General features: G+C 44.4%; 1 protein-coding gene across 1 annotated transcript; it reads right to left on the reverse strand.

Annotated features, from left to right (window-relative positions):
* Window positions 1-24,510: 24,510 nt before the first annotated feature.
* Window positions 24,511-52,247, reverse strand: LOC119385618 (diuretic hormone receptor). Its single transcript, XM_037653027.2, has 12 exons — window positions 51,982-52,247; window positions 44,779-44,910; window positions 43,808-43,899; window positions 40,885-40,970; window positions 40,045-40,165; window positions 38,632-38,782; window positions 38,009-38,096; window positions 33,863-33,929; window positions 29,226-29,311; window positions 27,506-27,638; window positions 25,502-25,543; window positions 24,511-24,825 (listed from the first exon to the last, which is right to left on the reverse strand). The coding sequence occupies exons 1-12, from the start codon at window positions 52,202-52,204 to the stop codon at window positions 24,511-24,513; spliced, it is 1,536 nt and encodes a 511-aa protein (XP_037508955.2). The 5' UTR covers window positions 52,205-52,247.
* Between the last annotated feature and the right edge of the window lie 19,842 nt (window positions 52,248-72,089).

A 72,089-nucleotide genomic window follows, 5' to 3' on the forward strand; every position in this document is an offset into this window, starting at 1 on the left:
GAAATGTAGTTTATTGATTATGACCTAAATTGAAATTAATTAAAGTGGACGAAAAATCACCCTTTCCGTCGGTGGGTTTCAAGCCCTCAACCTTCGAGTTGGCTGAACTGTCTGTTGGTTTCATTTGTTGTGTCTAACAAAGAAACTAGCCCCGCGAACAATTCCTTTTCTTTTGTACTAGTATTATCGCAAGACGAATGAACGATGAATCAATGAATGAACGAATTGAATAATTAATTAGTTCAGTAATGTTTTTATTGCAATATAAACTTGCACAAATTATGCAAGAACTGTAAGGTTCAATAGCCAAACGCTAGTGCGGGGCCAATCTAAAAATATACACAACCGAAACTGTGATTCATATACTAAAAGAAAACAGAAGTAGAAAACAAAAAATAATATCACCACACAAGAAATAACGTTTGACTGTTAGCAAGAGTCAACTGATTTCCAATAAACAACGGGAAAAAGAAAGGAGCTGATGTTGTAGTAAACAGAAAAAAAAATGAGTTAAAGTGATGCACAGAACTGCAATATAAAACATGGCCCAAGTATCAATAATAGTCCCTTTATTGGGTTAATGAAGGGAACAAGGACATTACATGCAAAAGAAGAAAACACAAGAAAACCTGAAGAACAATATCTGTACATGGTTAAAGAAATCTGAACCCAAAATTCCGATCAACTGAAGATGCAGAGACAACTGCTTCAAAGTAATCAGTAATTTTTCTGTGATCTCAACAAGTTCTGCGTGTCCATTATATAATGCTGCATAGCATTTCAAACCATCATTCCTGCATATTGTAGTAGACGTTTCCTATAGGCAAACATAGCCTAACATGAAAGAACAAGTAAACATTATGTGCTGATGATTGAAGTTTTCTTTTTCTTAATAGTGGAAATAGCTAAGAAGGTTCATAATTAATTCGTATGCTGATAAGCATGATTGATCGCTTCTACCCTAGAAAAGAGATCTACAAGAACGGCGATGTTAATTATGCAGATGAGTGGAGACTTTACAGATTTTTTTACATACATAGAGTAAGGGGCATGCAAGAGCTTAGTTCACCAAGTGTTTTGAATGAAATTTATTGTACTTGAAAGCATTGCTTAAACGTCTATTATGCAAATGCTGATAGGGTCGCCGTCTTCCTATGCAGTTGAATCTAGCCTAAGCGAAGCTAGCTTCCAGATCCTTTCACGAACATGGGCATATTCTTGGAATATGAGATCCACCAACTGATGTGGCGTCAATTGAATTCTTTTTCCCACCACAGAGACTTCCAAATAGGAGGTCTTCAATTCTCTTTATGGCTTTTATATGCTTTATGCTCGCTTCCCAACGAATTCACACCGGCATTTCGAGATTACTCACACTCTTTATTATGCTAATTTACTCGAGCAAAAGATTGCATGGCGCTCTGCTGAAAGGGTAGTCATAGCGCAACCATGCATAAATTATAATTTATTCATTGCACTGCAAGTTCCGTACGTCCCAGAAATTAAGACATTTCGAACATTCGATACTCATTGTTCATAATGTGACTATTCTTTATATTGTACCGTCAATAGACCCGCAGTTTCAGATAGCGAAGTGGCATCGGATAAACTATACTGAATACCTGTGTCCTACAAGGATCTGCAAATAACTGGCAGGAATAGAGCTGAGAAGTGTTCTATTTTCCTCTAGGCATTGGCCGTGCATTTCATACTACACTACACTACTACATGGTTACTACATTACTGCATGGTTTTGGGAAAAACTGCACGTGCGTTGCCTCTGGGAACATGTAACCTATGTATACGGCGGATGTTCGAAAGTATGTGACGGGAATATTGAAACATAAGGATCCATACTGATTGCGGATTAACTAAATGTTCGCAGTCAAATGACACTAGTAATAACATTTCTCATAGTGTACAACAGTTCGTATGCGTGCAATTTCGCCAAACGAGGGCATACACTGTGATATACATAGGAGGAGTTTTCAAAATAGTTTAGCAAGTGAAGTAGGTATGCTTTGGGATATGTTTGCCTTGTCTCAGCGACCAACTGCTCAGACCAACGTTAAGTAGAAAGTAGAGCAATACTATAAACCAAATTTTTCGCAAAGTAATGGGTCAGTAAGCTTTCCTTCAAAAACGAATGGTCTTTGTTAGCGAACTCATGACTCGGAAATAGTGTTTATGCAGTTTCCTGTGTTCTATTTGTCGGGCGCCTCCACGTTCCCGAGATTTTTCAGCCACCTATATTGTTCCTCGTTGGCATGCCGTGGATATGTGTGTATGAGTGAGGTGCACTCAGTACGCTGGTGTGCGGACTACCAGTGACGTCGCATGGTGCGCGGTGTGCTATCCGTGCTCAAAATGGTACGGCGGCCACAGCTGTTGTTGCTTCGCTGGAACAAGATTACACCTCCGCAGATTTTACTATTTTTTTTTGTTTCTAGAAAGGCTGCGATGGAGTCCAGAAACACACAGCCTTAAATACATCGAGCTGTTGCTTTAATTTCAACCAAAAGTTAATACTCAGAATAATTTAGCATAGGGCTGCTTAGCCCTCGCTGGCCACAATCGCCATAGTGGCTACATCTAGTCAGACGATATCTGCTTTGTGAGGACAGCTGGTCGTTCTTCTGAACGCATACATTTTGCTTCGAGTCATATACAACATATGTATTAAAATAGGCGTTGCAGCTGTCCCAACAAACGCAGTCTCTGGTTGTATATTCATAACGAGTGAAGGCCTTGTTATATAACTTCCGTGACAGAGAATCGAATTCGCGCCCTCGTGCTGGCAGCGCACGTTATACTCGCCATACCACCACAGTGGGTGGGAATAAGGCCATTTTAATCTTGAAAAAAAAGGAAACAAAACGGGGTGGTAGGACGTTAATTTGAGAAATGCGCTTGAACATTTTCGAGAATGTTGACGAAAACTGCTCTTTAAACAGCTGTGTGGGTGTCCGAAGCAAGTGACTATTTCTTTGGTAAGTTTCAACTACGAATAAATGTTCTGTAAGAAACATCTCTATTAAAGGGTTCCTGAAACACTTTTTTTAGTAAACATCAATTGATCTAAGTATCGTAGATTATTTTCTCACACTTCAATCGCCGCAAAAAAAATTTCGAATCCTCAACAACGAGTGGAGTTACAGGCATTTCTCCCGCACTTTAGGCGCTTTCTCTCTCCGTTCGTCCCGACAAGAGCGCTGGCAGCTACACAAGGGAGGATAACAACGTGGAAACAACCTAAGTCATGCACGCTCCATCAAACGCGATAGCTGTTAATCAGTGTCAATCAGGTGAGCCCTAGTGGGGCTACTCTGTAACTTCAGCACACTACACCACGGTGCAAGAAATACTTTAGGTGAGCGAACGCCAAGACTACCCGGTTGCGCGACAATGTTATGCTTCGCAAGAAGCCCGAGGGATGGCGCTACCAACTTCGACCCGGTAGGTTGCCTTGACTACCGCGCGCATCGAGGCACTCTACGACCCGTTCAAGCGGACGCAACGTCACCGTGCGCACAGCGGCCGAAGCCTGCGCCTACTGTTGCAGCTCTTTCATTTAACCAGTGTACATATAGCGAATATGACGAATGGAACGGTACATGAAGTATTTAGCAGAAGTAATAGCAGCCAGTTCTCACGTTCACTCTTATCACGTTCAGCGAAATGTCTTTCGCGCACACGATCTGTCCTTTGCAGCACGAGGTCTTTTCATGGTGTGGTACGCCTCCATGCCTGAACCTTTCTCTGTTAGCTGGCGGCGTGAAAAGCGCGTACTTCTGTTTGCAAGATTTGTAGCCACTTTTTCAAAAAGGGCACACAGCACTTGCCCATTCTTCCGCAGCGCAAAAACACTTGACCACTATGAAATTTTCAAAAAGGAGCTCAAAAAGCAACGGCAGCAACAAGAAAAAATGCGTGCACTGCACGGCTAACGTAGCACGTGGACAGAGAAGGCCAAACCCCATATGCGCGAAAATGCACTGCACAGCGACGAGCCACGCTATGAGCGACGAAACGGGCCGTTCGCGCGACGTGTCGGGTGGTCGATATCGCGCGATAACTCGGTTTTTCAGCTTTGTAAACCGTCGACCACGTGCCTGGGGTGCTTTGCGGAATTTGCCAGCAGCCCGCCATGGTCCTCAGTCTGGCGCACCATCTTTGGGCACGCGGAAAACCGGAAAACGAGAACAAAAACCGTCTCTCCCCAACAAGCGCTCCCTTCACGTCGTTCGCTCACCTAAGTATTTTTTGCACCGTGCACTACACTAAAGAGCATGGCGCCTGATACGTGGCTGTATGCCCCGTGGCAAGAAGTGCATTTGATCCAAACGCCACTCTTGCTTGACGTCAGCTTTCAGCGAATCGCAGCTATCTGAGGTATGACGACAAACTTTCGAATGACGGCCCTTCGAAGAGAGTGCACAGGCACTGTCTTAGGTATGAGGAAAAGGCGTTTGAGAAAATGGCAACTTCGCGCTCCGCTTGGGATCTCCCTTTGCCGCGCTCGACTGCAAGATCTGGCTGAGCTGTTCCCCGCTCAGCGATCAGCTTTCCGCTTTATGTGTTTGTTCACCAAGCACGAACGGTGGTTTAGGACCACCTTAGCGTCGGCCAGCATTATCTTGGCTAAATAACAGAGAGCAGTTATGTAAGCCCTGAATTAGCATTGTCCACTCCAGAGGCTGTTGCATACCAGAACCTAAAGTGTGACACTCCTGAAATTCTTTCAAAATTGAAGACAGCTACAAAACAGTCGACAAGAACATGGGTGCTTGAAGTGACCTAGAGTGGTGCGACAACGATTGTCTTCGGAGCCAACAATTCTAGTAGAGGACTCATCATCAGGGCACTAACTGATTTCGATTAAGGAAAGTCACAAGGTATTAGACGAGCAAAAGCAGTTGTTAGCCTGATACAACTAGCGAACCTATGAAAACTATGGCATCAGAGACGTAAGAGACATGCTGTGCCACACTCATTCACTTAAAGATAAAACATGTGGTGAATATGTTTCTGTGCACTTCAATACATTAATCCTGTAAGAAGTCCTTGTCGACTTTGGTCATCTGAACATCGTTCCTAAAGTTGCTTACGAAAGATCCACATCTAACGGAAACTAAAAATGGCAGCTCAATAAAACTCGGTTTGAGAGCGTACACGTTCACTCTTACAGACCTTATCGCCCCCACCTGCAATGTGTACCTAACAGATTTGATGTCGTGCCGTCTAACGAGTTTTGTATGCATTCTCTTAAATTTTATTTCTGTTCAAAGGCTGACCACCACAATTTATTTACACTGACTAGTTTAGCCACCTGTTTGAAAATGTCACGCTGTGTCAAGACATTATAGTCGGCGTCATAATATATACCTATATTTAATGTAACTACAATATTATGTGGTCTAATAACCAAAGTATCATATTAAGGCTTGTCCGTATAGAAGGCAGTCATAGTAGCTCTCCTTCTTTGGCTAGTTGGGAAAACACAACATCCTCCGAGTATGTGATCACGTTGACTGATGAAGGAACATGATGAATGTTTATAAACGTTGCGCTGAATAGAACTGTTGGCATAGTTGCCTTCATTTGTATTTCATTATTACGTGCAGTGTAATGCCCTTACTTCGACTAAATCACCACGTTAAACAGACAGCGCGGAGAAATGTTGAGCGTGCTCGAAATGCGCCCGTCTCAGCAGTGCAGTGAGAGGTAGGAATATGTCTAAAAATGGGGAACGTGATGTTATCTGAACATTCCGCATATTTGCCCATATGATTAAACAGATGCAGAACCCCAGAAAAGCTTACTGGGCGATGCTATGAAAAAAAATAAGGTAACATATTGAGGCTTACAGTGATTTTTTGTGGTAATGTTTGTAAGCTGCCTAATAGGACCGGCCCATAAGGACTTGTAAATATTAACATCGTTTCACTCACATCACGTAGACGAGAAAACGGTCCACGGGAATTCACTCTCACTGTCGCTATTTACTGGTCTTTAAAAAATACTGCAGAACTTGCTTCACATAAACGAATGAGCACTTGCGCGGCCCTGTTTGTTATTTTGGTTGCCTTTTGTACGAACGGTAATGCGCGAGAAAGCATAATCTTCTGTATTTTGCCGAGTAAGTTTAACAGCAAATTTCTAACGTCAAAAATGGTACGTTTTGCGCCAATAACCTGTGCTTTTGCAGAAATGGGTCAATTAGATCTTTTCATTGTCCGTTTTTGTTTTCGACTTGGTAAGACCCCTTCGTTTTCATCCTGTCTGCAAATCTAATTATGCTCCTTCACGAGGTCAATACGTCATCCGCTCTTTAGCAAATGTTTCTTTCTTTTCTTTATAATACACCTTTACATCCTAACGCTATAGTATATACGCACAAAACTAAACACAGGGCCTGCTACTTGCATTTTGTTTTAGACGATATATTTCCTAGTACCTTTTTCAGCATTGCTGCTCTTCTATTGCGTCCATTGTTACGCAACTCGTCTTGACTTCTGCGCAGTTACCCATCTTGTAAATGTAGACTACATTGATCTGACATTCCCGGGCCCGTGATCTGCCATATAGCGAATATTAGGCAGCCGTGCCTCCATACTTAACGTCGCTTCCAGTTTGCTGACGTTGAATATTTCAGGCATCATGGAATGGTTTAGAATATTGTGCAGTGTTGCTGCTCCTATGGCACACAAAATAAGTGGCAAAATTGTCGCCTTCTTTTCTGTTTTTTTTTACTTGTTTCTGCGTGTTCTCGCGTGAGCTTGCAAACTAAAGTCAGTCGTTTCTGTAGTGAAGGATCGTGTCCCGGCCAGCACTCGTGGCTTCAGTTCTTCCTGTAGGACATAGGAGACCCCGCATCCAGTGACGCCATCAAATTGATCTACGCTGCGCAGCTCCGCAGGATTTGCAACAGCGCCTTGGGGAAGCCTAATTAGGGAGCACCATTAAAGGGGTCTTACACCCCCAAGCGTATCGCGTTGCTAAGGGCCAAGTGTTGTCTTATACGTACTACATGGATATGCACTACAGGCGACGTGTTGCTATGACTACATTACACTTTTTTTTCTCCTTTGCTTTTTTAGCACTATTCGCATTGAGGCTAGAATCTCTCCCATGAGACAAAATAAAATGTGTCTCATTTCCTGTGAACTAAGATAAAAGGAGCTCCTACTTCAACATCTACTCTTAACATTCATGCTAATGTTCGTAAAAAAAAAAAGAAGGCCTCAGTGCGACAACCCGACTGCAGCGAAGTACGATAATCCATAGTTGTTGTTTTTTTCAAGTGGAGAAAAAAGTCCTGAAATGTGGCCCTGGAATACGTTTTATGTTCCAACAAGTTGTTTTAAGTTGTTTTATTATGCCATTTAGTCTAACGAGGAAATGTTGTACTGCAATGCGCCCTCAGAAAAACGAAAGATGATGTTTTGCTCGAATGTTATGAAACCCCAATAAAGAATAATATCTCGTATAAAAAGGAGGTAATGGTTCAAGTTAAGCCTTGTATATAGGATACGTACGATATTGGAGTATAAATTTGGTTCAGACAAGGGCCAATGAACTGTCAATGTAATCAATTAACTATCAAGTGGCACCTTAGGGCCTAGGCGTGCATCATTGTCGGCTGTCGGGACGGTGCATTTCCTTGAGCGCAAGACAGGGCGCCACCACCTCCGCGCTCGCCGTGTGGCGAGAGAGAGCGAACGGTGCCCTTCACTACGGAAACGCTCTAAGATGAACGCTGAACTACCAGTTCGCAAGGAACGAGAACGCGCCCTCGCCCGCGAGCGACAACGCCGACGCAGACAGCATCTGCTAGCAAGTTTCTTGATTAAAAAAAAAAAAAAACTGCCCGCGCTACACAACAGTTCACCGGCCACCCCGTATATATAGGCACTCGGTCTTGACCTGCAATGTAATGCCGGTGGGAGATTTCTCTTGTGCGTAGTTGAACAATGAAGATTAGGAGCGTTTACGTTAACTAAAAGTGGGCTGCGGATCTCTGTATCTAATCTTTTTTCGGTCTCTCATTCCCATTAGCAATGCTTTTGCTGTGCGAAACACCGGCGCATCCTGCATGCTTCGCCCCTCCCCAATATTTTTTCTAAATGTCATTTTTTTTGTTTTTGATCATGGTAAATGCGCAATTTAGCGACCATCATTTTGGTGCATAAAGTTCCTGTCTACAGAGTTTGTTTAAAAAGATACAAGCAAAAAGGTTAAACAACCCATCATCTGCGAAACCGAAACTTGAAGTGCCAATTTTGTGTGCATCGTAAGATAAGCTTGATATTTGGTATTTTGTTGGTCATTTAAAAAAAAAAAAACATGTCAAGTGCGAACATGTAATAATGCTTTAATAGCATTGTCAACACATTACTTGTAATAATAGCAGTAATAAGCTTCTCACCAGGTGGACGAGCAACGTCGTACGTGAGTTTACGCTCAAGGACACGTATGTGAGCCTGTCAATCATCAAATTCGCTTTTGATGACGCTGTATGTCATTTCAATAATAGCAAGAGAAGCACATTTGATATTTTGAAGCAAGTTGGCATCGAGCCTGGCATCTACACTGCATAATCTTGCCCCACAAATAATCGGCCCCGCATCGCAAAAGCATCCTGTCCCGGCACTGATGCCGCAAAACAAGCTAGAAAAAAATGGCGAGCTGCCGCTCGAGCAAAGGCACACAAGAGTAAGGTCCAGGATGGAACTAGCTACAAATATCGTGGATTTTAGCGCTCCTGATCACATTGTGTAAGCGCTGCACCTGTTTCAAAACATTTAGTTGATTTTCTCACAACTTACATTTTTTGCTATTTTTATTTATTTATTTATTTATTTATTTATTTAAATAAATAAATAAATAAATAAATAAATAAAATAATAGCAATTTGTTCGTACGCAAACATTCGTAACTTGTTTGCTAATAACGATTTTCCATTAAAACTTGGCGAACTTCCTTAATACATTAGTAGATGTGCAATGACCCTAATCAACCAAAATATTGCGCCAAGGTTTAATATGGCTGCCTGTTATACGAAGGTGCCCCTAGTGCTAGTGCATAATTTTTTGCTTATTTAATCACTATGTATTTAATATTCATCTGATCTCATTTGTTTTAGTTCATAGTAATGACCAAAGCTTCTTCCATGTCCCTACAAAAAAAGTATGCTTTTATTGAGTATAATTTGAGCTAGGAGTGTTCGCGTAAGGTCCACTTTTAATTAAACTTTTAATTTGAAAAGTTAACAAAAATAGGACTTGCTTTATAATGATCAGATATGCCTAAAATGTTGTGCTTTATAATCTAGGCTAATAATCTCCAATGCTTATCTCTTTCTGAAAAATTTTTCCGACATTTGGTCTCATACTTTAAGTTAACTGAATGAGTTCATTGAAAGAGCAGGCTGTTTTCTTGAGGGTATGCGCTATGCAGATGACACACACTACAGAGCAGCCTTCTTTTACTCTGAAGTCTACCCGAGTGAACCAAAGTTTACCAAATGCTACAGGCCAGCGTCATTAAAGACATTGAAATGGAATAATAATGTCACCTACAGTTTTCTTTTATCGAGATTCTCACCAGTGACAACCTACGTAGTCACAAATCTGCAGATAGGGAAGCAGAACACCAATCGACCTCAATATACTTATATGACAATATACATTTGTATCGTGCATTTAGTGGCTGTGACAGAAATGTCGCGCACCACGCAAAAGTGACCGACTATGGCTGACTCTGTCTGTGCTGCGTCATGTGCTATCTTTTTCTCTCTCTTTCCTCTTCATCTTTAAATCCCTCCCACCCTGTTCCCATGTGTAGGGTAGCAAACCGGTTGTCCTAAATTGCATGGTTAACCTCCTTGCCTTTCCTTCTCTGCTATTTCTTCTCTCTCTCGTTCAATTTGATTTATATGAACTAAAACATGTGACGACAAGATCCATGCTAGAAGAGGAAAACAAAACAAAAAAAGAAATAGGGGCAGCTACTCGTGAAAGAAATTTAAACAGCGCGGGAATAAACACGAATGCATGAAAAGAGAGCAGACACTGAAAAGCGCTGCCCGTGTCAGCTCTATTTTCGTGCATTCGTGTTTATTCCCGCGCTGTGGAAATTTCTTTCACGGTGAACTACCAACTTGCGCAAACTCTGCCGTTAATCGGCAGCTACTCACTAGCGGTGCGAAGACTGAGGAAACAGCGGAGCCGGTGTCCATCCCTTCCTCTATTCCCTATCCTCCGCTGTTAAAAGTATTAAGGGGCGTAAACACTGCTAGGCAGTCATTTTGCCGAAAGCAATGTTTTAGCTCCTAGCATTGTCGCAGATAAAAAGGAGGTTCTACTCAATATATACTGCATTACCAGCGGGAGGTGTATTTTTGGACTCTGAGCCTTCTCAGCCCCTTTCTATTTGAGAAAAGAACATTCAATTTTTATGTTGACATTAGCAGAAACCAAAAGACCACACGTTTCGAGCTTTTGTATATGTCAAGACATATCATCACCTGTTTTTGATAACGGAAGGATATACAGAGGTCAGTGGCGCAAAATGACCGGCTCAAGCCGAAGCCATACATTACCGAAGAGCTGTGAATCCCCAGTTGAGGGCACACGAAGCCCTGTGCGACGGACAAGCTTGAACGTGACTTTCTGAACACAAACTTTGGGGCCAGCTACAGCGTGCCTGTGACCAGCTGTAGTTTCATCGCGGCGTGTTACGCGCCAATGCGACTCATTCCGAAGAAAAATGACGCAACGCGTTTCAAGTTTGAAAGGAGAATTACCCCGCGAGTGACCACTCCGAATTCCAAATCTGTGCACGCACGACAAGCTTCGCTAACGCCCATTTCCTCGGCAGGCAAAGGGCTAGTAATTATGTACATTTTTTTCCTTGTAGCCTGCGCACTTTATGGCGTTAGCTTCTAGAGACATAAGGATATAGCGGAGTGGCCGACCTCTCGTGACCCAGACACGGCCCCATAAAAGCAGTTACGAAAGTCTGATATATAAAAAGACCCTTATTAAAGGTTGTAATAGCTTTAGTTAAAGGTTATATAAATATATATGCAAATGAGGATTAAGTTGAACAAGAAAAAGATTGAATTTGTCATGTAGATAGGAAATAAAACCCAATCGAAACGGATACCTGCACACTGAAAGCACAAAAAACTGCCTATAAGCTCACCGGAAGTGAACATAGGAAAGAGGCATTTCTTCGGTACACACGCCATGGTGGTCTAGTGGTTATGGCGCTCGACTGCAGACCCACAGGTCGCGGAATCGATTCTCGGCTGCGGCGGCCACATTTTCGATGGAGGCGAAAATGCCTGACGCTATGTAATGTACTTAGATATAGATGCACGTTAAAAAACCGCAGGTGGTCGAAATGTCCGTAGTATTCCACTACGGCGTCTCTCATCATGATATCGTAGTTGGGACGTTAAACCCAACAATTATTAATTATCAATTACTTCGTGGGTACGCAGTGCTCAAGTGTTACGCTGTGAACGAGTATACTTACCATGTGTTATACTGAATTCGGAATAATTAAGGTTTCCTTAGACCGCAGAATGCCTAGAGCTTTGTTGCAAGATACACTTCAGGGACTAAATGCGATACGTTATGGCGTGCTAGTTGGTTCATTGCTGTTAGACGTTCTTAAACTGCGCGAAATGACCAGGACACAAACAAGAAAACACAGAAACACCACTGCGCTCGCGGTGTTAAATGCGAAGCATTTCTTAGCGAACCTTTGGTACATTGAGCGTTTCTATCTATCTATCTATCTATCTATCTATCTATCTATCTATCTATCTATCTATCTATCTATCTATCTATCTATCTATCTATCTATCTATCTATCTATCTATCTATCTATCTATCTATCTATCTATCTATCTATCTATCTGTCTATCTATCTATCTATCTATCTATCTATCTATCTATCTATCTATCTATCTATCTATCTATCTATCTATCTATCTATCTATCTGTCTATCTATCTATCTATCTATCTAGCCGCCTACGTCTGGGTGCTCTCATGATCTCCTCCTTAAGTTGGTGTAGACCAAAATTGGCATGAGAGGGTAAGAGTGTTTGACAAATATGACTGTCGGGTCATAACATGAATTACGTGAAAATCCTGTCGCGTACGTCGTCAAACCCTTTCCTCCAGACACGTGTGGCTGATACCCGTTTAACACGGGCCCCGGTGTACGGGTATGCATTACAGGTGATTGACAGTTTATATCTACCGGGGAACGGCGAGAAGAGATATTGGAAAATTTACTGCGAGAACGTTAGGAAAAACCAACATCGGCAGCGTTGACCCGACGAATAGAAAGAATAAAGATTAGGAGTCAGCAGGAATCGAATCCAAGCATTCTGCGTGGCAGTCAGGTAACTGGCTTGGAAAAACAGCCTATGCAGGCGTAATGTCGATGCAACGTCAAGTGTGGTTGTGGTGCTGGCCATTTAATTTTACAAGAAATCAATAAACACTACATATGTTCTCCTGCGATACAGGTGTCATATCAGTTTACCATCAGTCGTTCCAGTGTTGGCTCCGCTTTTATGGCAGTCTAATAAGCATGACATTTTTATTCCCATGATTCAGCAAGCTATATTGAAGGATTGCTCGACCCCGGAGGAATACATTAACAAAAGTTACGTATGATATTCACATGATTGCACCATAAATTGCACTTAGTTTCGATAATACTCCCGTACGTACTCTAACGTGAGAGCTGACGTTACGTCGCACCACAAGTTACCTTTTAAACGCCAGTGTTGTAGTTGTCGACGTGCCTGGTAAGCCCCCGATGTGCACACAGCTACTACACTTACAAAAACACGTCGATTCACCTGGTAACGCTTGGATCAAGGCCATAAAATACAGAATAGAAGTACTCGCTGACTGCTTCGCATGAAACCGATTCCCACAACGCGTGGGATCTGCCGAATTTTTCTCTGTGTTTTCTTGCTTGTGTCCTGGTCATTTCGGGCAGTTTAGGAACGTCTAACAGCATTGAAATGCGGCAATGTAGGCCTAAGTTTTGCAAGTAAATTTGTTACCACCGTCTTCAGTTCATGTCATATTGGCATAATTTCGCCTCTCACGCTTACACCTGAACCAATCTTAGCTTTAGCGGCCAGTTTCGTGATTATATATGAGGGCGATCTCGAGGAATTGCACATACCAGCCGGTATAATAAAAGTTTTGATATCGCGTTTCAGTCCGTGAGCACAGTACGTTGCAGTGTGTATGTAAGTTATCCAACCACTTTCGCTTTTTCAAGTTGAAATGAACTCATGCCATGCCAACTATACCGTTCAATTGCATCCTTTATTTACATTCTGGGAGATCCAACTCTCCCAGTACACACTTCAGTCACCAAAACACATATGTTTCATGCCCACTTCCAACAGCCTGTCATTGTCCACTTGATTCAGTGCACAAGTACACAAGCCATCCCCAGCAACTCTAAGCGGGCCTTCGGAATCCAGACTCATCAGCATTACCTTTCCAGCTGTGAAGTAGCATGAAGCATACTATATCACTTTTACACATTGCCGCTTGTGAAATGCCAAATTGATACTCGTGAGTATATTAGTGCTAGCCTTACATCATAACGTTCAGCACATCAGCGGAAAACGCCCCAATGACGATGGGAACGAAGTAGGCGCGTAGCTGGCACGTTCAAGCGATGCTGGCAGGTTTTTGTTTTTTAGAACATTCATTTTGGACTTCACATGACCTTGACATGTAGACATTTAGGGCTTTTGCCTTGAAAGCCCTAAATGTCTTGTTTTTTCTTGTTTTTTGGTGCGTGACTTCATGTAACATTATCACTCGGTCATGTGCTCAAATTGGGCAAAGTCAGTTTGAAAGTGCGCGAGGTCGGTAATGAACGTGGATGAACCCACTCTTCTAATTGCGTGTCAATACCTATGCGACGTCAATAGGATAGTTTTCTCTATATGGAATTGTAACGCCCGTTTCTGGGCCGATTTTCGGCGTCATTGCTTTCTCATTCCTTTCTAATTAAAAGCTGACACTTTCTACCCTTGTTTCTTTGGCTCGGCTCCATAAAAACACCATAATATAATAATATCTGGGGTTTAGCGTCCCAAAACCACGATATGGTTATGAGAGACGCCGTAGTGAAGGGCTCCGGAAATTTCGACCATCTGGTGTTTTTTAACGTGCACCTAAATCTAATTACACGGGCCTCTACCATTTCGCCTTCTACCGCCGAGGCCGGGATCGAACCCGCGACCTTCGGGTCAGCAGCCGAGCACCGTAACCGCTATACCACCGCGGCGGGCATAAAAACGCCATAGAAATGGTGTAACTTCGCATTTACTTTTCAGATTGTGTTATACATATACTGAGATACGGCAAGCCAATCTTTTATCACATTCTGTAATTGTATTGTTGTGGTAAAATCAGTGACAATTACTTGGTTTGTATTATGTACCCTTCCGTCGATATCCGTGCATCAATTCGTTGACGACGAATGCAATCGTCCTCAACGAGTTGTTAACCGTCAGGCCAAATTCTCTTCAGCAGCGTCACTACGACTAGACTCAAGGGGAAAATAGTGACACATTCGATGCGCGTATATAGAATTACTGTTGAATGCGTGCTCCTCAAAGTACTTTTCTGCACCCACATTCGATTGCATTCACATTGGGTGACACCCGTCAGCGTTGTGAAACGCGCCAAGCGCTTCAACGCGCCGGCTTGTACGGAGAGAATTAGTTCTCAAGGGAGCCATCGGCGTTTTGGAAAGCGCTTCAAACGTCTGAACGCACGGGTTTGGAGGTTGGAAATTCTTAAGTGGCCCTCTTCCGCCTATGCGGCATAGGTCTGTGGCGTAGTTGTTAGACGACCACAGCACCGGCAGCAGTTCAGACAGCTTGACAGCATGACACAACACAGCGAAAGCCCGTGTTTTTGTCTGAATTTCGTTATCAGCACCAGCTTCTCATAGCTAATGGTAACACTTAATGCTTCAGATTTCTTTTATTAAGGTTTTTTCTCGATCATGTTTACAATAGTCTTATGCCGCTCATCAACGCTACCTGTTCTGAACCTGTGAGCTATCATTCCTACACCTTGATCTCTATCTGAGCGACTGCTGTAGCTCTTCTGTCGGTATAAACATGTTTGCACAGCGCAAATGCAACGAGGACTGAGGAGAGAAGTGTTGGTTCTCTCATCTGTCTAAGTTCCATTTGCGCTGTGCAAACAGGTCGTTACTGAAACACCTAGTAGCGCAAGGCACCATTCTGTCTGGTGCTGTTATCGGCTCTGCATATGAGTTGCCAGCTATTGTGGCCAGTGAGATGCCAAGTAACCCCTCACTATTCCTCCAGATATTTGCTAAACTTAGTTATCTTGAGGTACATGGTTCGTGTGGTAAACACATAAGGAATGCGCTGCTTACTTTCCGGTGGACACCTTTCAACATACAGACATTCGTAGCACTTCTCGCTGTGTTGCAGGTCTGACCTCCTTGTTGGCCAATTGCTCCGGAGGTTCTGGCGACAGTGGATCAGGTGATAATTACGCGATTACGAGGGAAGTAGTGGACAAGCATTTGTTCACGAAATTGTGTTCCCGTTCTGTTGTGTAGAGCGTCTTTCTGAAGCTTAGTGAACCTTCCTAATTTTATTCCATTTGGATTACCGTCACTTCCCTAATTCTGCACGATTTTCAGCTGGCCTCGGGAGCTAATCCGGTCCACAAAAGCAAAAGGCCTTGGCAAGTATTTGAACATGGTAGTTTGTAAAAACTCAATTTCCTACGTATTCTGTATCACCAACGAATATAATCTCATATAAGGCGCCAGCTGCCTTAATCCTCAAAATGTATATACAGGTTTAATCTGTTCAACGTCGACGCTTCCTCGCCATTCACCGCTCATGGTCAGCTGACCATGCTATGACTGCCTTTAATTAGCAGCACAGAGTGTCACTTTGACAGCTAGCAAAGCGTCAAAAGCGGCAAGAGTCATCAAATTGGCTTGTCGGTATATCATTAGAAGGAACTGGTTGCAGCGCGAACTCGACACAAGACAAGGCGTGTGTGTCTTCTCCATCTCCTTTTTTGTCCTCATGTCGAGTTCGCGCTACAACCACCTGCGCCTGGCGATGTGGACGCCACACAGCCCCAACCACGACTTTACCATTAGAAAATACCGATGCATTGCCTGTACATGCTGTTGAGATATACTGCTTAGTGGAATTTACAAAACTCGCAATACACAACATATTTCCTTGAACAGTAAGGCAACATGCTGCGCCCGAAGCGCGTGCACTTGTCGTGAGTTTACTTGATTTGGCAAGTATATTAACTCAAGTGTTTATTCATGTATTACACTTGCCAATTAATATTTTATATCTTTATTATTGTATTGTCACATCAAGAGCAGCTCTCTATTACATAAAGTAAAGCACACGAATCCCAGCCGTGGAGTCCTTGCCTCAAGAGAAAGGAAGGCGACATTTAGTTTATTGTCGCTCTTGTGTTGATATATTACAGCGTGATGCTTTGCTGCCACAACCGGTGATTGTTTCAGGTGGGAACGCGACGTAAGGCATTACTATGGCCTATCTTTCTAATTGTAAAGATGTGCGAACAAATAAAGTATTTAATTAGCTTCTAATCAGAACAGGATATCTTCTTTTCTCGAACTTTCCTTACTTACCTGGTAGAAATTTACCTCCGCTGCGACAGTAATGTTTTCTAATGAGCGGCGCTATTAGTGCTTTAGTTCACCGTGGTGCTGCAGTGGTTACGGTGCTCGGCCGCTGAGCGGAAAGTCGCTGGTTCGATCACGGCGGCGGCGGTCGCGTTTCGACGGAGGTGAAATGCTGATATTGCGTGACATTTCGGGTGCCTCCTCTATGGCGTGCCTCAAGATCATGTCCTGGATTTGGTCAAGATCACATCCCAAATTTTATTAATACTTTAACACGAATGTGTTTTACGCGAGGTCCACCAAGACTTTCCGCCACCACCAAAAAAATCCACCAAGCCAAATGAACGCCATCAGATGGCAAGGAAAAAACTATAATAAAAAGCTCCGTTGTCAGGAGTCCAACTTACGCCCTCTCAGTCCGCGACGATGGCTGGCGGGCGTTTCGCGCACTGAGCTACCGCCAAACACATAACGGTTTGCGCAAGAAGTATCCTGAGTTATGAACCAGTACCAACTAGCTCAAACAAGAATTCTACATAACGGAGGCAACATGAACGCGCCTTTTATCTTCCACTTTCCTCTCACAGTGCTCTCGGATGGATTGATGGATGGATGCTATGAGCGTCCCCTTTATAACGGGTGGTGACATGTGTGCATCCAGGGTCGAAAAAGTAAATAAATTGCACCATCTCCCGCTAAGGGAACCATGTGTGGATGCGAAGCAGCGGGGAGATGGTTCGCTTGAGCGGGAGATGGTGTAATATATTGATAGGACGAATGAGAATGTATTGAGAATGTATAAGAGAAGATAGAGAGACGGTTTGTACGTGGTGGTTGCGTCTTTATTTAGAGACCGCATGCGATTCCTAGCGTCAGTGCACGCGGCGCTTTGAAGACGACGGCCTTGTGTTCGGTGAAGTGTAGCGTCAAGGGCGCGCGAGAGGAGTGGAGCGTAGGAGAGGAGAGAGAGGGGGAGGGAACGTGCATGATGCGCAGTGGGGGTGTGGACGCCTCCCGTGGCGTGCTTGTGCTGACACTAACGCTGACACTGGCGGCGGTGTTCACGCTGGCGCTCATCGTTGCGTTGCGCAGGAGGGAATGAGGTGCGCGAGAGGGGGAGGGTAGGAGAGGAAAGTGAGGGGAAGCGGATGCGCATGTGCAGTGGGGGTGTGGACACCGCGAGAGGGATGGACAAAGCCCCGCCTTAAGCTGCTTCGCATCTAAAAAAATCACGCCATCTCCCGCTAAAGGGGACCATGAGGCGACGCGAAGCAGCATTTCGGCATGTCCAGCCTGCGTTTCAGAGGGGGAAGGGAGAGGGGGAGTGGAGATGAGGTGTGTGGAGGGGGTTTGCGCATGCGCAGTAAGGGTGGTCACGCCGCACACCACCAGTTTGAACTCCGCCATAAGATGCTTCGCATCTGAAACTTCGTTGCCTCCGCCATTAGCTCCTGCAACGCGCCATTGCTACGACCGTCCTATTCTGCGCATTTCCAATAGGAGAAGTGTAACGTCGTCAACGCTTTCACACCGCGAGGTGGCGGCTTTAACCAAGCCTCACTCATAGCATCCATCTATATAGAAAAATAGTCCTCCGACGCTCGACTGGCGTTCGCACCGCGTTCCCTGCTCGCCCTGTGAGAATTAACGGCCGGGCTAGAGGGAAGACATGACGCTCGTCGCGTTTCACGACGCTTTGATGGAGTACATTTCGAGTATCACTGTTTAGTATGTGCTTGTTCATGCCATCTTTGCGCGGGATTCATCATATATTGACAACTTCAGCTACCGCAAGGGTTCAGTCATGATCATGGGCGTTAGTTGTCGGTATGAAGATGTGCCACTAGGCCTCAACGTGGCTGCATCCACATCACGTGGCAACAACAATACGCGTTGTACAAGCTCTCATATACCAATCGACTATAAACAATATACTACTTCTGTGCCGACACGTTCACTTTCGTGTTATACAGACTCCTACGACGGAGGGTTCAGCCATCTATTAAAGACGATAGTCTTTCTTGGGATACCTAAACGGAGAAATTTTTGTCTGTCTTTCTGTCTTTCTGTTTGTCGGCACGTCCCTCGTTTCAACCACTCGGCCAAAGTTGAACCACTTGCCCAAGGGCCAGCCGTCTTGAACTGGTACGCCTGTTCATACTTGTGAACGTTGTCGATCAAAAAGTAAATATCATGCATATCTCAGGTGCAACATCACTAGGTAAGTATTAGGTGGCATGTTCCTTTAATAGAAAATGCATACATACGTAATTTTAAGGACCCTAGTTTCTTAAGCTGCGCTGAAAATGCGACAAGGGTACCAATGTGGGCTTGTTGGTTCATCGTAAGCTGGCTATTAGCATAGCGCGGGAAGACACACGGACAAAGAAGAAGTACGAGACGAACACAAGCGCGAACACAAGCGAGACGAAACAAGCGCTAACTGAAAATGCGACTGCGCTGAAACTTGCCTTCCTCCGTGCCCTCCGCACGAGCTCATTGTTGTGTTTTGGTTTCGGTTCTGTATTGCACTGTACGAATGCTAATGGGTTGGTGTTGAAAAACTTTAGTGTTGAGAAGGCCAAGAAGGTGAAAAAAAATATTTAAAAAATGAAAAAGCAGCGTTGTGGGCGGCCTTCAGGCTGCCGGTTGTGGGCGCCGCTCTGGCATTCCTGTTTTACCCAGGCGACGTGTAAATAAAAGAGTGTGTGGAGAGTACTCGTTGAGTGCGGACGTTTCTGCTGCTTCAGCGCTTCGCGCCAAACCGCGTGTTCGGGCTGGCTGGCGTCCCCGCCGGTCGCGTTGGTCACCGCCGGTCTTCGCCTGCTGCTGCGCCGGGACTACCAGCACGCAACACAGCACTCATGTTTCCCGACGTATTGCCAGATGGCGTCCATATCTCACACAGCGCCTCTTCTATCGTCTTTACACGACATTTGCAGCGAAGCACGCAGATACGCGGCCAACTTTTTTTTATTGCTTTCTCTGCCTGCATTTATTTTTCATCTTGCCACTGGTCATGCTTTGGCCGTAGCATCGAACGAAATGAAACTTCGCCCATTATTCAAGCCAAAGAAAACACAAGCACACAGGGTTTTGTTGAGCACTTGAAAGAATTTATTTACATATTGTTTTATTCGTCTTGTACATGAACATTTCACATAGTTTGAAAATATATTTATATGATAACAGGCCTAACCTCTGAGAATGCACATTTCTCACACGCTCCTCATGATAACTGGGACACCTCAGTTTCACGATTATCGTAAATGTGGAAGTAGTATAATATAATACACATGCTGGATTGTTATAATGTAACCGCTCTCCATCTAGCTACTTGGCCTCGTGAGTCTCCCATTGGTTCTTACCGCTCTCAGACATCTTCCACTGCAACATCTGTAAAAACCGCATTGACACTTCCATTAAACAAGAAGCTCAACAAAAAGAATGTTTCCAGTGTCCAAAAGTGACGCGCATGGTCACCTGACTCGATATGCACGCATTCGCATCGATGACGCCGCGCGGTTAAAGAATGCTGCCTCCTCAAGTAGTCACTTAAATTATAATATTTATGTGGACGGCATATGGGAGCGGCCCGCGACACAGTGATCTGTGTTTTGGAGGACTAAGTAAAAGTTTATCCAATCCAAGACAGGCACGGAAGAAGAAGAAAAATGGCTACGAAGAAGAAAAAGAAGATTGTTGCTTGTGCGGTCTCACGGAGCTCTTTAGATAACACATAACTCGAACCGGTCTAACCTAAAGCTCTGAAAGCGAATATGTTTACAAATATATTTTTCAGTGTTTCTTTGGAACGTACTATTGCCATAATGGCGTCTAGATTAGAGAATGGCGGTGAGCAAATGTGATACGCATATTTTTTCTATATTTTTATTGCGGCGAAATATTTCGTGTATTAGTAACTTTCAAGATTTACCCAATAAATTGAGCTAGCAATCAATAGTTAAAAGCTGGTAATATCGGCACAATTATCAGCAAGCATAATATGCTCTTATGTACTGAATAGTATAATGCCTGATAAAGATTTCATGTGCCGCAAAATGAAAAAATAAAATCATTTTTGCCAATTTTGCATGTCAACCGCTCAGCCTCGACCGATCTGAGTAGGCAAGGCGCCGCTGTGGATTGATGCAATGTTAAAAAGAATTGATTTGAGTTAGAGGTACAGTGCTGCTAAATGACTCACATTGCGTTTAAAAATATTTGCATTCCATTCAGTAAAATACTGAAGTGCATTGGAAGCTTAACTGCCTTCATTGTAACCTCAGAAACATGGCATCAAACCTGACCATCACAATTTCTTTCCGGAACTTACTTAAAGGAAATAGCTTGAAAATTAAATTAGGTGTCGGAACTGATTCCCAACCAACGCTATGTGGACAGCGAACCATGTAGAAAGGTATAGTATTGTCTTGCGGCACACTAACTGCTTCCACCAGCAACTGGTTCTCGAAGATTGCGTGCGCCATTTGCACATTTTTTGGAAGAGAAAGATGTTTCGCCATATCGGGCGGAATTCACACACCCCAACTGTGAAGCCATCCGCACAAACCACATGCCCGTGTCATTAGCAGTAACCTTAGCAGAACGTTAATGCAGTCATTTAAATAGTCCTCTGTTTTGAATAATTTTTTTTTCTGCTACGAGTTATGTCCACATAGACCAGAAAAAACGCTGCAAACAACTGAGCGAACATTTACCGACAGTGTTTCGTTTGACTTCAAGCATACGTCAAGAAGCCAGTCAATACGCAGGAAAAGTAAAGCGTAAACCTAGCGGGTGATGTCTTTCATGCTCCCAAGTATCGTGCACTAAACTATTTATGGACAGAACACTATTACCGAGTGATCAACTAACCCGGCATTGATCCAAGGGTGCCGAATCGTCAACTACTACCAAAGCAGGTCATCAGGTGATAAGAGCCGAATGCAACAAATACAGGGTGTTCATGAGCATGTGAAGTCACAAGATCACACCTCGAGAGCTAACTTATTTCGAAACTTGAAGGGACACTAAGGAGCAAATTAATTTTGGTCGTATCACTAAACTACTATTTCACGAAACCAAAAACACCACGATGGCTGCGAAGAGATGCTTAGTAAGACAAAAGACGCGCAGAAAGAACATGTGGGTGGCGACGCCACCTTGAAGTTTCCGCATCATTCGCCGTGACGTCATATATTTTGACGGCGCCTTCTAGATACTGCGTAGTTCGTAATCGGTAAAAATGAAGTACATTATCCTGAGAGGGGGTCATACACTTGACATATCAAGTATGAGGAAATTTTGTTGAGCGAATGGCCCCAAAATACGATGAATACACTTTGGAATCCGTGACGTCATGCGCGGAGATTTCGGCGCGAAATTTAAAAATGAAGCTTTCAACTTGATTTTCTCGTCTATTAATAAACCTATGATGGAGAAATTAACGACATTAGAGTTCTTCGAGTATAGTTTATCAATTTAAACAAATTCATGGTTTCTCTTTAGTGTCCCTTTAAAGTAAATACAATATCACGTAGAATGCGAAACACACAGAGTCCGAAACATCATAGCAACATCATAGTAACAGATGGCACACTAGTTTACTGTCGCCAGGAAATGTGCCAAATGCTATGTCAATGTGCTAATAAGTTGAGGAGACTGGATTCAACAGCATGCGTGCCCGAGGCAACTTTCAAGCTTCCAAATAGTGACAACAAGTTGATAACTTTTAAAGTAATAATAGTTTGCAAGAGATTCGACGCGCCCTTTTTTGTATCTACATGCAACTAATCTCCTTGGCATCAGCGGCTTTCACCCAAACCTCTAACGCTTACGACGCGACGTGTCTTCTCGGGCCTCTTTCACTTATTTTATGCTTCGAGACAAGATCTCCGTGGCATCGACGACAATGTCTGATGAACTTTTCATCCGAAACATTCTTTACCTTTAGCGAAGACCATAAGTTAAATGTATAGACAAGAAGAAATTACACACAAGTGGACATCACAAGTGAACGCAGCAACTGAAGTGCGTACAAAGAAGTCACTTGGCTGCTGGAAGTGCTATAACGGAAATAAGCTATGATCCACCACCGCTGTCCCTATTCAGGCTATAGGCCAGCGTCAGTGTAAAGTATTAGGCCAGGAGGCGTCAGCAGCAGACAGACGCGGCAGCCGAGGTTGCGAGGTTTACAAACAAAGCTTTATTATGAGCAACGGCGCACACGAGCACTCAACTACTACCATTTCTCTCACTTTTTCACTTTCACTTTAAGCGCGAACGCAAGTTCGCGCTTAAACGCACGCGTCATATGGCAGGAGATCAATACATCGCGAACATTGATCACAGCCGGTAGGTCCGTAAGAATGTCGCCCTCATTGAGCAGATTACGATGTCGTTAGAAGTGCCTGACAATCGTAGGACCGAGCTTTATGCACGAAAAACCTGTCGTCTCTTCTTTTTTGAATCGCTATGTTTGTTGACAACATTATGAAAAAAAGCGCCGCGTTCTTAGATGTAGGTACAGTAAAGAAGCCCAAGTGGTGAAAATTTTCGGAGCGCTCTACTATCGCGTCTCTCGTAATCTACCATGGTTTTGGGACATAAAACCCCAGGAATTATTGATACCATGTTTAACAGGTGCGGTAATTACACTCGGAAGATGCGTGTTGTATCGTGGCAGAATACTGCGCAGATTTCTTTCTCGTGTGCACACGTATATACACTGTCTGAGTACGAGTGAAGCAAAACGTAGGCGCAAGAATGTTGAGAAGCGTGTCAAAGAACAGTTAAAACATTAAATCAACACTTTTAGTGAACATTTAGTGATAAGGTGGCGTGACGTAATACAAGGCATGTTCAACATAATTCAACGCGTCGAATTGGTACTCGGACAATACAGTGTAGCTGCACTTGATATACATTTGCATGATGTAATATACCTATAAATAAATAAAATGTACCCCAACACACTTGTTCCTACGTTTCAGTTCGCCAAGGAAGCGCTTCTTTTGATAAAAGGAAAATACTCGTTGCAATACATCAAGCGCTGTCTGTAAACTATTATGATTTAGATGGCCACTTTTAAGGCGATACTTTAGTTAATACCGAGTTACTTTTCTTACTCAGGGCAAGTTACTCAAGCATTAAGCGAACAAAAACAACTGATAAGCTACATGTGATAATGTTGGCTGTTTGAATGTTGACTGGAATCTGGTACGCGAGTGGTTTTGAGGTGGAGCGGAACTACAGAGCCACCAAATTTTGACGCACCGCGATTAATTTGCAATATACCTTCCTGGATTATTTGCAATATAGAAGGCCGGGTTTTTCCATATTTCTTTTTTATTTCTTGATTCCTTCATTATCTGCATTTGCTCTTCGATTTTGAGTAACTAGACTTCTTTCTTTTTGCTTTCTTTTTTATATGTCTATTCATTGAAGAAAAACAACTTACTCTGATAATAGCTACTGTTTTCTTAAGATCTGTGTATCGCGTGAGGATTGAAATTGCTGATTTGCTGTTCCGCGATCACACATGTACCTCTTCGTTAATTCCTAGCAATTGCGTTATTTAAAACCAGTCGGAAAATTCGCTTTCTTAAATCCCACAGATGGCAGCTTGTAAATGAGGTACATACTCTTTTCACATCTCCCTTTAAAAATTTCCCTAATTCTTTCCGATAACGTTAGAAACTAAACCTCGTGAGCCCTGAGTGAACGTTTAAAGAAAACTGACTTGCTACAGCTCTGCGATATCCACACTGGCCACTCTACACGACATCGTCCTTTGCGGTTGGCCCGAAGGCACCATTACTGAAACGGTGCGCGGGACCCAGGTAACCGGCGTGAGGCGCGACCGTGGACGTTGTCGAGGCGAAGCTGATGCAGCTCGATCGGGGCGCCCGTCCCTTGTACAGCCTCGCCGTGTCCCCATGCACCGGCGTTACAACTCCGACACTGGACACCGCGCAAGATGACGGCCGACGGCAACCAACGCGGTAGTTGAGGCCCTGTCGCTTCTGCTCGGCGCACAGGGCGCGAGACGTCCTCCAACGCTGGAAGTGATGTCGGATGGTGCTGCGTACCTACAGAGAAGAGGCGCAGCACCGTTGTGGCGTGTTTGGCCTGGTAGGGTATGCAAGAAACCTTTAGAACAGGTTTCTTCATCATATGAGACCCGTCGTCATCGCTTGGCGGCTAAGTTGCGGCACAGATAAGCTCGTGTTTTCATTACCAGCCGTGGAGACCAGTGTAATGACTTACAATTTTATTGAGAGTACTATCTCAGGTAGGATTCTTCCAACTTTCGTTTCAAAAATAGTTGAAATTATGACCATTTTGGGGTTAACAGAATAGAGGTATAACCTTATTAAAACGTCCATAAGGTCCCTAAATGAAAGACAGTGAGGTTATAAAATTTTCGCATCATCTTTCATGCCTCGAAGAAGAAGCTACAATCAATTAGTGGCTGTAGAGTAACGCTACAATCTTCGGAAATGAATCATCCTTACTCACTCTCGTGGAAGCGCGCTGTGACGTTGTTGTCGCAGTGTAAATGTTCTTTGAAGATTACTTCTAGGTTATACCGGAGAGGATGCCTACCTTAGCCCTCTCATAATTAGTTTTTTTCGCAATCACTTTACGAGAGAATACCGGTAGCGAGAGGCTGACTCTTTCACTGCATAAATAGCTCAATTGGCAAGCGCTTCATTTTTGCTTATTCAGAATTATTGACGAAAGTAAAGTTGGTTTATTACTTACCTCGCCATTGAAAAAGCAATAAAGAACTGCCACAGTGAAGCCCTGCAAAATGATAAGAGAGAGAAAACTCCGTGAAGTCAAAGTAGCACCAATCATGTTTAAAAAGGAATTTTTTTTTGCGTGAAAACAGATATTTGGCTCCTTTAGTTATATCAATTCTGGTGGGAAATATGTTCACTTCCAGTTATTACGACATCACGTGTGAACAAGTGTTGAAGATTGGTCGAGTCGGTTTGTCGTACTTGAAGTGGTACAGCGCATCACGGGAAAAGAAGAAATGATCGAGCCGACCAGACGAAAGAACAGAGCGCTCTCTCCTTTCGTCTGGCCGGCTCGATCGTTTCTTCGTTTCCCGTGATGCTCTGTACCATATCAAGTATAACGTGTCACTTCTAAATTATCAGGGTATGACTTAGCAGAACTAAATAGGAAGTAGCATTAGACACATTACCTCTGACGAACAAGCAAAAATTAGGCATTTTTGAGAACGGATGTTTCTTTACACGTACCTGCCTTTTCATTAGTGGTCGAAGTTCCATGCATGCGTTTTACAGCGCAAAGCTGGTGCCCTCAAAAGTCAGTGTTTTCAATGGAGTACACAGCTGAGAGAGTGATTAGTTACTAAAGGGCCCGCGCCTCCTTTTGCAAGTACACCCTTCTAATTATATTGGGAGCAGTGCAGCTGAAGCAGAATTTAGGAGCCGGTCGTCTCCGACGCACGGTGGACACATCGATAAGATTGCTGCGCGAGCGAGACCTGGCGCCTGGCGTCAATGGCTAGTCAAGCAGAAAGGAAACTCCAAGCGAGGGAGCATGACTAGGCGCCGCTGGAGAGGAGTGGGGGGGGGGGGGGGCTCCGTCGCGCGAGCAGCAACTGCAAATTTCGCTCATAAAGGCGCGGTCGCGAGCGCTGGCGCGCGCACTATCTCGACAGACATGACGAGGCGGCTCGTAAATTTGCTGTGCTCTCAACATTTACTTCGCGTTTAGAGGACTGACAGCACGAAAACAGCTTCGGTCACTGGAGCGACCGTATTCTCTTAAACCAGCGTTTGGTCGAGTTACACAAGATAGGATTGTATACAATTCACTGCTCGTTCCTATGGCGGGAAAGGCCGGAGACGACCGCGTTCTCTCTCCAACTGAGGGCCTTTGGCCGCATTATCCGCTTTTGCACGGTCCTGCTTTCCGTTGCCTTCACTCGGGTTGCTGCTGTCGACGCCTCTACACTTGTTTCTCTGGCCTGAGCGTTCTGCGCCGTCACATGATGTCGATTTTAAAAGGGTATCAACTTGAGTTTGTTGGCATGGCTTCATCATAGGAAACAGCGCGGGCACATGGGACTAGAAACGCAGGGAGGACTTTGCGCTGATCTAGCGCAAGGTCCTGTGTGTCCAGCGCAATGTCCTGTCTGTCATTCTAGTCCCGCGTGCCCCCGCTGTTTCCTATGATGAAGCCATGCGAACAAGCCCAAACTGATACCCTTTTAGAGTACATTACTTCTACTTCGAACTCTGTTCCATCCTGTGTCCTCACAGCAGAAAGTCCTGTCTGTCTTTCTAGTCCCATGTGCCCGCGCTGTTTCCTATGAGGATCTCCGGTTTGCCGCAGCGCTTTACGTCATGCTGCAGCAGCGCCGCCAGCCTTCGCCGAGGCAAACGCTGCTGCCACACACTCTCACCTTCAGCCGACCTCAGCACTCAGACGCAAGAGCCACCGTCACACTCATTCCCTTTCAGCGCTACCGTGCTCCATTCGGTTCGCCGATGCGGACGCGAGATGTCCAGAGTACCCCATTGGGAACACATTGCAGTGATAGCTAAGCGAGAGACGTAATAGCTCGGGAAAAGATTACACCGACAAATCGACAAAACCTACAAAAAAATGGTGTTTTTATGTAACACGATCACTATGATACTATGACAGGAGCGTTGCCGTAACCATTTCCTTAAGCGGACATTAGCGATGAGTAGGACAGTACCGATAAGTACGAGTAATGCTTACCTGAGTTGAGAGCAGTGTGATCTGCAGATAAGTGAAGACAATCTTGGCAGTCTTGTGAGACGGTGTCCAAATCACTAAGAGATATGTGACTCCAAGTAGCGGAGTCAAGACTAGCAGAGCTTTCGCTGCCTTTCTGTAAGTGATATTAGGAAGTCATTACGTAATGAACACATGCCTACAAAAAAATCTGTAGTCATTTCCCAGCAGCACGAACGTTTTTAAATATGGCGACACGTAAGAAACGTTTTGGGGATAATTCCCGTCTGCGAGTGGCCTGCCTTGAATGCTGGTTACGCTAAGCTTTATATTCTTTGATGTTCGAGAGAGGGAGATGCTTTAACGAAACGCCGGAGATATTAGCCTTGCTATTCGCCTCAAATTCTACTCCACATGCTGGTTGAACATGGTGATTTATAGACATGTAACAGCACATACAGCCACAGTCATACGCACTTAGATTACGCTATGTACAAAATGTCGTTAAGACTGGTATCGTTAAGACTCGTCAACAGCGCTTTCGTGTCGCGTAACGCACAGGTGGTGTTTCGGCATGGGCCAAGAATATGACGCAATTCTGAGATCGCGTCCCATTGAAGGTGTAATGCCGCCTTCAGCGACTCTCTCTCTGATCTTCCGTGTCTTACTGGTATCCTATGCACTTTCTTAAGGCACAAGCACGTGCAGGCTCTACATAAGCATTTTAAAAGAAAACACGTGGTTATTATGCGGTACATATTCTTTTGTGCATATCTTTGCTCGAACCTACACACTTTTTACTGGAGTCTCTTTCGGTCGACACGTTTATATGAAGCAAGAAATTCTTGTCTGGGAAGAATCAACACTTGAAGACAGGAAATCCTTTATTATTGTATGTCAAGATGCAACCGTGAGCTAAGGCATACGGTTTTCAATAAAAAAATCACACCACCTCCCGCTAAAGGGGACCATGAGGCGATGCGAAGCAGCGTTTCGGCATGTAGAGCCCGCGTTTCAGAAGGGGAGTGGAGAGGGGTAGAGGAGAGGGAAAGGGGGAGAGGGAAAGGGGGAGATGAAAATGAGAGGAGAAATGGGAAGTGGTGAGGGGGGGAGTGGAGAGGGAGAGGAGGTGTGTGGAGAGGGCTTGCGCATGCGCAGTAAGGGTGGTTACGCCGCACACCACCACTGGATTGAACTCTACTATAAGATGCTTCCCATCTAAAATCGGTGCTGACGCAAAGGAGTAAGAATAAAGGAACTCACAACAAGAGTGCCCGTATGGTCAATTTCGTTGTTTCGTTCTAATTTTTTTCTATAAGCGTTGACATTTATTTGCAGCTATAGGAACGTTATCGAACTGTAGTCGAATTAGCCTTTCCATTTTGAGGCATTGTTGACTCTTCATTGCATGAAAGTCACATGGCATTTTGATGTGCTCTAGGACTAGTTCATGCACATCCTGTAAAATTTAGGTTGATTATTACGCCATAAATATGTGCTGCGCGTCTTAAAACAAACAGGAAGCTTCCCTCGTCACAAACAGTAGGAAAAGTATTTGCTGCAAAGGTAATTAGTGCATACGACGCAGTACACAGATAATGCACACAGCTAACTTCATTTCTCCATATGCCATCGCTATTCGTTGTTAATGCGCAAACGGTAGCAGGTTGCTTAGATACAGAAGTGTAATACGTATAAAATTAGTTTGCTATGATGACAGCAAACGAACGCCGAGTTCTGTTACCTGTATTGTTGCGTTTCAACTGTCGTTGTGGCTCGTAGCTTCGTAATTAGCACCCACATTATTTCTCCCATAAAGAACATGTTCACCTGGAAACACAAAATCAAAATGTATATAATTCATGCCTAGCCGCAAAAGAAACACTTACGCAAAAGAAACAATTCCGAGTTTCCAGAGCTATGATTATCAGCACTAATGAGCGTTCGCGAATCATAACCACATTCCCGATGAGAACAGCCGTATACGAATCACTTCGTGTGACCGTTGAATGTTGTGCTATAATATCCAGGGGCATTAAAAACCGTTGTCACTTATAGAGCTCAGAGAATGCTTTCGTGTAAATAACGATTGATATTAGCAAAGTGAGGTATTGGGCTAGTTGGTGTTGCTTGATTAAATTACTGCGCTACAGTTACTGGGAGAAAAGAAGTTACGGAGGACACGCGTTACAAAGTGGACACGACAAGCGCAAGCTATCAACTGAATTTATTCAAAAAAGCATGATGGAAAGATGACTCTAGGAAAGGTTATGAACAGTTCACGTTGGGGGAGGGGACGGCAACTCGCGGAACTGTCTTCTGATGCTACACGTAGGTTGATTGATGAATATGGGGATGACTCATGCATTTCTTTCCCGAGTCGGCTGGCTTAATTGCTACATGTTGCTTCAGATGAATTCGATTTCTGTGGGGGTTAGGAGAATAGAGCTTGAACTGACGCATGCGCTTTGCTGGTTCGATATGCGGAAGACTTCCCATATATCGCCTGTGGCTTTATTCTCTGACTTTGCCAAAAAAGACGTTTTGTCGAACATGGGCTACGCCCACACTCCCTGCAGTCCGTGGAAAGGTTGCCTGAAATTGCCGTTTGCTGGCATGCATAGCGATGCTCTTTCAGCCGTTCGTTGAGGCATCTTACCGATTGCCCCACATAAGCCTTGCCACATGTTAGTGGGATGGTGTATATAGCGCGTATTTCACATTCAACATATTTATTCGCATGACGTGTTTGGCATTCTTCTTTCTTCGCATCCTGGTCGCTTACTTTTTGCACATTCCTTTCAACTTGACTCGAGCTGAGAATACAACATCCAGCTCATGCCTCACTCCTATCTTTATGGGTTGTTTTGTGAACGTTTGGGATACTTTATCGGATGGTACGAATTATGGGACGATTTATGAGATGCTTTGTGAACGTATGGGACCACTACCGGCTTTTTGTTACGCTTCGTGGGTTCTATACTTTTCCTTCGTTTCATCTCTTTCAGCATATTTTCTCTAACTGATACCAGCACGCTGTCTGGGTAGCCGCTTTCTTGTAGGCGCTGTATCCGCACGTTAAAGCTTTCGTTGCATCTGTGTGCACAAGGCCTTCTGGTCACTTGTGTCATGCATGCCTTAGCGACAGCCCTCTTCACTAGTTTTGTGTGCGGAGACTCAAAGCTAAATATGCCCTTTTTCCCTCTCGGTCGGTACATGTAGCACATGTGGCTCCTTTCTTGTTTTATGTGAGGTCTAAGTATTGCAGAGCGTTTGCGGTGGGGACTTCGTGGGCGGATTGCAAACACTCGTACGCTTCCTCAAATATCTTGACTATATTGTTTCCACGCTTGATTCTGTCTTGTGACTAGACCAAGCAAACGAGGTAGTCGTCGACGTATCTGAAGCACTTCACCACGTTGGTCCCTTGAAACGGCTTGTGAAGTGTCCTGTCTCCTACCGTGAAGATGTCTGAGAGTGTGGGGGCAAAGCATGATCCGATGCATATACCATCGACTTCCTTGTATACCTTGCTATTGTATTCTATGTGCAAGGAGCCTGGGTACATTTCAACAAGTTTCATGAAGCTCGCTATGCTTATCCCCCATTGGTTTTGAAATCTCACGCTTACAAACTCACCCCTAGAATCTTCGACTGCTCTGAGAGCCACCTATTGTGGGATGGTATAGTACAAATCCTTCACGTCTATCGAAAACGTTGAGGAAGACGAGGTTGTTTCGAGGAATTCAACAACACTGTCCGAGTTCCTAGTGAGTAAAGGGTCGTCGACGACACGGGTTTTCAGGTAGTCCTGTAAGACGTGTAGCACGTATAGCATAAGAAGACTGTTCCGCAAGATTGGCGTCCCTTCCCCCACCGTAAATTGTTCATTCCCTTTCGTAGAGTTCTCTTTACGCTCATGTTTTTTTTTCAATAAATTCAGTTGATAGTTTGCGCTTGTTGTGTCCACTTCGTGACGCGTGTGCTCCCTAACTTCTTTTGTCCCAGTAACTATAGCGCAGTATTTTAATGAAGATTGATATTATAAGAAGCTATTTCAAAAACCGAAATATCCATTGCGTATGTACACCTTTGTATATTTTTCATAATGTCGCCCGTGTGTTGACCTGGACATGGTGGCGCCCAATATAGGCAAGAAGTAACCAATTTCCAACATGGCCCGCAAGTGCAAAAAACCCACTAATGATCGAGTGCCATCTGCTACGCTGCTTACTGCAGGAATCATGCGCATCATCAGTTTCCTGTGTGCGATCATGTGTTCAGAAAGTCGGTGTGACGCTGGTCGTATTATCGCTGATCTCGTTGCTCCTCGCTGATATTAAAAACTGCTGCATCCTAGGATCAACGCTTGCGCAATATTATTAGAGAATTTCGAAGGTGTACAAGCCTTGCACACCTTCATATAGAAGCAAAAAATTGGGTTTCTAATTGAAAGACATTGATATTTTCAAAAGTTATATTCACGATCGCTAATCGCATTGATTATTCGGTTAATGAGTAACCGTAAACTCTTGCTTTTTACGATTTATAGTTTGCGAAAGCTCCAGCTTCCGCGTTAATTTTTACTGAAAACAAACGCAGTACAGATGCCCTCAATCTCAGTCACTAATGGAACATGAAATAGATAGCTATAGCTCCCGCAGAAAAATATAAGGTTAAATAGCCGACGAACCGGGGTTACTCGCTTAATATGTGAATTTACTGGATGACCGATGTACATCAAACTTTGCACTCTCTCTTAGAACCTTCCTTATTAACCGCATTTAGGTATCTGCAGATATTTTGTATGTGTACAAAGTATTGTACAAATGTATTGTATTGCAATATAAATTTAAATTTCATATTTCTGTACTTGGCTGTTTTTTTTTCCTTGTAAAACAACGAAAATTCTTATAAGAGAGTAAGCAAGAGCCGGAGACACAGAGATAACGCGGAGATTATTATTCAGTCAGTCGATCATGATAAGATATAACTGAGCCGGCAAGACGAAAATTTCGCTTACGCAAGATTGTTTCCTCATGATAGCCATCTGCGTGGCTGTGATATGATCACATCCACAAATTCTAGTTGTGTAAGAGTACTATTGTAAACAACCCCGCTGGAGGCTTAACAAATATTTAAGTACTGGTATGCTTAAGCGAATGCACTTTCGCAACCATGAGATTTAATTCAGCTTTATATAATACGTTCTAGTTGGAGACTATTGATTGTGCAAAATGAGAAGCTGCTCAGACTTCAACATTTGCCGCAAGAAAAATACTGGCCGAGCAAGTGTAGGATGGCTACGATATTCAAGGCACATACAGGAACGCATTCGCCGATCCGGTTGCCCGCTTTCAAGTAATGTTCACTACTGCATAACACATTTTCCTAGGCCATTTTTGAAGATGAAAAGCTCAGGACACAACATCGATATGAAGCAAACCGGCATTAGCAGAGTCCTAATAAAGGAAACATTTTATTATGTTTCACATAAAGTTGCAAATGGCAATGTGTCGACAACTTCAAATTAAATTTATCGGCTGCTTTGTAAAATACCATGGTTATAGCACGGATGTCTCAAATTAGATACATTTATTCACAAGATAAAAATTTAACAAATAACATATCTAATAATGACCAGACAATGTCTCTAGTTTAACCAGTATCCAATTCAAGTACCTAGCCTGTATTTTCTCAAAAGCCAGCTTCAAGATGAATACTGGAACCTTACAACCAGGCTTCCCCTCTTTCACTGAACCTTGAGAGGAACAGGCTCTCACAGCCAAGAAAAAGTGCTCTAGGATGCTTAAGGCAGTGCGGCCTAATAAACATTTTAATCAATCACAAGCAGCCGGATGCACTCGGCTTGATAGATTTTATTTATTTATTTATTTATTTATTTATTTATTTATTTATTTATTTATTTATTTATTTATTTATTTATTCATTTATTTATTTACAAATACTGCATGCCGTATTTGGTCCCAAACGGTGATGGGTGTACCCTAGAAATTAAACAAGATGGGCAAGAAATGGTTGAAGAATTGAAGAATGCCCATCTGCAATCTAGAATTACGGAAGAGCAGCGCTAGAAGAATACAGGAATAAATGTGATTTGAACCCAAAATCAACCCGAAAGTAAAACAGTGCACCAACATAAAAACAAAATATTTGTTTATGCGATATTTTGATGAGAACGGATCACGGTTCGGGACCGTTTGCCCTATTTTATATTTACGACTGAAGAAATTGACGTACGAGTGCACACGTCCTAACTGTTCACCAAAATGCCAGAATGTTTACAGATATATAGCACAAAAAGACGAGGACGGCGTCAGAAATACGCGCCGTAATCTCATGTACGCTATCACGACTTACCAAAAGAACGATGGCTACAGGACAGATAAAGACGCAATCGTAAATGTCTTTCAGCTGCCACACGCACCTGCGAAAAGAACAATTGCGAAGTGGTGGTTGTAACAAAAGAGGCTCGACGACGGCAAAACCGTAAGCAACACAGAAAATAGAGGAAAAAGGGGCGATCATTTTTTGTAAACATAATGCCGTGGTCGCATTTCTCTTTACAATACGAGATAAAACTAAACTAGAGTCATTTTGTCAGGACTTTCAAAAAAGCTAAACGCCCTGTAAGGTTTATTACCTGCATTCTGCGTCCGATAACAAGCCTTAAAGTGGGGTATTAGAGGACTCTGCAAAAGCAAGGAGATTTTTCTTTTCTAAAAGCTAAACAATCTCGCTGTGTCTCAAGCACAAATGCCGTTTTGAAATGAGCACCGAGTTCGTGTAGCAAGAGAACGTTATTGTTGTGAAGCAGGAAACAAGAGATCTGCACTCGACGTCTTTGAAAAGCCGTTTAAAGGACAGCGCAAAATAAAGACGTCGCAAGCTCGCTTATCGAACTGAAGCAATGCGGGTCTTGTTTTAATTGGTATTGTTCTGTGTAATAATTCTTTCTTTCGACAAATAACTGATATAATAGGCTTTCGGGGTTGCTCAATCGGTGGCTGGGTACACATTTCTGGCTTCTTTTTATTATATAGAAATATTTGCCCCTTCTTGTAACGCTACGCAGAAACCAGAAAAAAACTGCCATGGTCTTGAAAAGATAAGGTCACCTCGGAGAAGTCACGTTCTTGGTAGAGACCTTTGCTTCACAGGCCCTTTCCGTTAAAAAAAAACAAAAGAAAGAAAACTGCGGAGGTCCATTGAATGCTTTAAAGACGCATAAAAGACTTATCGACTTCAAGAACGTCAATATCACTTGCCTTATTGTGTAACGTCACATTTTGTTCTTAGAGCTTCCATGCGTCATCAAGATCTTGCATAGAAGAGATGCCTGTCCAGGATGATTTATACAGCGTTCGAAATAAAATTTTCAATGATGCTTTAAAACTCGCTATGAGATCTGCAGAAATGTGACTTTCAGGAACGCTTGCTCCTTGGAAAATTCTCGGACAAGTTTTCTTGTCAATGGAGGAAACGCTTCCAGGGCGCAGATTCAACCCATGTACAGTCGCGAGAGAGAAAGATTAGCACGAGTGTTGGAGGCATTAGGCGCATTGTTCCCAGTATGACAAGAAGACAGCAGCAGGCGCGATGTACAGTACCGTTCACTGTTAAAGGGAACACTCGAAAGAACAACTTTCATGTTGTTGGCCCCCTAACGGCTAGTTCATGAGAAAAGATTGTTCGTGCATGTTAATAGTCTCTCATAAGGGTTCAGAACTGTCAAGCACCAGTAGTGTTATGCACATCTAAGTCACAATGCTGTTGCAGCGAAGCGAATTCTGCACACACCCGGAACGCAAGTGTTCCCTTTAACAGTCGACCCTTCTGTACATACCTGTTAAAGCGGGAGTGGCCGACAAAACCTAGCCTATTATAAAGCCCAATTTTCTAACATTATTTGCGATCTTGTTGCTCCGGTCATGGGTCACTCGTGCTAAACTTTTTCCCGCTGCGACTGTACTTCTGCAAGAAGGTAGTGCGGTTTGGCGCACGCATCGTACGGCTTTGGAAAGGATGGCTCCGCGAGATAAGCGCTGCGTAAAATTCGATTCGTCTGCTTAGGCTGCCATTTGTGAGTGACGTTCGTCGCAAATCTGTGAGCCGAGTTCTCACAGGAGTCAGAAGGGGGCGGACGCTAATCTGAAGACATTTACCCTTTGAAGCATACATAAAAGGTGTGACATCTTTACACGAGCGAAAACGCGAAATGACCAACTGGTGTTTACTGCGCCCTCTTTCAAATAGCTGACTCGCCACGGTGTTCTAGTGATTATGGTGCTGGACTGCTGACCCGAAGGTTGCGGGACTGAATCCCGGCCGCGGCGGCCGCTCTTCCAATGGAGGCGAAAGTGCTAGAGGCCCGTGTGCATAGGTCTTGGAACCACAAGTTGTCGAAATTTCCGGAGCCCTCTACTACGGCGTCTCCCATAATCATATCGTGGTTTAGGGACGTTAAACCCAACAATTATTATTATTTTAAATAGCTGCCCGTAAAAAATCATGTAGTGTTTTTTATCTTCATTCGCGCAGGAAGGGCGTGCGCAATTGTCGGACTACAATTGTTAGCGGCACCACTCGCGTAATTTGACAATGTAGTGTTCATTTCACTGCTAAGAAAAGTTGCCCGCGAGCATACACACAATTCATAGAAACTTAAAACTGAGAAACATGGATGTAACTAGGAGAAAGCAGGGTTAAATCCCTTCAAACCGTCAGTTAGGGTTTCTATCTATCGTACGTGCACACACATGCCAACAAACACGCACGTACAATTGAGGGAGGGGTCGCACGTCGCGCCCTCTTGTTGTAAAATCCGCGATGCGCCCAAGCTAACTGTAGATAAAGGAACGTTTAAAAACCGATATTTTTGGGTTTCATGTCTCTTTTGATACTCGCATATAAAAAAATTAGCGCAGCTTGCACTCATTCGCGCAAGGCTGGGTCACAGCAGACCTAGTGGCCATCTAGCTGGTTCCGGCTTGGCTGGGCTTTTACTCTCCCACATCTGTCTTTCCCACCCCTTGTTATACTGATACCCTGCATGGCTATGTTTGCTCTCGCCAAGGCATTATTTTCGCCAAGAATTTCTCTTTCCCCATCTGTATTCCTTTTTCTTTCTTTCTTTCTTTCTTTCTTTCTTTCTTTCTTTCTTTCTTTCTTTCTTTCTTTCTTTCTTTCTTTCTTTCTTTCTTTCTTTCTTTCTTTCTTTCTTCTTTCTTTCTTTCTTTCTTTCTTTCTTTCCTTCTCTCTTTCTTTCTTTCTTTCTTTCTCTGTACTCGTTCTCTCACCCATCCGAGTTATCGCATCCCACGCCGGAGAAATGGGCGCTAGTGTTCTGGGAGCGAAGTGGAAGACTACAATGAAGAGAGAGCGTGCTGGTTCATGGTGATGATAATTTCAAATCGACGACAAACGGCCAACCTCGAGCATAACAGCTGTGGTTTAAAATATTTGAGGAATCATTGAGAACCTTAGCCAAACACACACTGCGCAACAAAATCCGAAATTGCTGCGCAGAAAGTTGCTTTTGACTTTAGTGAATGTATCTGAAAGTTTGTGATTTTAAGAGCTTGCATTTTTTTTTGCAGTCACACATCGTTTGTCTGGCTTGCCGCATGCGCTTGTCGTTTCGTGCTTCATTGGCGTTTCTTCATTCAATCTTCATTGGCGTTTGCCACCCGTGTTTTTTTCTTTTCATCTTAATGCACCAGTAGTTAGTAGTAGGGCTTGTCCAACTTGTGTGGCACATGTGCATGCTAGGAATTTTCGCACACACACAGAAGGAATGTCCTAGCTATATACAGTTTACTGTAAAGCAGAGTCATTTCTTGAGGCCTATTAAATGTATTTATTTTTCCTCGAGGCTTGTGTACGGTGGTATTAGATTTATTTTTTTATTGAATAATTTACTATTCCGAGCACTTCTCCGGATCTTTAAATAAAGTTCTTCGTACCGTACCGTACCGAGCAGAGAACCTCGATACGAAATGCGCACACGAGGGTGATACACGACGTATGCGCATAAAGGCAAATTTCATGCCGCTCGTACACATGCCTTTCTTGTGTTCTTTCATATGTTTATGGCTCCAAGTGCAACTCGGGAAAAAAGCAGATGGAGAATAAACGCTGACAAAAGCTTTAATGAATACCACGTATCGTAGCCACATCAACTATTGCTTTTCAATAACAATAAAACATTGCCTTTGAATATTGACTTTATAGCACTTTACAGTTCGATAAATATTGTTCTACGTGTGAGATGAGGACAGTGCCAATGCGACAGCTCTGACACGTAGCTGACGATACTGCTATTTTTATTGCCACATGCATAACGCCTATATTAAATAAATATTTTCATAGTCTCAACAATTTAGTTTGCTCACGACTTATCTGTATGTATTCTGCGAGCATTTTGCCCTACTATTAAAAAATTGAGCATATTTTCTATCCTACTGTCAGAATTGGGATTTTTACCTGAAAATAAAATACACTTACAAGCCATCGAAGAGGACAGGATCACTGCGGTTTGCACTGAAGTAAGCCTTCGTGATGGCCCACACTGTCACCACTATAGCTGGTAGCCCTGTACGGAAAGAAAGCCACGAAAAAGAACCGCTTTCTTTAAAGCGATGTACCTCACTTTTCCCAGCAGCCGTCACAAATTAAATATAAAAACGTGTCACTGTCATTTTTATTTACATCAACAGCGTGCATGCTCAAGTAAGTAATGATGTGGTGTCGCCGATAAAAGTAAAATAAAAAATTGCAATACAGGTATTTTCACTACGGGCGGCCAACGACGCACGTTTAACACAAATATACACAACATATATTATGCCTTAAGGGCAAGTCTATGTCGCAAAAAAAAAAAAGCTGCTTTCGACGACTATCACCACTGAAAACACGTAACGTCGATTCCCACAATGCGCGGGATTTGCCAGAACTGTTCTTTCAGGAAAAGTAATTCGTAAGTAGTTCTCCCGGATATTGCCATATTCGTTTAAAATCATTATTCTAGTTCCCGGGGTATGTATATGTATCAATTTTATTCATATAATAAAGCGCGCTTTGAAATTTGTTACATGTGGTGATTCAGCAACTTCAATGGCAGCTCTCACCCCATCCGATGAAGGCGTAAACGTGAATCCTCACTAGTTCAACTGAGAATGTCTTCACGACGAGTATGTATAGGTAGAGGCCTTCGACGAACATCCAGAAGAAATTTGTGCCCATGAGGTATGTGAGCACAATGTAGAGGAAGCACGCACCCTGCAGCGACGCCAGGAAGACGAAGCATCAAAAACAATAATACAGATGTGTAGAGTAGCACATAGTATATACGCGAATGACACATGACTATGGTGGGGCGTACACAAATAAAACCAGATGAAAGTAACGGCTTGGAGATTACTCGTATTCTGTTTAAAACTCATGGCACATACGGAAACATTTGGGACAAAAAGAAAATGTAAAGGAGTTTACTATAAAATACGGGTGCTTTTCTGTCATGAAGTTGCCGCACCTAAGGTGAGTGTGTCACGCAAAGGTGCATAATGCTAAAAAAATAAGCAAACATGGTCGTATCCAAGTTTGAAGGCGTAAATAGAAAAAAAAGCTAGAGGTGCGGTCCTGCTATTGAAAACTGGTTTCCTTGTTTTTCGATAGTTTATGTAACGTGCTTGAATAGCGATAGCGGCACTGCCAAATTTTATTTTCCTAATTTCCTATACTTTTGTTACCTGAAAAAAAAATCGCAGCGTATTTCCTGGCCTGGGAGACAGCCTGAATCTGAATTTCTCACACTGTGCCGCCGGTGCTGTGCGTAGAGCTAAAATTATCATTGTAAGATCAAAGCTGGCGCATTATTACCGGGGTGTAAATGTAGATTAGAAAAATTCGTACACGATCTAGTAATAGCCTCTCGAAACGGTTTGACATGAATTACGATTTACACAGGCAAACTTGTACCTGGCCCGCTGTGTTAGCTCAGTAGATAAAAGCGTCACGCTATAAGCTCGAGTAAGCGGGCTCGATTTCAGGCCACGTCGGTGGCACTGAGTCGATTGCCTGTTGAAGAACATGAGGTGGTCAAAATTAATTCAGAATTGCTGACTGGTCAATGCCTCTCAATCATACCGTCGGTTTGGCCTGTGAAATACCTGAAATTATTATTATTAGGCTTCGAACATGCCGCGTCGGTTGTCATTGAAATAGCGAACCAACAAAAGTCAATTGAGAAGCGGCTAAGGCGCCAGCACTATCGACCGCAGAATATCTGCAGAAAATAGCAGTCACCGATTAGCTTGTTCGCTTCGAAGGCGCCTTTGGTCAGGCTGTGGAGAGCGCCTCACGTCTACTTAACCGATTCTGATGACGTCTGCGATCTAGTGCGGCTGCGAAGCCCTTAATAAAGATGTCCTGGCTAACAACGATTCAGCAAGGAGCTCTCCTTGCTGCCTAAGCGCTCCCAGTCCTTCGCTTCTTTTATAGCTTGCAGTTTGTTACGGCTGGTTAGTTCTCTGGCAATTTACCGTTCTGTAGACAGGAGATGGTATGGACTGTAGCGTCGCCGTCGTCATCCACACAATGGAGACGAGAAAGTAGGTCACCATGAGGTTGACGTGAATGGTATTTCTTAAGCACCGAAGATCTCTGAAAAAAAGTACAAGATCACTGTCGTCTATCTACAAGTTCTTTTCAAGGAACTTTCACAGAAGGATAATTTTGTACGCATTGCACCTGGTATAAAAATTCAACTTTACATCTCTAAGAATCGAAATTGTACAACTCTTCTAAAAGCAAGACGATCTCCTATATCTTGAGTACATGGTGTCGGGCTCCTGATAATTTGATTACGGTTGTAACTGCCAAAACAAATCATAAAGTACTGGTGTTACTCTTACACTCGTAAGGCACAACCTCATGAAACGAACAGGCAATGAAGAGAAGGAAGGTATAGGGACATTAACTTTAGTCTTTAACCGTAGTATAGTGTTTATGTTATAAATGTAATGAAATTCAAGTCTACGAAAAAGCAACGTGCCACCGGCAGGGACAGAACCTACAACCTTCGGGTAACGCGCCCGATTCCTACCAATTAACAACGGCGTCAAGTTGTTTTTTCGTCCACTTCAATTTCTTTATATTTATATCATAATAACTACACTACAGTTAAAAACTACAAGTGATGTCCTTTATGCCTTCCCTGTCTGTCCGTTTCATTAGGCCGTGTCTAACAATGACAACGAGCTTTGATCAATTCCCATTCTTTCGTTGTTTTAATGGTAATGTCACTCAGCATAATAATTTGTTTAAGCCGAGTCATCTATACAAGCATTTTATCGCATTTTAGTTTTGGGAAGGTCACTTACTTGTAATGCAGGAATATCCAGAGAGCAATAGTTAATGCGATGAGTGACACCCCGTAACCAATATAGTATAACGTTGTTTCGTCCACCTATGAAAGGACAAGACAAGTTATTTTTTAAAAAGGTTACTGATGATTACGATACTATCTAAGGCAAAATGTGAGCGCAGCTGCGCGCTTGTTTTACAGCGAAAGTTGTTGAGATTACAACAGCAGATTTTAGTGGCTTAGTTGTCCGCCGCCGCCGCCGCAGGCGTCTGTAATCGCTATTGCGCACGATGAAAAAAAAATCTAGATCGAGCGAGATTTGAACAGGGCCCTCTGAGTGGCATTCGAGCAGTCTACCACAGTAGCACGACTGTGCTTGAAACTACTTCGCAAATACACCCTATAGGTTCTTCATGTCGAGCAGGAAATCACGTTAACAGATGCAATATTGCGCGATGGAAGTGTAAAATAACACCAGGCGTCACACAATATGAACTGCGTAATGAGTGGGTGGTTTAAGGCTTTACCCCCATTACAAAGGGCTCAGCCATAATTATTCATCGTCATCAGCCATAGCATCAACAAACTGCACATAATTCTTTGGAGACGCGTGGTCGGTACCTGGCTTCTGCGCAGAATTGCGAATAATGGCATAGTGGGTATTTCCTTACTTCGCAAAATCATGATTTATAGTGTAGTGGGTACCTTTCAACCGTACTTGCTGTAGTAGCCCCGAGACGGTTTATAACGAGTTCCACAAAGGTCGCTCATCCAGCTTCCGCTGTGACTGTACTGCGTGTTTCGCGCAGGCCTTGCATTTTATTATTATTTTTTTTTCATTTTGCGATATACTGAGACGAAGAATTTTTGAGAGGCTAGTATGAAGGTAGACTTACAGAGTGCTGTTTATCTTTGGTTTTTGTTATATCCTAAACATTTTTGAGAAGTTTCTATATTTTTTTACTTTTATTTCTTTTAATTTTTGGTTATTAATATTTTTAATTTCGTTTTTGTTTCTGCTGCGCTAGCACGAACTGCAGTTGCATAAAGTGCCTAACTTTTTTTACTTTTTATTCCTTATTTTCTTTCTTTCTATTTTCCTTGTTTATTTCTATTTATATTTATGTTATGTTTCGAAGGCAGAAGTTCCACAGTAATCTACTCAGCCTCGGCAAAAGAAAAAGCGTCGCGTGGCACGAGGTGCGCGAGCGAAGACATCTCTCGCTCTGCTCGTTCGCCGGTTGTTTATTGTTTGTTTATTAGTATTATTTTCTGTTGCGGAGGAAGCCTGACGCAGGAAGCACAAATATAAGCATGAGGCTTGCGTCCAACTCCAAAGCTTTATCGAATAACCGGTGTTAGTATCGTAATGAGGAGCGAAGTATTATGTTTTGCAAAGCCAAGCAGGTACAGGAAATGTTGAAAATACCTCTAGTTAAAGTCGAAATATAAGCTGATCACTTACTGCAACTATGAACTTTTAGTTGCTATCAAATTAAGTTAAAACGTGAACACTCAATTTATGAATACAAAACAATGTGACAAAGCGACTTAGTACGATGTCAATCAATCAAACGACTCAACCTGATTGCAATACAGAAATAAAGTTCCTGTGATTAGATGTGGAATATTATCGGCTACGCGCATTGCGAGGTATAAATGGTACTGCCGCCTGTCCTATCGTGCAGAGCAGCGGGGTGGCTCTGCTGAAAAGCTTTGCCAACCCTGGTCAGATCGATTACGCGACTGTGAAATGGTTAGCGCATATGTTTCGGAGGGACCGCCCCGCATTGAATGATCGAAGATGTAGCAGGACGGAAGCATTTTTTATCGTACCGGAGAACGTTCTGAGAAGTGTCTTAGTTCTCGCGATATCTCGCAATATGCCACGCACACACGAGGATCAATCATTTGAATTGCGACATTTGCGTTAACTTTCCTTGCAGTGGCCGCAACTTTTCGGCATGAAGCAAACGCTGAAACAAGACTTTGTCTTGCAAAATGTTTCGAGACACGTGCTACGGCTAACTTGCCATTTAGCAATCACCTATAAAGTAAATGACGTAAAATGATTAGCGTAATGATTGATGACACTGTGGAAGCACAAGAACGCAGCTGAGTTTATGGGAAAAGACCCAGAGCTCTTCTTTCTTTCTCACTTTTCTTCGCGTGTTCCTAATGCCGTATCTGTGACTGATGATGCGATCCTGAGAACCGAAGACTTGCTGCAACTAGCAATGCCAACAGGAGGACCAAGTGAAGAATGTAGCTACACATGTTGAAAACGAAATAATCGCTATTGACCCCGTTATATCTACTGTTGTGTATTCATCATTGTTAGAAAACGTTTTAATCACAATGATTAACAAAGCATTATCAATGATATCCTTCCTGGCTAGAGGTACTGGGATCGATAACCCGGCCATCATGTTTCGATGAAGAGAAGAGGTGAAATATATATTTGCGGTACTAGATACAGCTGCATACAATATGGCGAACGCACGCACGAGCTGAGCCGTACCTTGAGTGTCTTTATTTTGTTGCGCCCTCGTGCGCGTGCTCGGCTAAGTGTCTCGTGCAAATATTCGTTGCACGTGCCAGCATCACACTGATGCTGTTGGCACGGCACTCAGTCAAAGTAAGCGTTGCAAGAGAGTGATAATCGAGCTTTTTTGGTATAGATACACGGCTTCTTGGAAGCTTAAACCAGTGCCTCCTCTGTTTAGAGCAGGCGTTGCTTATATACACGCGACATATATGACCGAGACGCAACTGCACTAAATTGCTTTGTGCTGCTCCATTTTGTCATGCGTGTTTCGTACTTCACAACAAACATCAGGATATAAGTATTGGCCGATAGATGGCACGTTGAGAAAGTGTAGACACGTTCACTCTCGATAACACCTTTACGGTAGGCACCGACGAACGCTTGTACCTACCTCTCTCTCAACATCGACGAGTGGCTTGCAGCCTGAGTAGTCCGACCTGTCTGCCCACGTTCCGTTTTCGAGGCACGTTCTCGTGGCGTTGTCTGGAGGGATGCAGACATACAATTGTTCATGTGTGGGGGAAGTTATACCAGGACGGATATTACATCGACATGACGCCTAAGTAAAGAGTATTAAATCGCGTATACTCTCGCTCTAATCAGATGAGAGTTAAGTGCTGCCCGGCATTAGAGGTTGGAAAAAATAACTACGTTATATATCACACTATTTCGACTGATATTAACAATTACGGCGATGACTTGCTCGCTCCACGTATGGATGTATAGATCTCGAAGAAGAAAGTTCGGGTATTTCGATCTCTATGGATTGCATCATATGAAGCCATCCGAACAAGAGAACAAGGCAGAGAGGTTAATCCGAACAAGAAGTCGAAGCAAGGTATAGAGCGACTAACTTAATTTTACTTTTCTGGAAAAAGAAATATTTGAATGAAAGTGACAAAAAAAAGAACACTGCTCTGAAGCTGCGTACAAATCCGCGTTTTCGCATTATGCGTGCCGCACTCTTTCCGATGACGCTAACGGGACGCTGATTTCGCACCCTCTTTCTTGAGCATTTAGGTAGCTTTGCAATAGGTGCAACACTTTGAAGACATAGCTAGTCCTGCGCTCACGATCGCGGTGGCGGACGTGGAACGCCCTCTCTAGTGCACATATCACGCAGTACGTGAGCCATTTCCCCGAAAGGGACTGGCTAAGAAACCCTTGCATGCAGAAATCATGAAGGCCTACACGAGAATATTCACCTCTATACGTTGCACAGCTCAATGTCTAACTTTGGAGTAAAGACTCGTTTATTGCGCATCTACAGGGGTACCTAATTCTGCACAAAGCAGGAGGACATGGCTTGGCATGGATACTCCTGTAGATCGCAGACGTGGGAGAGGGTCGTTGTATACTCACTCGACGTGTCGTAGAAAAGGTCGTTCAGGAATGAGAAGCAGGGCAACACAGCCACGGCGCCAGCGTTCGTTACCGGCCAGCAGGACAGGCCATCCCATGTGCGGTGACAGGAGAGCGGTCCACCATTGTCCTCTGTGCAAATGGGCATAGCATCGTATTCGTTGGGAGCAAGGAAATGCCAGCCCGAACACACATCCACGAGAGAAAAGACACGTACATACAAGCGCCGACTGACGACTCTATTTATTGGCAGAATAACGCTCCTTATAAATTCCGAAGTGAAGAATGGGAAAAAGAGAGGGACAAGATAACAAGGTTTTGTCCGCCGAGTTGGAGCGGTGTTATGGCGCTCGGATACTTAGGCGAAGGTCGCGGGTTGGATCCCTGCCGCGGCGGTCGAATTTCGATGGAGGCAAAGGCGCAATGCGACCGCCGCGGCCTGAGTACTATGCGATATCAGTGCACGTTAAAGAACAACGAATGGTCGAAATGTCCGGAGCCCTCTACTACGACGTAAAACCCCAGATGTTATTATCAGGATAACAAGGTTTAACAACGCACAGTGCCGACACCACAAGACAGCCAACCGAGGGAAGAAGCCTAACAAAACGTGACCTTTGATTTTTATTTGCGATCTCAGACCCGACAGCCGCATCCAGAAGATAAAACTCTGCCTCAGAGAGAGCAAGAGAAGGAGCGCTAACGCATTTGTTATCAAATTTCTCAATATGATAGGTTGCTAATGGGATGCGCGCAGTCTTGTCTTCACTCCTACCTAGAATCGTGGTCTCTTCAAACTAGGCCACACACCCTGTGCACTTACTGACATGCCCAACTAAATGTGCGTACTGTCATTCAGTTTTAGCAACTTTTGTGCGTGTTCCCCCAAACGGTCATTGACATAGCGCCCAGTTTCACCAACGTAGAACATCCCACATCACATGGGAATGCAATACACCACTCCATCGAAGCACTTGACCAACGGCGTTTTGTGGTTCTTCTGGCATCCACGTTTTCTGGTGTTGCAAATACGTGGGCCCAATTTTTCTAGCTTATGGGGGCAGAGAAGCAACTTGGGACCCCGTGCCTACTTGCCAACTTCATAAGGTTGTGGGAAAGCTTGCGAACGTATGGTGCAATCTCAGGCCTTAGGACCTTCTGGTGATCCTCAGCCGTTGTATATGCCGTTCCACGTTTAAATTTTTGCAGGAGGGTTCGAAAAACCGCAGTCAAGACCGAGCAGGGGAACCTTGCAGCGAAAGGGTGGCATACCTGATGCTCAAAACTAGTCATCATTTGATGCGAGCAGGATTTTCTGAGAGCAGATTCCAGGAACATCAACGCTATAGCTCTCCTAACTCTTTCGTTACCGCACCTATAGAACGTTGGTCACCAGTGACCCGAATCCGAACTTGACCTGACTCGAACGCGCCGAGCGAGAATTAAAAAGTACGGGTGCTCCTATCAACTAGTTACACCATCTAGCACATTCTGTAAGCAGTAATGTTTCCTTTCCACCGTAGTTAGTTACATATTTTCTCGAGCAGCAGCAGTTTTTAACAGCGACTCAAAGATAGCGGTTCGCTTGGTTTGTCCGCGAAAATGGCAGACGGAACGGTGGCAAGACCCTCTCGGAAATGTTGTTTTTCGGTCGGTTATGTTGGGTCTGTAAGGGATTTTTGTGCTGTTTCTAGCAGAAGTGACCCTGAGAATGATGTCAATTCACGGAAATGTACTTCGGATAATAAAAAACTGTGGAGCGAGGCCGGGTGGTAGTCAGGTACGTTAGTACGATCGGTACATTACGCTTTCTGGCATATAAATTGCTTACTCCGATTTAAATGTAGTGAGGATGTTTACTATTATATATTGTATTTGCAGTGTCTCAACAGCATACGGTAAAAACTTGGTGACAAAACCTTAAACTAGCAGAGAGTAATGTCCAGTCCGAGAAAGCTACATGGCCGTAACCTTACAGTAGTGTTCCGCAGCGAAGCGATATGTGTCACAATGAAAATCGACATTTTGGGCATCTTTTTCACAGCGTAAGCAATAAACAGGATTTGTGTTAACAAAAATGAGTGCGCGCGGTTGCAAATCCTTTAGAAGCAGTCGTACGCCGAAGATGATGGTTCTTGGGAAATGGTCACGGCCGCAGAAATAGCGAATTTAATTTGCCTGCTGATCTACATGAGCATCGTCGAGCTTCCACGAATACACCTCCCGAAAACAAGTACATTCAGAACAAGTCCTACCCATTGACGACGCGCAGAAAATGAAAAAAGGGCTAAGAGGACACGAAACTTGACGACTGAACAAACGCCATTTGTAACGCCAGTTTTGTCTAGCGGCTCACCAACCTTAGAAGAAGAATTGTTTTACATCTTAGATCTTTTATCCCTTTCAGTCACGAATTATGATGCACTGTCTGCAAATGCATCAAATTTCCATGGCATGATTTCAAGGCACCCAGTATTACATTCCAAGAAATAAAATGGAGGAATGTGTTGTTTTGTGAGAGTTACAGTAATTAATGCTAATTAGCGTGTAATTAGATATCTAATTTTTCTGCAATCAGTCAGCTTCAATCTTTGCACAAAAGGAATCATCTATTACGCCCAAAATGTCTGCACAGTTTGTTTTTTGGTTGTATGCTTTTCGAGCGAAGAAAAAAATACTCTTGACGTTAGTCCTGGAACGTCGCACGTCGAACGATCGTCGAAAATGGTAGTGTCTCTGGCAAAGTGATCATCTGCAGCAACATACAGCATAATGAGGTTAAATAAGTGCTAGTAGTCCCCTCAGGAAGCCTGTACGAATGTGCACACTAACTTTCAGGTCATTTGAAGAAACACGCAGAGCGTGATGCGACTTCGAAGTTGATGTGTACGATTGTACACACCGTGACTGAAAGGGTTATCCATGGCTCCACCTATTTGATTATGCCAGACATTTAAATCTGAAGACTTTCTTGTGGCTTACAAGTTTACAATATTTTTATTGTGTGCGGTGAAGCCATGCTTTACGATGTTTGGTGTCTTGTTCAGTTCTACCTTTTGATATCTAATTTTTTTTCTGCGCTGCTATTCAGCATAATTTGCTAAAACGCCTATGGCTCAATAGGAAACTTATTCTTCTTCTTAAATATATTTATTGTGTTGCTGTGTTTGAAAAATGTGTGGAGGGAAAAAATATAATCATGTAACCTGATGGAATAATGCAGTTTTCAATGGACAGACAAAAAAAATTGTAACTGATACACTTTTTGAGACAAATAATTCAAATTTTCCTTTAACATAGAAAACACTTGAGCAAGTGTTCTTTATGTATCAGATTTATTGTCTTTTTTTCGTGTAGGAAGCATAATATTTATAATGTTATATGCAATGTTCAATCAATCTTGTTTTCATAAATATTGTTGTTAGTTATACCTTAATAGAAATTTTGCAGCTTAATACCGTTGAAAGGTACAACCACTTATCTTTAATTTGATGTATAATATTACAATGTATCTATTACAATACTCCTAACAATGAATAATTACTAAAACACATAAAACATGGCCAATTTGCCCACGCTCTCGAAATATAAAATTGCCTTAGAATGTGCCGAATCCGAGGGCAGCGATTCCTTCTTAGCGCTTCCCCCAGCAAGCGTGGCCATCGCAGAGCATTATTTTAAGGTCTAAAAACTGGAAAACCGAACGTTCAGGGAGTTCATGCGCAAAACGCAACCCAACTCCATGTTTGCAAAAAACTAATAAAACTTCACCTACTTTAGAGGGGTAGGTGAAGGCGGTCCGCTTTTTTAAAAGCACTAAAAATTGTCCACATACCTGAAAACTCTGAAAACCGGCCCTTCAATAAAAACCTGTTCTAGAGTCTTGTCAACCTTGCACGAAACATGTCACACAAGAAAGGGGCTACGCAAGACCCTATGCATACACCATCGTGCTGGAAAAACCGCTGTTTATTAAACACAACAATAGTATAGTTCAAATAAAATTGCATTAAATAAAATAACTTATCAAGAGACAAGCCAATTGAGTGCTGGAAGGACACTTCACCGTTATCTTCTATGCATTTTTTCACAGAAACCATCAGTTAATTCTTCGAACCACAATAAAACAAATCCTGCACGTCTACTCAAAAACCAAAACCAACATCGCCATTACCCTAAAAATCATTGCAACTTCAGTAGATTCTTTTTTACAAAAATGGGTCGGTGGCCGCGAGCATCTTGGGCTTTTTTAACAAGAACTAGCTACCATTTATCTTCCACGATCCCCCTTAACTAACAATGGCCCTAAACGGAAATTTCGGTTTATGGATCTTTGCAGTAACAGACACCCCTGGGCTATTTCATCTGCTGTTAGAAATGTACCTCGCTGGTGTGCTGAGATCTACTCGCTTACAAAACTCGACCACCTTGCTTTTAACTTGTACTTCACTTTTCTTCGCGGGGACGAAATTGTTGTTTACCGCTGCCAATGTTTTTCGTCGTAAATTTCATTGGGTAAAACGGCGAGCCCGCCCTTTTTATTGGCTTGCACAAGCATCAGGCTACTGCTTTTAAAGAATGTCATAACGTCATTTAACAAACTATTACGGTGCAAGTCCAAAATTTCCGGAGCGTACTTTCGCAGGCAGTCTTTACCTTGAAGAAGGCAGCGGTCCCGATTTTCATATTTAACCTTTTCGGCCACGTTTGTGTCGACGTCAGCGCTTGTGTGTACGTGCCGTTTTTCTTGTGGGTCTGTGTTCGCGCTGGTACTTCCTTGCTCCATAATCAACCGACTTGGCCAAAAAGAGGTACTGACGTATTTGTTTACAACTGAAAACTTAAGCTTCATTTTGAGCATCACAATGAGCGTACTTGTGTCATGTGGAGGATGAAAGACTTTTCCGGAGTTACCCATTTACTCATATCATGCGCTTATTAACCCCATGTTTTGTTTATTCTTCTAATTTCATTTTATAGCATTATCAAATCTCATTCAACCTTGGTTGTGTTTTTTTGTGTAGTCAGGCGTCCTGAAATCGGTTATAAACAATACGCATTACAAAGTGCGCCAAGCGACAGTCGGTAAAGGTCAACTGAAAAGATTGCTATTCTTGTTTGCACTGTAATCCACATTGCTGCCTTCCTGTTTTCCCAGCATAACAATCACCACGATTATGATGATCCCTATAAACGCTACGTTTTAGATAGCGTGCCTATAGTAGAGTAGACCCTAGAAGCTGTGGCGCCTATCCACACTGGGGGACTGGCCAGTGCAGCTTACCCTAAGGTGTTTCTTCTTTTTCTTCTTCTTCTCTACATGACCAGTTTCATTTCCCTACGGCTAACGTCGATGGCTATTTGTTGGGCTAGCTGTTGCCTTTTTCATTTTTAATGGACCGGTGGCGAGTAGTGCGTTTACCCGTTTATAAGTGGCGCATACCCGTTTATGATGGACCGTGGCTCAATGACACACCGTGACGACATTAGACGCCGACAAGCCTAGCCCCTAAGGTTGTTCTCACCTAATAAATAAATAAATAGATTGTGTCTTTGTGGTGAATATTCAGCCTTTGGAGACACTGTGCTCCAAGCTCCAATATAAATGAGATGTTGACGAATTATGTGTGAAAACATTCGTGCAGTCAAAGCGTGTTCATTATGTCCTTATACACACAGGAGTATGTCTAAAACAAGACAAAGTAACACTTTCTCAGTTCATCTTCTCAGTGGAACCAAATCATGCCGAAGCTGCTTTGAACACTTTAACATGTACCCAAGACGCGTTATGCCTTCCGCTGTGATATAGGCGACATCGAACATTTCATCTGGCTAAGCCAGCAGTTTATACGCAAAGAGAAGCCACGGTCTGCAGCCTGCAAAAGGTTGCTACTATGCACGAGACATTTGAAAGCGTCGTTTTTCCCGGTGGTCCGGCGGCAATCAGCAGGAGAGTTCAATGACTGGTGTTTACCGCCTTTGGAGACGCGGGGCTGTTTATAACCTGATGACGCACCCCAACTATAAACCTAAGAAAGGCTGAGGCAGTACAATTGCCGGCTATATATGCCAGGTTAAGCCAAACCTCTGCACCACCACCACCACCATCGCGTCGATGGAAATGCTTCGACTCTGTTACTCCAGTGCTACATCTGGCGCTCATACGCGCAATAATGTATCGCCAGACTGTTGTGTTCCCTTGTATTCTGGATTTAGCAGGCAGCAACATCAGATACAGTTAGCGAAATGTTCTCAGCGCCTGCAGCGCTGGTCTGCAACACTAGAATCATTCGCAGAGATACTAAGAGGGGAACGTGAATCACGAAAAGAAGACAGATGGGTCAGGAGGTGTCCCAGCTCATCTCTGTGAAGGAGAATAAAAAATGTGACGACAAAGTTCCCCTCCGGTCCAACGGAACGAATTGTGGCTCCTTCCATCATCTTGTTTTATTCATGCGGCTTCTGGCACCCATTCTTACTTTCTGGATGCCTAGTCTGGTCATTTGTTCCGGTGATTCAGGCCTTACATTCTCATGCAACGGAAAATCTCACGACCTTCTCCGAGCGGGCTTTCTTTTTTGGGGGGAGCTTCTCGTCTTACTACGCGCTTTCTGGATTCACGTTGCTTCATCAGCAAGCAACTCATTTCGCCCAATGCGTGGTCGACCTCGGGCTGCTGATCTGCTTCCAGAAGCAGTTGGGAAAGGCATTCTAGTGACGTCCTGTGTTGCTGCTCAGACGGCAAAAAGGAATCACATCGACGCGTCACCCACATACGATAGAATGACCATACGCCGACGCAATGGCAGCGTCTTTCTAGTCGCAGAGTCATCAATGGGCTATATGAACGTCTATTTCGTAGCCGGAGTCGATAGTTGGCGGATAAGCTTATAAAATCCGGAGAAACCACGAGCCGCGTGGCTCTATCTCGCGTGTTGCTATCATAGAGCTGAAGCAACTTTGTTTAAAGCACATCCTAGTCAACATTTCATGACGCTTTATGAACCGTGGAAAGAAGTACGTTAAAACTGATTTGGACATAGCTGCTGAATTGATTTGATAAAATATATATACACGAACTTTACAACAGTAGTCGACATGCAGCCAAGGTGGATGGTAATCATAATTCACCTGCTTCGAAAGAATTCCCTCGCTTCGCGCTCAGTAAATATACGAAGACAAAAAGAGAAGGTGATGACCAACCTAGGAGATAGGCTTGTGACTCGTTGAGTGCAGCGATGTAGCAGCGTATCTGAGCGAGAGATAAGTTGGCCAAGTAGCTTTCGTCGAAGGGCGCATCTGGTTGTTCAGCACCGTGATGCTCAATCGTGAAATTCTCGATGGCGGCAACCAGGGAGTCCAGAGCCGCGCTGTGTTCGCTATCACTCCACGAAGCGCCACCAGCGTGTCCGCTTCCGCCTTCCATTTTCCACTCGCAAAATCTGCCACCGGTTGCTACTGGTACCAAACACCTGCGTGAATTATAAACGACCACTGTCAGGTGAATAGTACATGCGTGCGTTAGATAGTATAGGATAATTCAGGTACACAAAAATGTTCATAGTACAACTGCTCCTAAAGCTCATACCAGTCAACGCTAGAGTATGCGTGCAATCAGTTAATCTGGTGGATAATTGCAAACACCAATGAAGGCTTCATCAATACGTTCAATGCTGCTTGTGTCGCCTAATCATACACATGTTTCAAAAAATGTTAGCAATTCAAAGATGAAAAATACATGAACATACACTCGCGTACGAAGCACACACATACACGAGCTGAGATAGGCAGTTCATGCCTTGAATAGGACAAGACCACACGTTCTAACGTTGCCTCCAGCGCCACCCGGAGTTTAAGGATCTTTTATCTCTTCAAGTTTCCGTCTTCCCCTGAACTTACGCCTTCTTTAAGTACTGAAAGCACTTTTACAGCAGAGCTGTTATGGTCGAGGTTTGCTGTGTGTCGTCGATAGAAAATTATTCAATTCAATTCAATTCAATTTTTATTTAACATCTGACAGATGTTTGGTGCACGGACAAAAAGCCTGAAAAGGCTTGACTAGATCCGTGCACCAGACTATGGCATACAGTGGTGTGAAATTACAACAATAGAGGTAGAAAGCAACGGGTAAAGGAAAAAAAAAAGCACAAAGGAAGTGCGTAAAGGCATCAATAAAGGAAAAACCATACATACCCATCAGAGCTACAAGAACATTTCTATATTACAATTCTTAGTAATTGATATATTTAATCGGTACATATCAAACTACTGGAAATTCGCTAAATTTCAAATCAAGGTAACAAACATATGTAGTACATTGGACAAAAAGAAACAATCACAGTTGTACATACATATTGCGTAACTAATTCAAAGTCATTAAAGCTACGTCCGTACCATCTCTGGCAAGTTCATTTAGTAATGTAGGTAATGTGTACCATCACCATGAGCCGGCACGCACTCTCTGCGTCCCCTTCGCTCCCAGAACACCTGCGCCGATTGGTCCGGCATAGGGCGCAGTAACTCTAAGGGGCGAGGGAACGAGTAAAGAGAGACACAGAGAAAAAAATTCTCGGCGAAAAAGATCTTGGCGAGGATGGACTCGAACCCGCATCCCCACGATCCGAACGCGAGCGTCGTCACCACTCGGCTATCCAGGCACGCTAGCAGAGCAGAGCATAGCCTCGTATAGTATAGTATAGCAAGGGGGTTGGAAAGGGAACTCAGGGTGAGGATGAAGAGAAGGAGGAAGGGAGAACGAGTACAGAGAGAGAGAGCGAAAAACATAGAAAGAGAGCAAGAAATAGATAGTAAGAAACAGGAGAAAGAGTCAATAAATGTTAAGGCAAGAGAACGACTACAGAGAGAGAGAGAGAAAGACATAGAAAGAAAAAGAAAAATGAGAGAAAGAAAGGGAAGAAAGACAGGAAAAAATAAACACAGAAAGAAATGAACATAAGAAGAAAGAGACAGAAAGACACACACTGAAAAAATAAAAGAGAGAGCAAACATAGGCGTGTATATTACACTATAGCAAGGGGTGGGAATGAGGCAGGTGAGAGCGTCAAAGCCTAGCCAAGCCAGAACCAGCTAGGTGCCCACGAGCTCTGCGGTGGCCCAGCCTTGCGCGATTTAGTACAAGCTGCGCAAATTGTTGTAGGGATAATTAACAATGTAGCATGGTTTGAACCGTTGCGTATTCGCAGAAATTGTGGGTACTGAGCTTCCTGCGTCCCGTCCGTGGTTAAAGCAAGGACGACAGATGCTTCAACACATAACAAACAGCAATTCATCTGTAACTATGGCTCATATGGAAAGGTTCACCCAGGTTTGCGGGACAAGGAGCTGGAGTCCGTGAGCTGGGGCAGCACTAATCGGCCAGCGCGTGTGGCAGCGTCTATCCCTCGCGGCAGCCAAGGCACTCCTTCCCACAGGCAGCGTGCAGGCTGCCCCTTTTAAACCGCGAAGGTTGGCCACGCGCACCGCCACCGCGCAGCACACAGAGCGTAGTGTGCCCCCTCCTCCCCCCCCCCCCCCCACACACACATCCTTAAAAAGGCGGGGAGGGGACCAGATGGTGTTCCAGAAGGTTGGGCTGCACCACACCTGGGACGTCGCTGTAATAGCGGATGCAGTAAATGGCGGCCGTCGGCACGCACGACGCTGCATGTGCCCGGGACCGCCGGCGAGAATCCTGGGGCCACGCTTCATGGAGGTCTAGAGACGGCCATGGCGTATGGATGGCGGTGGCCTTGGAATGGCTGGCGGCCCTTCAACAGAAGACGCAGACCGTACCAACCCACAAAATTCGTTCCCACAAAATTGATGACATGACGCGCCGCTGGCTGACAACACATATCTAAAAATACATGGCTATAGATTATACTTTCTGAAGCTGACGATGTTTCAGCAAATCCTGAAAGTTTTCCAAGTGAAGCTCTTGCAGCTACTATGGCGACTCAGTGACATAAAAAACTCGATCGCCCGATGGAGACGAAACAGGCCGCGTTGTATTGCCTGAAACACATTTATATAGCAAAGAATACATTATTCACAAGAACAACACATTTATATAGCAAGGAATGTATTATTGACAAGAAATCAGCACAAGATTAAGCTCTGTTGCTCCACCATTGCACTGGAGGTGGCCTTATCGATTGACCAAATTGTAGCCAAATCTTCCTTGCCCGGTAAATACGTGTTTAGAGAACTGTTGTCCTCGACTGTGCGTTTGACAGTCCGTTGAAACACGCGTTGTTTTACGTTTGATCAGTGCGAACAGTAGAGCTCTGGAGGAAACACTAGCACGTCTTACTTGAATATTGGACGCGTTATTGAAGGTCGCAGGACGCGTTATTCGATGGTAGGTTCGGTCCCTGCCCGCGGCAAGTTGTGTTTTCGTCCACTTTACTTTCTTCACATTTATATCCCAATTAGTACAAATAACATGTATACTTTCCTTGCCATTATTTTATGTTAGTTCGTATTAATGTTGGCCTGTAGCTCTTCACAAAATCTGTAAATTTAATATTGGTTTCTCTGTCTCGGTGCTGCTAAGTAGCCTGAAAGCTGATATTTAATAAAGATTTCGTTGCATTTTATAACAAAACTACGCTTCTCCTCAGAGCACATTCTCACAGTGTTCCAAGGAAGTTACCACTTCAAGGGACCATGCAGCGCTGAAGTGACAAGTAGTTCGAGAATGAGGAATGCGACTGGAGACAAGCAGACTCGTTCTAATACTGTCTCTAGTATTGACATTAGTTATTCAGTGAATTCACTTCATGCAATGTTAGTGTTTCGACGAACGAGAATGTCCACGATGGTGAAGTAGGGATGGTGCAGCGATGTGAATTAGTTTACATCACTAAAAATTTTCGTGATTGCACCCAGTTAAACCAAAATTTCTAGCGATAGCTCGGTTTTGGTTGCTTTGGGAAAAGAAGATACATTCGGCGCTGTCGCTCTCTATTGGCTGGGTGATCCTATTAGGCTTGCCGTTTACCACGTTCCCAGTGATACTAATGATGGGCCTCACGGCTCGATAGCCCCGCTCTTCGTCCCTCATGCCAGGTTCTGGCGAAGCCAGACAGTCAGTCGCTTTCGTAGCAGCAACTACCTCATCCACGACTGCACTACAAGAGAACACACAGACGCTGCTCCACGGCGTCTGCCCTCCTCCTCGGTGTCCACGTAAGGCGTGCGGAACGAAGCGTGTGATCAACACTCTCAGACGCTGGAGAAACGTCGACGCGAATGCATCGGCTAGAACCCCTAAAACTTCGTAAAGTAGCTACTTACGTGGAAGAAAGCGCGCCTCCTCTCTTTTCTCCCTCTTCTGCCCACTCCGAGGCTGAAGTCGCGTCGGTATTCGCCAACTGTCGTCACGCGGGACCGCGCGCAGCGTTCTTTTGTTTACAGTCGCTCTCGACTGCCATCTTTGCTGTAGAAGCGAGCACTCGCCGGTGCACACCGCACGTGTTTTATGGATACGCACTTGCCATTCCGTGCGCGTTCTGCCGTGAAATATTTCTCACACAAGGCCGACGCTGAAGTTGGTTGCCAAGGGCGGCTGCTGCGCCTTCTGGTGCCAGAACATGTCTAGCGAAGGCCAAAAGCTCTTTATGATACCGCCCGAGAAGCGCAACGAGTTGTGAAGATAGACTCGGTTGCACAGAATCGGAAGGGAGAACTTCAGGCCGACATCTTCGACGCGACTACGCGAGGTAAGTTGCGAGTTTCGAACTTTAGTATGCGTCGAGCTTCCCGCAAATCGCTGCGCGCTATAACGCCGTAGAGACGCCGCAGTTACGTGTGCAGCACGTCGCCATCTCTCACGCACGTTTTATTACTGCTTCTGCGCTGTTCTGCGGGGCATTGTCAACAATACGTGGTTACGTTTTCTGCTTGACGTGATGCGCCGACTGGTTCGAGTTTGCGGTATTGGTTTGGGCGCAGCTAACATCCTGCACGCGGACTGACGATCAACAAACAGTGTGATTGCGAAACTTCAGCGATTCGGTGCACCTCTTTTGAATAAACAAACCTGGTGTGCGAAAACTCACATTAGGATTTATACTCTCCGCTTGTTTTGTTGCGTGCTCGTTTAATGCAGAGGAAATAGCTTTCTCTGGCTGTTTTACATTGACCGATCAGCCGGTGGACTTGCGATGCGAAGGTAGCTATGCAAAGGGTGCGGGCACAACCGAGTCGCAGGGTGCTTGCGTTCATTGTTTAGGAACCTCACATATACGTGTCATTTCGCGTCAAGGTTTGCGTGCTATTTATCACGAAGTTTTATGTCCGCCACTGGAGCTCTCGCGAAGAAAACGTTTACGGTGGCATACTAATTTATACATTCACTTGCCGTTCATTGATCGAAGTAGTACGTATGTCAGATACGTCTACAAGGCGCACTTGCGCAATGAGGTTGGTGCGTCTAATCACTTAAGGAAACAACCAACGCTGTCCATATATATCAACTATAATTCATGTACGCCTTCTGGCGCATTAATTATGCGAAAGCATTAGATGCGTCATGAAACGCTAAAATTGACCCTCGGCGACGTCAGCATTCGGAGTCGGCGGCGTCAACACGAGTGATCCAAAAAATTATCACGTGACCACGTCATCATGACGCCACAGATCGTGAAAACTGGTGACGTCATAACAACGTCAACATGGCGTCACACATGACGTGACACGACGACGTCACATGATATTGTCCCTTTGCATTGCCTCCGTGATCGTTGGGCCGATCACGAAGGCAATGCAAAAACAAGGTGAGATGCAGAAAGCTTGTGGTGCGGGGCAGGGTAGGATCATTGCGTCAACCGAAGAAGAACAAGAAGAAGATGGATTTCGCTTTCGAGTCGTCTTAGGCGAATGCATAAGGGACCCTGTGAGTTTTGCTTAAGCGCTTGATGTCCGGGACTAGTTTATTTTGCGCGCGCGGTGACTTCAGCGAATGGAGTGCGTCTCGTGAGTTAGAATTTACCAAAGTGAAACTGCCTTACTTATGAAAGAGAAGTTAGAGAAATACACCATACGCTGAAAACAAGAACAAAACTACCAGTTCTTCTGTGTACGAATACAACCGATGAGCGAAGCTCCGTAGAAATGGGACGGAAGCAACCATGCGCCTGATCTCACTGCTGGCTTTCACGAAGGCGGTATGGTGGGGAGAGCGTCTGCTGCTCTCGGTGGCGGGAACGACTGAGCGAATGAGTGTGCGGCGCGCGCAGCGCTGAGAAAGGGAGACAGGTGAGAGAGGGGTGCGAGCGGTGATGCGCGGGGAGCTTCGACGGGGGCGACACAACTCCCCGCGCGGCGTTCGTCGCGCGCAGCGTTTCATTGTCTTATTGCGCCAGCGCCGGATGGGGAGAGCATCTGCTACTATCTTCGACATAGCGCCCGTAGTGTGCTAGAATGATTGTTGTCATTTCACAATCCATCATAAAGGTGGTGAAAGTGAAGAAGACCATTATAACCAGTTGTCCACACAGCTTATTTCTTTTAACCTCGAATTTCTGGTGCGCTAGAACCAAACCGCTCAAGGCCTAAACATTTCCACTTAAATCACCGGCCACTGCAACCTAAAGCAATGCTTAAGAAAAGAGAGCTTCGACGGCGACGGCGGGCTGCGGGCCTAAGGAGCTATTCTCCTAAAAAATTTTGCCAACGAAAGGCAAGCGCATGCTCTCTGCACATATTGTATACTCTATGCGGCACTGCATGGACCTGTTGTGGGCCAGCGTTACGCTTGTTTAGATAATTTTAGAATAGGTTATCAAACAGCGAAAGGTCCAATTAAAAAATGTGCATAAGCCACCGGAGAGACATTCTGTTCTCCAGAAGATACACGAACTCCCCGTTGGTGCTCTTTTATGAATTTTTTTTTCATTGCTGTGATTTTCACGAATTTTATTTGCGAAAAAGAGTAGCCGGTGGTAAATAAGAGCGCTAACATCTCCCAAACAATAATTAAAAAATCACAAAAATATTAAGGAGAGGAGACCGAGTAGGAACGAGAGCAGAGGAGAGTGTCGCTACTGTACGAAGATTCAGGGGCTTTAACGTCAGCGAGAACTTCGCGCCATCTTGCGGGATAATGTGTAAACACTTTTCTGTGGCACTGACGCACCTCAGAGACGCTGACATTACTTTGGCTTAGCTTGAAGATCAAGTTCGCGGAATCAGCAGTTTTCTAGGTTGTAGCTGGAGAAGCATAGCAATCACTCTCCAATGATACACCAATGGTAACACAGCGTGACCGTTTGATTTCGATATACTCTGCGCACAAGCACACAATAGGACAGAAAGAGAAAGACAAAGACTTCTGCGGACATAGAGGTGAAATTCTTCAAAACAAATAAGAACACAAACATATAACCCTGAGCACGGGATCATAGACTGAAACTACACATGCACGATGTTGAAAGTAACAGATAATTCCAATCTCTGAATAAACACACAATTATGACTGCGCTTCACGCGTGTACAAGTGAATGCGCTAAGGCAAGCGCTCTCCTTACCGCTCAAAGCTACAGAAAATTTTCCAACACATTTGCCTTTTGCAATTACCGGCGTTTCAGTGACAATTCTCGCATTAACACACCAGCGTCTAGTTAATGCAGCAGTAGCGAGTTTGAAAGAAGAGAACACGGCTGCATTGATTTGCCTTTCATCTGCTTCCGTTCTTTGCAGATATAAATAAACTAACCTAATTAACTAACGTAAGCAACTAGCCTAATTAGGGGCGTTGCTTTAGGCTTGTATATACCTCTAGACTGTTTTGAATAATAATTATGCTCGTTTTCTCCTACTTACACTCAATCGGCTCGAAAGAGCCAAGACGGCTTTATATGACTTCCGCTGTTGGCACGAGCGCACGCATACTTTAAGCCCGTCAACGTTCGCGCCAAGCTGCTGTCTGCATAACCTAGTTTGAGCGGAATGGGCACTAAATGTGAAGCTAACGTTATCTATATATCATTGGGTGGTGACTAACCTCAATGGTTTCCCGGTGGTCCCATCTCTTGCACCATTTCCGCTCGATTCTTTCAACGCTCTAGCCCTGTTCCTGGAATTAGGCGGCGAGACTACTTATATTTTCGCGCAGCCACAGATGGCTTGCGTTCGGCCAGGCGACAACATTTCGCGCGCCTGCGTGGATTTATAATGATCTCCTGGTCTTCAGCGGGACGCTCAACATTGCTATTGCAGCTAGTAAGGTTTATTGTGACAGCAGTGTATTTTGTCAGTTTAGCCGTGTGAAGAATTAATAATAATAATTCTTGGGATTTTACGTCCAAAAACCGCGACATGATTATGAGAGACGCTGTTGTGCGGCTCCGGGAATTTTAACTACTTGGAGAGAGAGAGAGATACGAGGAGGAAAGACAGGGAGGTTAACCAAGCTTTGGCTCGGTTGGCTACCCTGCACTTGGGGTGGGGGAAGGGGGAATAATAGAAAGGAAAGGGTAGAGAAGAAAGAAGGAGAATACTTGGGGTTTCTTAACTTGTACCATATCTAAGCACACAGGCCTCTAGCAGTTTCCCTCCACTGAATTCCGGCCGCCACGGCCGGGATTCGATCCCGCGACCTTCTGATTAGCAGTCAAGCCACCATAACCACTATATCACTGCGGCAAGAGTTTGAAGAATTGGCAGCGCCGGCCTTTTTATTGGGAACTCCCAATCTTTTCAGGGAGGCATCGGCTGCTTGTTCGCATTTAATTCAGAAAAATAAAATGAATCTGAGTCTTACTAGCGCACTCGATAGCTTAGCGCAATCTAACCGACTATCATTGTGCACAGTTATAAATAAACAAAGGTTAACTCTGCTGTAACTACCGCACTATATGCGAAAGCACATCAATTGTGGGAGGTGACTGTGCATTTCCAAGCCGCTTTCTTTCTAACATTTTTCTCGCCGCTTCCCTGTCAGCCATACATGCCTCCTTCGCGTGGAGCTGAGAGAATGTCGGTTTCTGCTTCGGAAGCGCTGATCTTTCGGAAACCGCCCAGAGACCCGCCAAGTTTGCACAAGGAGCCTCATTCGTCAAGGACATGGCCTGTCGTGCACTGTACTTCGGCACTGTCTCACAGATGAGTTATAGTGCTTATCACATTGGAAAGCCTGAAAGCGGAAACGTGACTGCCGAGCATGGGTTGTGCTGAAATAGTCCCCTTGCCTGAAGTAAGATAACCACGGTAGGCCGGTTGCACTCTGAGAGAACACTAACACGGCGCTGGCTGACTCTTCCAGGAATACACGTGTATATATACCCTATAAACCTACAGCGGAACCACCAGTGTCGTAGCTCGAATTGTAGAGAATCGAACGCGCAATTTCAAGGTTGTGGGCTCGGTCCTCACCGGTGGCAAACTGTCTCTTCATAAGCTTTAATTCATTGTCATTTATGTTGCAATTACAACCCTACAGTTGAAAGCAACAACTAATGCCCCATGTAGACCTTCCTCCGCTTCTAAAGTTTTGTTTAACAAAGGAACGAGTCCCACGATCAATTCCTCTACTTTCGAAATAGCACAAAAAGAAGATATGTAAACGCTTTATTGTATTTTCTTCCTTTGAAGTTATGGCGAGGATAGTTAAAAACCTATGTTCACTATTTCGCACTTCATTTGACTGTTACACATTTTGCGTTAGTGTCGTATCCTCTCAAAACCGTGAACAAAACTGACCTTCCCGAACGAAAATACATGTACGCAGCATTAACTGAGCAGCTAACGCTGCCTAGCCAAATCATGATTCATCAGAAAATTACTTCCACCTCTAGCGGTTACCTTTGTGCTGCTGTCCCTTTGCCCACGCTGTGTACGCGGTGCATCAATACATGTAATGGTCACTCTATCTTGTTAGTATAGCTGCTGACTTAGTCGCGACCCTTCCATTTCATACGCGGAGTTCTCGAGTTATCATCTTGAAAGCGCAGCTACTGCGCGTTATCGGCGGAGCTACCATGCTATAAGCTTTAGTTAGGGCTCCGTGCTTTCGGTTTTATCCGAAAAAAATCCGATAAGCATTCGCCGGTCAAATTTTTGACAATTCGTATTTATCCGATAAACTCCGATTTCAAGGGCCAATATGACCTGACTTCGTTCTTTATCGAAAGTGCAAGTTCTTAGCGCTCATTGATACATCTTCTGGTTGGACCGATCTAAAGTTTACCGCGCGTAGCTGTATTTCGGCGACGTAGCTGTATTGTCCTTTGATTCAGCTTCCTACATGCAGAAGCTTCACAAGGACTTGCAACTCTCCAATTCAAGGCGCTTCACTTCAAAGATCCGTGCCACCTACTCAACAACGTTCTGGAGGATGTAATCAGGGCGAGCTCGTTTAACGTAGTTCACGATATCGTTGTGTGCTTTTCTGCCCTGTTGAAGTCGGCGCGCGAACTGCGCCGTAAGTTTGGTCTTGCGTGCTTGGCCATGGGCGTGTCCATCAAGTCGCTGAAAACTGTATGTCCGTCGAGATGGTTCTCTTTTTATGAAGCTCTAAAAGATATTTTGGACTGCTGGCGAGCCATTTTGTCTTTCTTAAAGGGACACTAAACAGCAAAACAATATTTTTCCATATTAGTAAAGTACTCTTTCACGATACCAAAAACACCACGCTTGCTCCAAGAAGACGCTTAGTAATCGAGAAAACGCGCAAAAACAAAATGTGGGTGGCGACGCCGCCTTGATGTTTCCGCACCATACGCCATGACGTCACATGTTTCGACGGCGCCTACTAGGGGCTACGTAGTTCCTAATCGGTAGAAATGATGTACATTGTCCTCTGATGGGGCCATAGACTTAACATAGCAAGTTCAGGGTAATTTTGTTGAGCCAGTGGAACCAAAATACGATAAGTACACTTTGAAATTCGTGACGTCACGCGGAAGATTTCAGCGCGACATTTAAAAATGAAACTTTGAACTTGATTTTCTCCTGTATTAATAAACCTATCACGGCGGAATTAAAGAAATTAGAGTTTTCACAGCCCAATTTATCGATATAAACCGATTCGGTGTTTCTCTTTAGTGTCCCTTTAAGAAGCGACGTAGTCAAGGGAAGGAAGAGCTGGAAGCTCAAGAGTCTTATTTCATCGCCTGAAGCTGCGCACGACTTGCTCGTTAATATGAAGTTTCTGAAGACCAATTCATGTGCCGTGCTCTCAAATATTAAGTAACTCGAGCCAGAAAGTGCCAGGGTACACCAAGTTTATCCCATACTAGGTGTTCGTTTGCACGCACTCATCAGCCAATGACGTGATTCAACCGAGGTATTCGCATCAGATCTCACAAGTCTGTTGGACCTCCTTGACGAGACTGACCGCTTAGCGACTGTCGCAGACTTTTACGGATACCACGCTGTTGTCGGCGAAAAGTAGAGACAGACATCTGAGAGGAACCTGTGCGATCAACTCCAGTACACCAAAGAATCGTTGTGGTACTGTGTTCAAATTGAGAATCCAAATGCAAAGCATGAGCGCCCTGCGCATTCGAAACATATGCGCCTATTTTCAATTAGTGCTTCTTGAAATTGACGACATGAACCAGCTCCTAAGTGATTTTCTTAACTATCAGTGCTATGAAATACGTAACATTGTTGAACAAGGAGTGCATTTCGATCATTGAACACAACCTCGCAAAGTATGCTTGCGTGTTTTACAATAAGCTTTAAGCATAAGGTTGTTATACGCAGAAACTCTGGTGTTTTGTGTTAAAGGATTTCGCTTGGGCGTAAATGTTCTTGTGCATTCAAGCCTTCTAGAAAAAATAAAATGTGCTTCGTGTGTTTTGATGTTTTAGTGCCCAGATATGAACTGATCTAAGATATGGGTTTTTAGAATATTGTGAAACTCCGAATTTCGGAGAATTGGGGATTTACTAGAAATAAACTCCGATAAACGCCGAATTTCCGCCAAAAATATAAACTCCGATAGCACCCGCCGATTTTCAAGAAATGTAAGCACCGAAAACACAGAGCCCTAGCTATAGTGTACGTGGCCGCAGCGACATTCTTTGGTCAACGATTTTGCATCACTTCTATAAGTGAGGGACACTCAAGTCTATATGCTGTTATTTTGGGCACCTTTATATTTAGGTAACGTGAGGTGAGAAGTACGTTTAGAAGTTATGTCTCTCCTTTTCTCACATTCTACTCACGCATGCTGACACACACACACACACACACACACACACACACACACACACACACACACACACACACACACACACACACACACACACACACACACGCGCGCGCGCGCACACACACACACACACACGCACACACACGCACACACACACACACACGCACACACACGCACATACACACACACGCACACACACACACACGCGCACACACACACACGCGCACACACACGCACACACACACACACGCGCACACACACACACACACACGCACACACGCGCACACACGCGCACACGCACACACACACACACACGCACACACACACACACGCGCACACACACACGCGCACACACACACACACACGCGCACACACACACACACACACACGCACACACACACACGCGCACACACACACACACACACACGCGCACGCACACACACGCGCACGCACACACACGCGCACGCGAGCGCGCTCGCGGGTGATGTTACGGCGAGTTCCGAAAATTCAGTTCTGGAGAGCACTCGCACTCACGCGTATTTCAGACCTACATTTTAGTAGAACCGCCAACGCAATTACGCATGTTTACGTTCGCAGTTGGCACTCGCGCTATAGATAATACATATTATTCCCTTAGTAATTCCACGAACACTGTAGGATGTAATTAGCGCCGGGTGCACCTTCTAGAAAATGCTTACCTTCTTCGCGCATGAGCACCGAGGACAGTGTAAGGGGATAATTGGCGTTGGAAGAACGCTGCCCTTGCGTAAGTTGGATTCACGCGCAGATGCAGTAAAGCTCGACTACGCAGAGACATAATGGCAACCTCCGGAGTTGAAGTGCCGGCCTTTATTTAAAATCCTGAGGGTATGCGAGAGTTCGCAGAAACCAGGCGCTGAAGTTATGCAGAAGGCGGGCGCTGAAACGAGGTGAAGCGACGGAGCGTAAGAAAAAACGAGCTGAGCCAGCGAAGTTGTGGAATATTGAAGCACCGCATGAACAGTCTCGTCTGACGCTGCAGTCCTTTTCGTAACGTGGTACGGAATTTTTTTTTTCTCTAAAGTGGACTTTCCCGCAAGAAACGATAAATCCGCCACTTGTGGGGTTCGTCTTTTTCTTTTTTTTTGCGGCAACTACGAGAAATGACGCGTCTCTTATGGTTTTTCCTTATCTCTTTTTTTTTGTTTTTATTCTTAGGTTACAGAAGGAGTAGAGCTCGTCCTGTCTTGCCTACTATGTTATTTAATGATTTTTTTTAGTTCGGATACTGTCTTGGGGCAGGGAACATGCACTTCCGTGAAGTACTATAGTATTACTTTTCCCGCTTTCAGGTCGATAACAGCGATTTAAGGGCTATGCAACAAGTGTGTTCTCTGCTACGCAAAACTACATACACTTTCTGAGCGGTGAATTTGTGTAATCTGTTTAACCTAATTGTCTGTCCTGAAATTGCAAATACGATCATATAAACCTGTCTAACAATTTCTCCCATGGTGCAAATGAACATTCCTACCCGCTTACGCAACATCACCTGCCACCTACTTCAACTAGACGCACGGAACTGACGTTGGTTAGTCGAGATTTAGTAGCGCTAAACTTTTAGCGACAATGTGAAAGGATACGAGGGCCGAAGACAAGCACTGCCCTTCTATTGGTTATTCGTCCTAGCTCGCCTGTTTTTAGACGCCGTTGTTCTGGAAGCCCAAGACGACAACAATGAGCGCGAAACCGTAGTGTAGAATCCGTAGTACCCCTTTGCACAACTCAAAGGGAGAGTACTCAAAACCCTTTTGGAAGGTCGGAAACGTGTGCTGTCCTTATTCTAATGCTTTCTATTGTCCTCATTGAGTTGCATAATTAGCCAGGACGCCGAGCATTTGAATGAGCTCCGCACGAAGTTCAACACGGTGAAAGAGCGCGTAAACACAATGCGAGTGAAGAATGGTGCGCACCAATTCTAAAGCACAAAATGAATTTGTGGACTAAACACCTGCATTCTTCCTCGAATGTCGTCTCAGGTGTCTCGAGGCGCTTAATGAGCATGTTCGTGTGAATACGAGATAATATTGTGAAAAAGAGATCATCGGGTTGAGAACGGACTCCTATTCAAAACGAAGCATGATGCCTGTAACGAATGAGGAGGGGCCGGTGGGATTTCTAGGAAAAGGAAAATTGAAATCTTTTATGCGGCACACAAGGGACCAGGTCTAAGGAGCAAGGTTTTAGAAGATTTCCACCCACGTAAGTAGCGGTCGTGCGCACGTATGCGGCTTCCATCGCCCAAGAGACGAAGGCTAAGTGATACGAGGAGTGTGCGTTCTTTGCTAACCGCACGGTGCTCTGAGGACGTGTCGCGGTTACGCTACTCCACATACGCACTAGCTCGACTTGTGCCATTCAAGTAAAAAACAAAACAAACAAACAAACAAAAAACGAAGCAATAATCAATAAGTAAAAAACTGGCCATTTGGCAGGGCTATATATGAGCCCCAGCTACTTGAAGTCAGCAAAATAGTGAGGCACAAAAGTGCTGCCATTCCCGGGCTCCGTTCTGAATCGACCGCATCGCTTACGCGCCTGCTAGGGACGCCTTCTCCTGACGTCACTAAACAGAGCTACTGGTTCCTGCCGTTTTCTTTATAAGCTCTTCTCTCGCTTTCGTTGTGAGCAGCCGAGACAGCATGCGTACGAGAGAGGCTTTCAGTGGTCCCCGTGGTATGCAGTTACCGAGCTCATCTCCACTGGGTTTTAGTTTCGGCAGTTCGCTGCATAAGGAACAGAATAAATATGAACCGACACGGTACAAACTCGGTTATAATACTTGCGCCGCAGAGAGGCGCTAGTCTCTTGTCTCAGAAGTACGTCATAGCTTTTATCCTTTCATATTTATCCGCGTTGAGTTTCTGTCCACCGCGCGTAATCGATTCGTGCGTTGAAAGTCGTAATAAAAGAACAAGCCCGGTATGAGTAAAAGTCGAAATGAAATGCAAGAAAGCGGCAACAAGTTGTCCGCTTGAGCAATGCTCTGGACGTAAAAGTGATATCTGTGCTATGTGTCTCGACTCGGTCTGGAGAGGACGATCGCCTCGCGCAACGGCATGACACCGTCGGTTTACGACACTGTCAGTCAGCATGACAAACAGGAAACTTGTGCTTACGCGCGGACACCGTCGTGGGGAAGAATGATCTGCATTGTAAGCGTCGGCAAAATTAGGAACGCGGTGATATTTTTTACGAGGCGCAACGGTATTCATTCTCGAGACTTTGGTATATAATGAAAATACATTGATGCCGATCCCCATATGCCAGAGGTGAAAAAGAGCGAGAGATAAAACTATATTTTATACATACAAGTTATCGTTTTTCTTTGTATGCATTCGATTCGCAAGCAAGGAAATCAATCTGGCGTTCACTGAGTATTTGTGCAAAATAGACATACGCTGGACAATGAAGGTAAACACGCATCACAAGCGCACGCCACAAGCTATATAAGCGCTTGCGGCGCGTGTTTTGCTTTCTTCGTCCTGCGTCTGTGTACTCGCGCTTTAAGTTTTCTATGAACGTGCGATAACTACGAGCCCACTAGGCCTTCCCGTTACAATGTACACTGACCAGTTAACCGTTCTGTATAATTTGTATCTAATACTGTCAGCTTTAATAATGCGACATATATATTTCGCAAATAAAACGCTTGACATCCGCGCCTTCACAAAAAGAGATTGTAAAGCTATGTATGTTATTTTAATGTACGTAGCGATAGTGGTTCACATCAGACGATGGTGCCGGCCACCTGTCGATCAAGAAAATCGAAAACACAGCAGTGAATCAATTCGAATGCAGCAAACTCGATAAGGTGCCCTTCGTGCCATACTTCTAAATATTATACGTACAAAATTGCTATGTTCGGAGGATGCTCGAGCTTCGCCTTCAAGAGTAGAATGCGATAGCGTAATCGGGCCTCGTGCGCATCGCCTTCTCAACTGCTAGCCTCGCTTCGTTCGGCCCTCAGTGCATGCCTCAACCGTGCCGTAAGGAAGCGAACGACTGCGCGCATAACGTTGACCGCTTCAAAGTATCCTAGAATGCCTACTGCAAGTACAGTTGTTAAGTGCCCACTACGCGATCAGTATTCCTTTTGCGAATAAGCGAAATGCCCACTACGCGTCCGTAAGGAAACACGTGAACCTACGCAGCTGTTCACGTTGTTGATGCTTCTGTTGATGGCGATGATTATGTCTGAGTGCATTGTTATGGGTTGGCATTTAAAGCACCCGTTTGTTGCGTCATTCACATGTTTGGATGCCTGACGCGATTCTAGGTCTGCCACGCACTATCGCATGCGTTAAGGAGACTCCTTCCACTACATCACATTCATATAGTGTATTTGCATTTTTCTGAAGCAGTTTCAAGAAATAGCATGCATTAAAGAAAAAAAAGCGTGGCTCTGTGGTAGAACACCTACTTTCCGCGCAGACGGCCTGGGTTCGGTTCTAACTCGGACCAGAAAGTTTTTAATATTTATTTTATTTGCATTTTTGTCGATTTTTTGGTCACGGACAATTTGATGATTTCTCGCTCACAACGAACAACGCTGTCAGCGACGCTGCCGCCAACACCGGGATTACTGCGAAACGAGCTCTTTAACCCTATCGCGTTCTTAGGCACAAAATTTCTATCAATTTTTGGGGTAGTTAATTGTACTGCTGTCAAAACGCGTGAAGAAAGCCTGCTGGTAACCTAAGTAAAACTTTTGTTTTCGTATTTTTTACCCTCTCTCTGTCCTCTTTTCCACACCTATTTCCCCACCATTCTGCAGGGTAGCAAACTGGTTACTACTACCAGGTTAACCTCGCCGCGTTCCTTCTTAATCCATTTCTCTCTCTCTCTCTTATGAACTAATATTTACGAAATTTGGGCAGAAGAAAATGCACAGGGAACACGACATAATTACAAGAATTGTAGATCATCCAAACAATTGAAAACGGCAGGCAATATGTAGTTTCCCTATGTTTGTCACATTTTCACTCCCTACATTAAGAAAATGGTTGCTGGATATGGAAGCTTAGCGTTTTATTTCTACATACTCATGTGCACGTATCTTTTGCGTGTTGAAGTTGCGCATTGAAGAACGTTGTACTGTAAGAACAACTTTCCAGTAGCCTTGGAAAGGGTTACTCAAGATGAATCGTTAAGAATTTCTTTTTACGTTGTGTCGTGTAGATAAAAACGGTATGGCATTATTTTCTTCAAAATGTTGCTGCTGGAATTGCTGAGCAAAAACGCAAGCAATTCTATATAAACGCCACTGTCCGGTTCAGTTACTTTAGCAGAGTAGTGTTGCGTCGTGCAATGGCAAAAAAGAATGATGAAATTGTCTTGTCTAGTTTTGTTTAATATAGGCCAAAGCTTTTCGTTTTGTATGATTCTCAATTATTGCCGCAACGTTCGTTCGATTGATTTCTTGAGCCCTTCTAGCTGTATCTTCGTCGAACAATGGAGATGAGCGGATACAACGATACCTCGCCAGATATTAAGAAAATGACAAACACGCTTGTGTCACCATGGAGACGTTAGCGTCACGTCTCGTTTCGGAACCTCTTCATCACCCAGGTTCACATATCACGCACCGCAGTAAACTACACTCCGAGGCTACTGCACAGACTAACAAGGTCGTTGACTGGAGGTGGCATGTGCGCAATCATTCCTGCTCCCCGTGACAGTGTTTTGCGCAATATTCTCGTTGGAGATAGAATGTAAGTCGAAATGATATGCTGCGATGCCTTTGCACAAAGGGATCTTTCTTCATCGGTTGCAGGAAAACCATTACTCGACATAGTGGCTGTTTCTTTTTAGCAGCTTGCTCCTTATGCTCGGGGCTTGTCTATCGCCGTAATAGCCGCTATTTCTCATTGCTCCCGCTGGCTTGGCTCAGCGCACGCTCGCGCGACAGAGAAGTCTTCTTCCTCTTGTTCTTCGAGCGCCTTGATCATGATATTAACGCAGGCAAAACCAAATATAGCATAGCCAACTGTAGCATGCGGCGCTCGCCCCAATCCGGCGCGTGCTCTAGTTTGATAGGAGACCGCTAGAGGGCCACAATTGCGCGCTTCCTCTCTCTTTCTACAGCCGTCAGTCAGTGCGCTTCGATACTAATAACATGAACGAAGAAGACAAGGCGGCGGAGCGGAGGGCTCACAAGGCAGCAGCAGCGCGCGATCGCCGCCGAGACCCTGCGGTGAGAGCTCGCGAGGCCGCAGATAGACGTCAGCGTTTTGCGGACCCCGAGATACGAGCCCGCGAAGCCGAAGCAGAGCGGAAGCGGCGGCAAGAGAACCTCGAAGAGGTACGGGCGTGGAATGCAGCGGCCAAGCGCCGAAAGCGGTCGCTACCTGAAGTTGTTGGCGCCGACCCCCGCTTCAAGCGCGATTTCCTCGACCACACGTTAGGCCACAGCTGCAAGGTCTCCATCCGCTTGTGGTTCGACAACAACCTGACCACAATCGCTGCTATAACAACGTGTCACGTCTTTATATGACAGTAGAGGAATTGTACGAAGCATTCACGGTTTAACCAATTAACTCCGAGCAAGCTCCTCTAACATCATTCAATTCGTAGATATGGTGGGGATTTTTTTTACTTTATCATATTTTACCGTCGTATCTTGCAAAAATGAGTTCTTTGAGGTTGGCCGCTGAAAAACGCCCACAATATATGCAGCGTAATTTAGTCACGAGAAAGGCCCATGACGGGTAGTAAGGGGGTGGGGGGGCCTCTGTGGCTTTAGCAGGAACTGCGGACCTTCACCGGCCGTGGATCATGACATGGATCACCGGACGCCCCATACCCTCCTACCCACCGTGTTCTCGCTGTTCAGTTTGTGTTGAAGCGATAGACAGCACGAAGGTCCCTTCGCTGTCTCCAAGGTCGTCAATAAAAACTACCTGTGGCATCATTGCTCCCACAACGCTACGACTACTTCACGTTCTTATCTCCCCTTTCTCCCCCTCCCCATGTTGGGAGTAAGGAGGACGACGAGGAGGACGACTTCCCCTGGCCTATCAAATTTGTATGAGTCCTGGTCCAACTGGAAAATCTGGGAAACAAGGCCACCGGCCACCATTTTCGAAGAATCACCCAGCTAGAGGCGGGTCAGACCTCCAATCCGCTGATATAACTACCTATCGCCACCTATTATCGAATCTCGATATCACCATCTACTACCAAATCTCGAGACAAACGAGACCACCACTCCATCACCAAGCAGCAGGAGATCACCTGGCATCAATTCCAGACGCATTCATTTAACAACCAAACAGCAGCCCTCTACGCAGCACTACGTCAGCTGGACAATCGCGCTCTGACAGAAAACAAAATTATAAGGCACTGGCCTACCCGGACTTCAACGCGAGCCGCTATGAGGGCGTTGCTGCGGCTTCTAGGGTAACCGGACTAAAGGACACGTTGTGACAGCTGAGTGACTACGTTGATGCTTTTAGACAGCGCTATTGTCATGACTTTGTAGTGTTTTTACAGACTCTTCTTTTTTATTCTTTCCCACCCCTTTCCTCGTCCGGGTACCTGGTAACCAATCGGATATTTCCCCTGATTAACCTCCCTGTCTTTACGCCACCTTTCTCCTTCTCTCTTTCGTGGCCTGTATGCCAATCACATATTTAACAGGACGATATTAGTCCCCATTGCTCATTATGCAGGGAAATAGCCACTCTCTCTCATATTATTGGGAACTACCAGGAAGAGCTCTCCGGCCTAATCTCTTGGTCACTCGATCACCTGTGGCATGGGAAGAAGTAGTTTCGTTTAACAAACCAGGGGTCCAGCTTCGGACTGAAAGAGAGCCGGGGAGGTGGCTGACAGGCATGGCCTCGGATACTGTGTCCCCTTTAGACATCTGCGCCAGACCAAAAAACACCGGCGGCGGCGCGTGAACGGCGCGGGGTTCATCGGACCGGCGGCGGCCCGGCGCTCGCGGGGGGGAGAGGGCGAAACAATGAATACGATAAATACACGCCGTAATGTTTCATGAACGAGAGCTAGCAGCTATCTTTTTTGCTCCGATCTCACTTAACTCTACAAAACGCTGGTGTATGGAAAAAAAAAACAGCGCATAGAAGGCATACGAGCCGTTCTC

Source organism: Rhipicephalus sanguineus, chromosome 3, assembly GCF_013339695.2.
Source record: "Rhipicephalus sanguineus isolate Rsan-2018 chromosome 3, BIME_Rsan_1.4, whole genome shotgun sequence".
In the NCBI taxonomy this organism is placed as follows: Eukaryota; Metazoa; Arthropoda; class Arachnida; order Ixodida; family Ixodidae; genus Rhipicephalus; species Rhipicephalus sanguineus.

Coding starts and splice junctions, on each gene's coding strand:
- LOC119385618 (XM_037653027.2), bottom strand. CDS start 52,204: ATGGAAGGCGGAAGCGGACACGCTGGTGGCGCTTCGTGGAGTGATAGC. Junction 27,639..29,225: donor GTTGAAACGCAACAATACAG/GTAACAGAACTC, acceptor TATCACTTACAG/AAAGGCAGCGAAAGCTCTGC. Junction 25,544..27,505: donor TCACACTGCTCTCAACTCAG/GTAAGCATTACT, acceptor ATCATTTTGCAG/GGCTTCACTGTGGCAGTTCT.